Source organism: Cryptomeria japonica, chromosome 11 (assembly GCF_030272615.1).
Source record: "Cryptomeria japonica chromosome 11, Sugi_1.0, whole genome shotgun sequence".
NCBI lineage: Eukaryota > Viridiplantae > Streptophyta > Pinopsida > Cupressales > Cupressaceae > Cryptomeria > Cryptomeria japonica.
This window is the reverse complement of record NC_081415.1, coordinates 158,754,337-158,823,518: the sequence shown is the minus strand read 5'-3', so window position 1 is coordinate 158,823,518 and position 69,182 is coordinate 158,754,337. Positions and strand designations below refer to the sequence as shown.

The 69,182-nt window shown below is 34.9% G+C and overlaps 2 protein-coding genes and 1 long non-coding RNA gene across 3 annotated transcripts; all 3 read left to right on the top strand.

The window, feature by feature from the left end:
* The first annotated feature begins 16,533 nt into the window (after positions 1 to 16,533).
* Positions 16,534 to 20,182, top strand: LOC131066079 (ricin B-like lectin R40C1). The gene is made up of 8 exons (XM_058000768.2): positions 16,534 to 16,690; positions 16,922 to 17,120; positions 17,402 to 17,524; positions 17,630 to 17,861; positions 18,797 to 18,969; positions 19,069 to 19,191; positions 19,428 to 19,659; positions 19,844 to 20,182. Coding segments are annotated over exons 2-8 (1,074 nt in total). The 5' UTR covers positions 16,534 to 16,690; positions 16,922 to 16,931; the 3' UTR covers positions 19,846 to 20,182.
* A 13,386-nt stretch (positions 20,183 to 33,568) lies between these two features.
* Positions 33,569 to 36,999, top strand: LOC131066080 (ricin B-like lectin R40C1). Its single transcript, XM_058000769.2, has 8 exons — positions 33,569 to 33,727; positions 33,929 to 34,133; positions 34,297 to 34,419; positions 34,525 to 34,756; positions 35,597 to 35,769; positions 35,870 to 35,992; positions 36,226 to 36,457; positions 36,703 to 36,999. Coding segments are annotated over exons 2-8 (1,080 nt in total). The 5' UTR covers positions 33,569 to 33,727; positions 33,929 to 33,938; the 3' UTR covers positions 36,705 to 36,999.
* A 1,192-nt stretch (positions 37,000 to 38,191) lies between these two features.
* On the top strand, positions 38,192 to 39,489 carry LOC131066081 (uncharacterized). The gene is made up of 2 exons (XR_009111556.2): positions 38,192 to 38,661; positions 38,768 to 39,489. It is a non-coding gene; the product is annotated as an uncharacterized LOC131066081 (long non-coding RNA).
* The last annotated feature ends 29,693 nt before the right edge of the window (positions 39,490 to 69,182 follow it).

Here is a 69,182-nt window from a genome sequence, read left to right as displayed (position 1 = left end):
GTTCTTAATTCTCACTTTATTAATAACAAATTACTAGTAATGAGGTAGGATTTTAATTCTCACTTTGTTAATGACAATTCACTATTAATTCAAAACTCTTAAGAAGAGTTGAACAATAACATCCTAGGTGGCATAGACTTGTTTTGTTCAACTATTGATTTTCAACTCTTTCTTAATAAAGTAAACTTTATTTTGATTCATGCTAATATTCTTGGGAAATTGCAAAAAATTGTTAAAAATTTATCCAATCTCTTATCTAATAAAAATATTGATGATAGTGTCCAAGGGGTTGAGATTAACTAGTTAAAACATTGGGTTCTCACTGTGGAGACCCAAGTTCAATTCCCAATAGGGACATCTGAAGTGGAATTCTAAGTTGTGACTCTTGGCCTTCCATAGGATGGGGAAGGTCTTGGGGTAAATCTAATAAAACATAATAATAATAATAATTCAAAGATATGTAATGGGGATGGGACCCCCTATTGTGTCCCCACTGGTTCATAGCTCCAGTCAAAAGCTATTCAGGCTTCGACCAATTATCGATCAAAAAAATAAAAAATATTGATGATATTAAGGCTTAGACTATACCTAGTGAAAATTTGTGATCTTGTATGCAAATTTAAAAATTAAGTTGTCTTAATACAAAAAATATGGAGATATTCATCTTCTTTGTTATGACAAAAACCACAATTTAAACATGTTTAATAAAATTGTCTTAGATGAACATAAAACATCACAAAAATGAACATTACTTCACTATAAGATAACAACAATAACGAAGGATGAATCAACAACATTAGAAAAATATCTCACAACACTGGATTTACATAGAGAAACTTTGGGAAAAAAACTTAACCAAGAAGAGAAGTTTATGCTTGTATTATCTTCATGAAATAGAGATTACATACAATCCTTCCTTCCTTATCCTCTCCAGCCTTCAATCCATTGACACTTGTGTACAAAAATGAACTCTCATAATGTCTCCATCTCAAGTCCTCACTATATAGAAACTTTATGGAGGATCAAAATACCCTTATAAAATATTACCATGTGTCAAAACAGAGTTCCAAGATACCATGTTAAAAATCCATACAACCCACCATAAAAACCATCATCGTGCAACTCAAAATAGCCACTTGTAGATGCTCTTATAGTTGTCATAAGGCATCTCTCATGCATGGGCACCTAAGGACCAAGATAGCAATATTCTATCACAAATGTTGTAATAGAACCTTATGATAACCATCACAACCATCATAGATTATCATACAACATCTTACATCTGTCTAAAAAACACAAAATGAAAAATTCCAAAGGGGATGTGCGGGTATTTTATCCCTTGCCTAAAGTCCAAATTGTGAAAATAACTTCATCTCTACATGATGAGTTTTTTACCACTATTGGTAAATCAGTTTCATCCCTTGTCGGTAAATTATATTTATAAAGTCAGGGTAATAAATATTACAAGGATTTACAAGGTTAATAGCACCTTAATCCTAACTTCTCCCACTTGCATCATACATTGTAAATTACCCACATAGGAATACAAATAAGCACATATAGTAATCAAGGCTCGAGGCCTTCCTATGTACCAACATAGGAAATACATCCCTTAGTCAAACATGTACCACTTGATTCTTCAACATACTCATGTGCTCCAAAATGATACCTACAATAACAATCAAGGTAACTACCATTGAGTAACAACTCCTCGCATCCTCCAACATGCCACATATGGAAGAAAGGAACATGCCAAGGTGAAGCATACCAATTGTCATTGTACCTTGCACAAATATAAACACGAACACATGCATCAAATTTGAATGATAACAAAGGCTCTTAGTAGTTGCCTTAATCATACCAACTAGAATAGAAACCACAACAAAATATAACTCATCCAATCTTACCATATCTTACATCAAGTTATACCATTATAGATAAAATTTAATGCCATCAGCATAACAACTCAAAGCTAAAATCAAGTCTATATATATCCATCCTCACATCTCAAATGCAACATACCAATTTGCAAATGACCATAGAAAAGGCCAACTAACAAAGTCTGCAATAACATTGAAACAATATATTTGATATAGACAATCCACATCCAAGTCATCCCACTTCAATCAAGGTTGTACACACATAAAAATTTCATGTGTGTGTGTGTGTGTGTGTATGTAGACACACATATTGGTGACATAATCTTCTTAAAATTTATAAACATTCATAAAATTACACAAATTTTTAAAAGAAGAAAAATATAAAATTTAATTATTTTTTTTTGAAATGCACATTTCATAAAGCTCAAAGTACATGTACATCATTATGTACAAAATTTGTATAACCTTAAAAAACTCTAGAATTGTATTATATTTTATAATAAAAATGACTAAATACAACCATTCACCCTAGCGTTGCTATCCTTATCCCCGTTACCTTCGCATTCGTCAAATCATTTTGAACCCTCTTAAAGTAATATGATAATAGTGCCTACGTGTGATATTGTGATAATAGTTTTTTTGAGAGGGAATTGTCTTTGTAGCCACCAAAATGGCTCTTGAGAAGACAATTTTTCACATCTAATAATTAAATTAAAAATCAGAGTAGAGTTATATTCTTATTTTATTTTTATTTTTATTTTTTTTTGGGGGGGGGGGGGGGTATAACTTAGGAGTATCCCTACGACCCAACTCAACACCCAACTTGTCTTGCCTTGGGCTTACTTACTACCAAGTTGGGATCAGGAAGGAGCCAATTGAGGTGAGACTAATCCCCTAAGGATGCACGTTATCACCCACAAACCACGTGCATCGGGTAAGCTTGAGCCTCAAAATCGAACCCGAGATCAATTGGGAGCAAACCCACAACCCAAACCAACTACATTACTTGTGCGAGAGTAATATTTTGATTTTTCATTTAATTATTAAATGCAAAAAATTGTCTTATAGAAACCATTATGATTGTAGTGACTACATGTGATAATGTCCAAGGAAAATACAAGGTGTTTAGAAAGTAATGTGGCATAGACCAAAGATAAAATTTGTGTTTAATGACCATAAATTGCATCTAATAGAGGCTTTAGATTTCATGGGAATTAGCATGTGAAGAATTGTTGATCTCTTCGAAAAATGTAGGAATGTATCTCTAATGTGAAATAAAATCACCCACATAATGGAGCAGTCATGAAGAAACGAAATTCCTTATAATAGAGAGCAATCATGGAAAAGTAAGTGACCACCAAATGTTTGGAGTCATAAGTTTTCAAATTTTTGATCATTTTTTTTTATTGAAACAAGGTAAAGGAAATTACATAGTGCAAATAGGTTGTCATAATAAAATAAGAAATAAAATGAAAGTCTAGAGTCATAACTTTTAAAAAATTTGATCATTGAAAATGATTGAGATTTTGATAAAGTATTTGTAAGAATGGAGGTATTCCGACTAATTCAAAATTCAAAAGGTCTTTAGTCTTTTTCGTGAAGAATAGTTTGAAACAATCTATTGAGGATAAAGTTTTGTGGAGTGTGGAGCCTTGACATCGTAATGAATGAGGTCAAATTCATGTCTTGCAAAAATTGAAAAATTAGATATCCAAGATCTTTAACTTTTAGAAAAAAAATTGAGACTAAACTTATTAATATGTAATTTTGATATAAAACCTCCTTGCAAAGTGTGTAAGATTGACATCATAAGGGATGAGGTTAGATTCATGCCTAATTTTTTTTGAAAAATGTCTTAAATCCTTAAGTTTCAAAGAAAAAATTGAACTAAACGTAAATTTATACATCTTAGATGGCCTAAGGGAGAGGACCCAGTAGTTGAACGCATTCCAATTGTTGTGACAGTACTTGTTGATTTAATACCCATACTTGTTGATTTAATGTTCAATTTTTTTGATGACATTGCACCAATAGTTGTAACTTCAAAGTTGTTATTGCTATGATGACTACCCATAATTGAATAAAATGTACCTTTAGTTGTAAAAAGCAACCAATCGTGTGATGCCATATCAACTGCACAAGTATGGGGGCCTCTTTTGCATGACTATTGGTCTCACCTTTTCTTTGGACTGTTTTGGAAACCTTGGCAAAAAGCATGCTAATGTGGCATCATATTTGATGATGCGGCCCTGAAACTTTAGTTATAAGTAGGGAACTTGCCAAGTAAGGTGCTATTAAAAATTGGGAGTGATTTGAAATTTTCACATAAGATTTTAAGAAGCGTAAAATTAGGGTGCACATCTACTGGGTCATTTCCCTTGGTGATGGAGAACTATACGAAATAAGATATGTACGCCTTGTTTGTAACAAAATTATTGTATCATTTAAACCCTTAACAACATAAAAGAATCAATTTCTATTTCCTATTTAAAAAAACAAAACTAATAATATACCAAATCAAATAAAAACATGTGTCATATATTAAGTACAAGGTGACACTGCTGACATGACTCTGTACACCATTAAAGCTAGGGGCCACTACCTACCGACCTTGGGCCCTCTCCCCTTCTTCCAATGGACAAATGAGTAAATGGATAAGGTGTACTCAAGTTTCAGCAAAGTGCCAGTCAGACTCGGACAATCTAAACTACGTACATTGACATAATATAAATCACTGCACAGTGTGAGGTGTAGATTCATTCCTTAGACCTTGGAGTCTTTGTACACCGTCCCATAGAAGAGTTTTCTAAAAATCCGTATTTTTGACAGTAAACTTCATTAATTCATTTATTATAAAAAAGGTTTTTAATGTTTAGGGCGTGGGAACCATGACTAAGTCAGGATAATATATTAAAAAAATCAATCTCGATAAACTAATATAGTTTTTATTAATTTTATTCAGGTGGACCAGTCTGCAGATTGCTTTACAGTTTGAATATATTCTACAAATTTCTTTGAAGTTCTAGAATTTGCTGGAATGTCATGTCAAGGCTGATTTTTTGCTTATATGATGTTTCTCTCTGAAATTTTGATAATAAATCAATTTCTTCATCTCCAAGTATTCTTTATTCTTTTCAATAATTACTGTTGTCCATCAACTGAACATTTATATCTTCATTAGGAATCAATAGAGACTTAAAAAATAAAAATAAAAAAAAATCTTAAACAATTTTGTCTGTAGTATTTTAAATTATTATTTCATAAATTATTTGATTAAATATATTAGAAAAGAATATTCGTATTTGTAAAAGAAAAAGGTTGCAAATATTAATCACTATGTATTGATGGCAGGGACTTAAAAAAATGGGGTTTGAAATTTAATAAAGTAAAAGAAAGAGCGGGACAAGGAATAATGCTTTCGAATATTCCTGTCTTATGCAGCCGCGGAAAACAGTCCCGGGTTACTGTCAGTAGTGGACACGTGTCGGTGAGATTTCCAAGCGTAAACGACAAGGAATATAATTGGATAAAGTGCGCGCGGTTTCGTGGTGGCGTCCTTTCAATTTCTGTCTTATCCTCTTCATCCCGTGACCTCAAAATACGGTAAAGTTTTCCTCAAGAAAGAAGCCGACACAAATTATTTTTGAGTCTAGATGTGTATTTATATCCGTAGACTACCTTTGAGTTTGGACTTCAAAGGTTTTCTATTTTATTTTAATGAATTTGGAAATTAAAATTGAGATAAAATCATTTAAATTTGAAATTTTTTAACCTTAAAGTATTTTGTGAAATTTGAAATATTGTTGTGATTTGAATTATTTTATTTTCTCAAAAATAACAAAAAATTGGATATGTTAAGATTTGTGTATTTTTTGTTGTCCTTGGCTTTTCTAGTATCATATGACATCCTTGGTGTAAGAAACCCTTTAACATTTCGTATTTATTGTGAATTTTTAAAGGTAGTTTTCTTTTATGACCTTCTACAACTTCAATTCAAAAATTCATGTTGCATTGGTACTTAACAACTTTGCAATGGCTCCTTCGAATAAGAAACCTTAGAAGTTTGTCTCAGAAGTTTTTCATGAGGTAGGCATTTTGAATCTCTAGCAGACATGGTTTTACTCATTATTGAGTTTGGCAATGCTTGTAAATGGCTAAACCATTTCACTTTGACGCTATCCAAAATTGCACTAAAAGCTTCATCCTTGTTCATTTTGTTGAGGCTATCCTTAAACATGGCCTATGGTATGTAAGTGCATCATTTTTGGTCTTTCAGCCTTAGACGTGAGATTAACACTGTCTCTAATGAGAAGATGCTTTGTGTGCCAATTTGGCTCAAGTTCTCAAGTTTACCCCAAGGTTCATGTTGGAACCTTCTACACACCATTGTTGCTTCCCCAAGGAAGGCCATTTTTTCAAGCCTGGTAGATTTTACCAAGATTATCCACATAAATGTGTTTGTATCGATATTGACATGCCTAAAGATTTAAGAATGCATGGGTGTTCAAATTGGTAACCCTCATCACACCTAATGTGTGTTTTACCTCAATCTACCCAACACTTGTTTTCGATATCAATTTGTCAAGCACAAAATTAAGGATTATCATTTAGTGGCCCCTGGGTCAAATCACCTCCTTGGTAGACTAAGGTTGCTCACTTTGTCGAGGTTCCCATCTCGAAATATAAGAAAAAAATGGACAATGGTTTCCCATCATAAAGGCAAAATTGCTAAGGTTCCTAGCAGTTTTCAAGTTAAAACTTAGGTCGCTTTGGATCATTCAACTACCAAAGTAAAACTTGTAGTTGTTTCACATCATTCAAAGAAGGGGGAAACGAAAGGGTGAGCCCTCCTCCAAGCCAATATTTTTTTCAGATGCCACATCTAGCATCAATTTTATCTTCACAATCAAAAGTTTATGTTCACTCTTACCCATTTCCTAAGCAATCATTACAGCCCTACAACACTCTTGAGTGGCTAGATGATGGTGAGTAAGATCTAGAGAAGCAAAAACTATTATCTCCCAACATTCAGTTTGCTAGTTTCTCTCCAAAAGAGCTCTTGCAAAATCATCATTCTTCTCTTTAGGAGTTGAATAGTAATGATGTGCCTATTGACTCCCACCAATGAATTTCTTCTCCTAGAATGTCTAAGGTCTTACTAAACTCTTTGAGAAATATTCAATGTGAGATAGTCCACGAAAGTGATCGATTTTAGATATTCTTTGCTTATAGAAAGTAAAAATTACTAGTTTTTTGCTTTCAACAACCTGTCATGTCATTTGGCCAACCAATTTCATGCTAGAACATGTCATCATGTTTATCTCTCCTAGGTGGCTTCAACATGTTGTCAACCATGGTTGTAACCCCATTAATCATGTTGTTTGGATACTCACAAATGTCAATATCATTATTTTGTTATCATAAATATTTATGATTCCAACAATGTTGTTGAGAGATCTCTTTTGTGATGATGAATTGTTGATTCATTGCCTACTGCCACTTGGGTTATGCGTGGGGACTTTAATATGGTTGAGATGGCATATGGTAAAGAAGGGATCCTACCCTTACATTGGACAATTGGTGAGTGAGAGGTGTGATTTTACATGCATTATAAATTAGACCTTTTCAAGCCCAATATGGGTTACCACCACAATCAACCCCATTGATATACATGGAATATTTTTTTGGCTAGTTCTAATAGTCTTCAAATGCCTATATTTTAGCATTATTATTATTTTTTTCTTTCACCAACTATTTTTTCTCTCAATGGGGTTGTTGCTAGACATCACTTTGTTAGACTAGTTTCTCATATGGTTCAAAGTTCAATGACAAGTGGAAACTCAAGTCAAAGTTGTAAACTCAATTTTTTAAAATACTTGACTTTATTTAATCATCAACCCTTGTTGGTCCATGTCAAGAAAGTGTGGAACCTTAAAGTCCAACCCACTTAGCCAACTAGTTGGATAGCTTATTGGAATAGAGTCATATGGCACACACATCTTGCTTCCTCCACATCTATGGGCACCAATTGGCAATATTTCAATAATGTGCATATGAGGCCACAACCTTAGAGCTTTATGATTCCACTATAGCTCTTTAAGCCTCTCCACTACTTTATAAAGTAGGCTAGTAGGGCTTCAACATTAGAAGCAAAATATAGACAACAATTATACTAAGGACACTTAAATCAAAATGAAAATTCTCCTAAAAATTATGACCAAGTTTTCACTATCTATGAAAATTATGATCAAGTTTTCACTATCTATGAAAATTCTCCTAAGCAAAATCAAGGCCTTCATGAATTCCTTCAAGTTGTTACCTATCTTATTTCCTCCTCACAACAAGCCTTCTATGATCAATATATCTCCTTTTCTAATATTAAGGAGGCTATTAACACCATGTCCAATGGAAAGGCTCCTAGTTGTGATGGCTTTCCTTGTGAGTTTTACAAGGCCCTCTAAGAGTGTGTTAGCGAGGACATGCATAAAGTTTATCTTGAAGCTTCTGAATCCAAGTTGTTAGGGAAAGCTATTAACTAATAAAATATTAAATTCATACATATTTTTTAGACATTTGAAGGATATTTATAATTAGATGCCCATCACCTTACTCAATCTCTCATATAAGATTATTTTCAAAGATTTGGCTTTGAAGGTGCACCATCGCCTACCTAAAATTGTGAGGCCTAAACAAATTGGATTCATTACATATAGGTATATTTAAAGAATATTATTGTAGTTTGGGAAGGTATGTATGGGCAAGGTTCTCTCAATAGAAGGTTCTATCTTAAAAAATATTTTTTCCAAGGCCCATGAGATTATTAAATGGCCCTTATTTTGGTCATGCTTCAAGCTCCAAGGTTTGGGCCTTGCTTAATTTAGTTTATTTCTATGCTCTTTTTTGATGCCTCAACTTGAAATACCATTAATTTTTAGTAATCTAATGCCTTTGTATTTTTCAATATTTTCACCAAGGTTGTCCCTTGGATCTACATCTTTATGTGCTTCTTATCGCAAGATTTGGTTACCTCTTGGCTCACTTCATATCTCAAAGAGTTGACCAAAGGTTTTGTCATACCTAATTCCTCATCTCATCTTGTTAATCATCACTTTGCATATGATTAATTACTTGTATTTGAAATTCTCTTGGCTCAGCCCCTTCAATTGGAAATGGATTGGTCGTAAAGAGGTTTTTAGATTTGAGCATTCCATTTTCCTTGCAATATTCACAAGTATTTTTATAGCAAGTTGTCCATACCAAAATTGAAAAAAGTTGGCATACTAGATTACGAAACCACTCTCTTTGATAAGGAAATTTTGAGTTTTCTCTCTGATTCTTATGTCCACTTATGTTTGGTATTCCCCATGTTGGGATCATTCTAAATCATCTTACATGAAATTGGAAAAAATTCTTTGTGATTTTCTTTAGACCTCCTCAAAAAATTACAAGGGATATCATAGGGTTCTCTGAGAGTTTCGTTGTCTTCCTCATGATTCTTGAGGTTTGGAGCTTTTATCTAACTAGCATTTGGAGTTGGCTCTTTGCACTAAGATGGCTACACATTCTCTTCATGGCGATCAAGATTGCAAAATTATTATTTGGTATTGTATTTCATCTAGCCATCCTTCTAGATGCCTTACTTGAAAGGGAATTGGGATACAAACCAATCTCACCATGAAGAAGACAATGCAAATCAAGGGACTTTTGTGATTAAAAAAAAAGGTATTTGGAGAGCTTGATAATCCATGAAACCCTAGCTTTTCTAGAATAATTCTAAATTTTGTGATGCACTTTCTATCAACCAACAAAATATTTGGTGCCCCCCATTTTGTAAAATGAGGATCATCCATCAACAAAGCTACCTTGGGTGTGTTCCTTAAGTTTTCACAAGAAAGGTATTCAAGCCCCATAAGACCTCTTCTCTAAAGCCTCAATGGGTCTCTTTACATGAAATGATGCTAAATTCAAGTTAGATACCTCTTTTCTTAGGATCATGAAATGTTTTCAATATAGTCATGGGGGCAATTCTAGCTAATATAGTTCATTAAATTGTCATCAATTCTTCTAGGCCCTCGTGGAAATATTGGAAGAGGGATCCAAACACTACCTTCTAGAATTTTAAACCACGAAACATGTATCATTGTCTCTCTTCCCAATTGCCCATGGTGCTTAATTTAAATCAACAATATCATTTACATTCTCTTATCTTGATTTGGTAAGACACATTTCATATTATCTGGTCAATTATTTTATAATCAAAATTTGCCCTTTTCATGGTGAATTCTTTTCCAAGGCCATCTTGTGGGCTCTAATTTATCTCATTTGTGTATTTTTTATCCTTGTTGCCCTTTTTGTTGGTATTTAGAGTCTATTAAGCATTTATTATGGTTATTTCCTCGAGCTCAAATTTTTTAGACCTAGATCCATGACTTTTCAAGCTTTTTAGACTAGTGTCTTTTTCAAAGCACATAGTTTATTTTATAGGATTGGTTTCGTATCCCTCATAAATGCAACCAAATATGGCATGGTTTTAGGATTGAGATTATTTTCACCATTTGAAAAACATAAATTTATCTATATTTGCCAATTGTTTTATTGATCAATGTGTTTCACTTTTTTTTTAAACTTTGATATGTTCTAATGTCTTAAATTGAAGATTCGCGTGCAAGATAACAAATTTTCACTTGAGATAGACCACTTATAAATACTCCTTGAACATTGGGGTAGTGCTTCTCTAGAGGCAGCTATATTTACTTCATCTCCTTCTTGCTTCAAGGGTTTCTCTTCTTGTTGCGGGTATTTTCATAGAAATAATCTTTCTTCTTAAGGTACCCAAGAGGCCCACTCCCAATATTCTCACACAATTGCAAGAAGGTCTATCATGGTCAATAATGTCAGTTGTGGCCTACTTGTTGGCACTCTACCTCCCCACCACTTTTGGGAGGAACCTATGGGTGGCTTATAGGCGGTGCTTCAAACTAGTTTGGTTCTAGTAAGTTTCCTTGGCTGGATCTTTGTTATTTTACAAGCTCATTCTTTTGAAGAAGAAGACAAAGAAAAAAATGATGATCAATACTTGATCCCACCTCATTGATAATCAAAACCCTGCTAGTTTATAGGGAAAATCAAATGATCGAGATCCTTCTAGTCTCATCCTTGCTACTATATTAGTCGCTTAGCGACTTTGTAGTTGTTTCTATGTTTTATTCTACAACATTAGGTCCATGTGGACTCTAGGGTGTGATTTTATATCCACCCGCTTTTTTTATGAATATGTGTAATATTATTTTATAAATGATATTCTAGTCACTTATACATCAAAAATATAATTTTCATGAAATTCATCTTTTTGTTGTGTTGATGAAATCAAATACACCATCTACACTAAAATATGGTTTATTTTTATCTATTATTGTACTATTCTTATAGTCAAATTTTGTTTTCAATATTCTACAAGTAAAATAAATATTTTGTTAAAAAAATAAAGCTAAGAGTTAGGAGTCAAATCATAATTATAAAGGAAATGAGATAAGGATTAAGAAAATGCGGCTTTTAAAGTTTAGGTAGATTTTATCATGGAAGATGACTATATGAAATGACTATTTAGGAAGTGTCTTGGATAAGTGTACTGATTTGAAAAGAGATGAATTATTGACCTCTTGTATGCCCTCATGACTCTATGGACATCCACTTGACCAAGGGGATATTCTATTAACCTCTAATACATGATAATGACCTTATGCTATGTGCCTTTAAAATATTCAAGGGTTATCCACCAAATATTTATCTTCCCTATGGTGAATGAAAATTGTTGAAAAGTTCTACTAGTATTAAAATATCATTTGTCAAAGATGGAAGGGGAGGAATAGGTTACAATGTTTGGGAGCTTGCCTTTGTCTAGCCCCTATTTTGGCATGTTCTTTATCCTTCAAGTATTGAACATATTTGAGTGAATTTTATAGAAGAGTGGTGTGAATGTGGTATCTATAAGAGGTGTAAATATAAATCATAAGAGGCTTTCTACAATAACGATAGTATTTATAGTTGTTTGGAGAAGAAAGTGTGGTGGTGAAAGATCACAAACTATGACAAGGGGATTGGTGATGAAGCTTTGAGTATAAAGGATGTGTGAATATATAGGTTTCAAATGTAGATTTCATTAGTGAAATACTAATAAGTGAATGCGTTGTAATTGATGATTGGAAGGATCCACAAGCTTAAAAATAAACTAGATGTTAATCCAGGCAAGTTAGAATTGTAAAGGACACAACACAATCATATGTAGGTAACAATTTTGTAACAATGAAGTGGGTATAGTTTAGCTTTCTTAGCGCACAATCAAGATCCTTAAGCTACAAAAATAGTGTAATTGATTCCTACACATGGCTCGGGAACACATGCACCAAAAATAAGTGAAAAATGTGAGGTGTGCAATTTTAAATTTATATTCCCCCCCCCCCCCCCCCCCCCACTTTAGTGAGTTTACAAAATATAATTAGATAAACATGCTAAATTGAATAACTTTCTTATACAATATTGAATATATAAAGGATGCATCAAAAGGATATACAAAAACAATGCTCTTAAACTTTCCTTCACACGATCATCCATTCAATTTACTAACAATGCACACACACAAGAGGAATTTTTTTTATAGTTTTTGTTAAGATTGAATGTGTAAAAAAATAGAATAACACTATCAACTACCATGTATACTAGGAATCCCTAAAGGAAAATTGAGACTTGAAATGGAATAAAAAGAGAAGAATTCATATAGGTATGAAGTAGCCCCCTAGATATGTGTTTGGATATGAAGGAACAATGTTGTAATATATTGGGATCCACTTGGATAAAGAGTCAAGTGATGAGATATGGTTGCAAATAAGCATGCACAATGAAAAAATGATCATGGTTGTGTAGGAGAATACATATTTAAATTAGGATATGTTTGTGATGGAGCCATCTAAATAAACTAGATGTGGTTATAACAAAGAGACCATGATCAATTGGGTATGGTTTTCATGAGGTAACTATGCTCAAAAGGATAACATAGGAGAATGCATATTCTCCCTTAAATTATTTGGATATGATAAGTGATAACCAATTTAAGGAGTGCGTAGAAGTATACAAAGGAGATAAATGTTAGTGTGTAATATATATGATAAAATAATGCACGTACACCAAATTGGGAGATAAAAATGAACAAGTTAATTAATTTGATTAGGAAACATGATCATGTTACACGTAGTGTGCATGCATTGTGGCTTGGTATAATATGGGTATGTTATATAGTCTATCCAAAAAAGTAAAAAAAATGTGATCAATTGAAACAAATTAAGCAAAACATGAGTACATTTTAGACACTTTATTACATTTGTAAAACCCATCCCATTTTTTTGCCAATGTTGCATCATATTAGAGGTGCTAGGATTTTTATTTTTTAATCAAATCTTCCTTGCATTTTCATAAAGTTTAATAGTTTAGAATGCATTTCATTTTTATTTACCAACTCCTCTAAACCTAACCCAAAACCTAATTTATATGAAGAAATAATTGAAGAGAATACAATATCACTTAAATCTCCTCCAAAAGTTATAATAGACCCTAAAAAATCCAAGAGGGTTTGGTACATTAATAATAAAATAAAATAAAAAATATATAATTCATTTCAATGCTAAAGGCATTTGTAGAAATTCTCACCATTCATCACTTGCTTCATAATTGAAAGAAATGATGAAATAATTTGACTTGGTGATGAATCAAATCCATCAATGCAAAGTTTATATAAATTCATATCACTAATGTAAATCAACTAGTTAATATAAATTCATATGATTAACATTAATTGTCGATCTTCTTCCAAAAAACCCAAACCAATAACCACCCCTCTTTTTGGCAATTTATGTTATTCCCATTAATTTAGAAGCAATTTTTAGGGTGCAATAGATTGCACAACCCCTTTCTGATGGATACACCCCAAAAAGTTTCTCACTTAGCAATGATAGGAACACTAATGGTAATAACTATATTCAAGTTTATTGCCAATAGGAATTAGGAAACAATGCCATCTAATATAAATCAACTAGTTAAGAGGCTTGGATTGTAAAAATCTTGCCACACTTCCATTAGATTGCAAATCATAAATGCCCAACTCTTGAGAAGGGATAAGGCTATATCAACTTAGCCCATGACCAATGTCAATGACTGTTGGTACGAGAAAATTCAAGAAAAAATTGTTCGACAAAAGATTTATCCTCACACCTTAGCAACTTAGCTAAGCAAATATTGACAAATAATTAGCACGTAGACACTGGTATCTTAGCCCAACAGGGTGAGTGGAATCCCCACCAAAAAATTACACATTGTTTCAACCCTAAACACTCCCATGCATAATTACAAACCAAGAAAAAAAATCTGTTGGTGGTGTGGTTTATAGCAAAGCAAGATTGACATTATAACAATCCTTCTCCATTGACAAATAATTAGATAACCATAACAAAATAAAAATAACAATAAAAACTAAGTACATTTCCATAATTTACTTAAATGTTGATGCAAAAAATCTTTCACACAATCGAATGCATTAAACTAAGTGCATTTCCATAATTTACTTAAAGGTTGATGCAAAAAATCGAATCCAGAAATGCACTCTTGATAATTATATGATGGATTGTGGAAATCTCTTAGAACTGATTACTTAAAGGTTTTCAAAACAACAAATTGATAATTTACTTAAAGGTTTTTTGACTCTCTTCATCCTGATGATGGATCATGGAGTGTGATCAGAAACGTTGATGCAAAAATCTTTCACACAACCGAATCCAGAAATGCACTCTTGATAATTATATGACCAAACTACTCACCTTCATCATCTTTCACACAACCGAATCCAGAAATGCACTCTTGATAATCATCACAACTGATATAGATTTGGATCCCTTCATATAATTTTGATAAAAGACTACAAAACATACATAGATGTGGAGGTGGGCATGTAGGACCATATGTAGATTTGAATCCCTTCATGTAAGGAAAGAAAAAGATAGGTCACCGAATAGACAAATTACAAAGCCTACCTTAGCTACCTTAGATATCTATCTAATGTCAACATGAACCACAACAAATATATACACGAGAAAATCAAATATACACATAACCCACCATTTAAATTAGTTGAGCCACATGGTCCACTCCCCCTTCTCAATTGGTTGGCATCATAAAATGAGAAGGACGACACGGTTGGTGCTTATATGAATGTCGAGTTGGTTAAGAAAAATTGTTTAGATTTGATGAGATGATTTTGGAAACATTATAAAGCTAAAAAGATAGAGGTAACTCTCCACACATGACTAAATAGACTTAAATGTCTTGGCCATATAAATCCTAGCATATTGGTGACATTTCACGGTATTCCACGTTGTGTCACCCAAAAAAATGAAAGAGTATATAATGCAAATAAGGTTAGTATTATCATTTTAAATGTCGGGGAGTAAAATTCTAGAATCTTGTATTATTATTTTAGATTATAGGGTGTTGCAATTTAGGTTAGCTATTAGCAATTTGGACTTTATGGTATAATACATTAAGATCAAGTATTGATATTTTAGAGGGTAGATAAAACAATTATAAGATGAAGTACAAAATATAAAGTAGAATTAAAATAGTTGTAAATGAAAATACATTTTTTTAACATAAATAGTGTTTATGTGTGCAATTATTAGGTCTTCTATCTAAAATATACCAATAATAATGGCTTAAAAGATTTGAGGTCATTTAAGTGTTTTGTACAAGTTATATTGGCAAAATATTTTAACAAAAAAATATTTCAATGTTTGACTACTAGGGATTCCATGATTTAAGTTGTAGTCAAATCTTTAAAAATTCATTTTAAGGACACTTCTCACTAGTGGGGAAGGACCAATACATGTGAACCTTATCTTCGTGCTTCTCAAAATCCTATGTGGATATTTCAAATTACCCTCAAATTTGTACAACATTTTACTTGTCAAGTCCCATACTTAAAAAAAATGTTTTCAAGTCCACATGGTCAAATATGATGCTACATCAACATGCTTTTCTGTAAAGGTGTCCAAACTGGTCCCAAAAAAAGTAAGACTAATAGGTGTACACTAAGTGAGGTTTAATGGTGCGCTAATATGACATCACATGATTAGTTACTTTTTGAAATTTAGAAGAATATACACTATTATATGACCCATTTTGTCCCTTCCTCTATCCACTAATGGTCCCTTTCCCTTAATATCTTTCCCCTTGATATATTGATGTGATGAATTACAAGTCCAAATTTTAGTTATAGATAAATAGAGTCTACATCATAATTTCCGGAAGAAAATTTGAAAGTCATACAAAATTCCCACTACCTAGCCTCGTCCTTATCTTGCTATAGAATACCTTTTCCAATCAGAAACTTTAATTACTATAATAATAAAAATCTAACTCATTTGAAATCGAGTGCACAGCAAATAAAAGAGGCCCTGTAATCTCAAACCATGTGTATGATTAGGTGAACCGCGAAGACATATCTGAAAGGAACGTTGGAAACCGATGAGGGCTCTGATTTCGACACGTATGCAAATAAGTGCCAAGCCCCTTTTTAACGCTCCCAAGTTTCAAATACCCATGTGACCTAGTCAGGGAAGTAAACCCATTCATGTCTCTTCCGCTTTTTCTCTATATATAGAGAGTTACCTCACTTGGTTATGACACAATACTAGCCTGTTCTAGTGCATCTCATTCCATACGAACTCCTGCCTGTGACTATTCTTTAGTTTTTCTAGTTCTCATCTCAGGTAGTTTTTGAATGCTATTCGAAAATATGTGTGGGTTGTGGATTTTGTTTTTCATAATGATAATTGGAAGCAAATTTTGCCCTGCTGGTGCTGGTGGTTTGACATTCTCTGTTTCTGTGTGTTTGATATGGATTAAACTTATGTTTCATGTCAAAATCCATTGTTTTCTTGGTGTAAAGTTATGATTTTGTTGATCATCGGATGTGGGTGTAATGTTTTTGACATTTGCAGGATCACGAAAATGTTTGGACACCATCACCAACACCATGATCAGCCCGCTCAACCCCCCCATGGAAGTGGTCCCTACCCTCCAGCTCCCTTACAAGGAGACACTGTGAAGATCTACTGCGAGGCCAATCCTGACTACTGTCTTGCCAACTTCAATGGCCAGGTCGCCATGGCACCTGCTAATGAGTCTGACCCAAATCAGGTTTGTTGTTATGACTTTAGATTCTAAGATGGGTTATGAATGTGGGTATTTTAGGGAATGTCTGTTGATTTATAGCGATGCTTTGATTTTAAAGCAGTTGGTCATGGGTATTAGAATATCAGAATACATGAGCATCAGTAGGTGTGTGTATGTGATTTGGCATGGTGTCAGATTGATATGGTATAATGCTTTGATTTTGCAGCAATGGATAGGTGTGACCGTGTGTGTATGTGATTTGGCATGGTGTCGGATTGATATGGTATAATGCTTTGATTTTGTAGCAATGGATCATGGACACTTCATGGGGCGTGAAGGTCAAGGATGAAGCGGGTTTCCCTGCATTTGCCTTGGTGAACAGGGCTACAGGCCAGGCTCTGAGGCATGGACGTGCAGAGAAAGAAAGGGTTAGTAATTTTTCTTGAAGCCATTCTGTTGTATCTTGTGTTTAAGGACCCATAATAGGGTTTAAGGCATGTGCATGAAATTGTTTGTATGCTTGAATGGTGCAGGTTACCTTGGGTCCATACCACCCCGATGATTTGAATGAAGCTGTACTGTTTACTCAGAGTGCTGATGTGGGAAGGGGGTATCAATGCATCAGGCCTGTGAACGACATTAACCTCAATCTGGATGCCAAGGTCGAGGATGATAAACATCATGGCGGCCTTCGAGAAGGGGCAGAGGTTGTTCTCTTCAAATGGCACAAGAAGGAGAGCCAGAAATGGAAGATCACTCCAATCTGTAAGTTTCGTATTTAACTGCATTATGTGGAATTGTACTTTTTGGGTATGATATTGGTTAAATGTAAAGTGATTGGCTGTCTGGTAAAAGTCATGGATTGTCTGGTAAAAGTCATGTTTTCATAAAGGGTTTGGAGGCTTATCCTACAATTTAGATTACTTGTGTCATGGTAATGCAAAACTATGATGTGTGCAAATAACTTCCTAGTTTACATTGATCTGATATTGGAGATCTTATTCAAAAACATAAGTTGGTTCTGAAAAGTTTCGACCTTTCACTGGTCTAGTAATGAACTTTAAGTTGGTTCTGAAAAGGTTTTCGACACCCCAAATTCCACATCGCTTAACCCTCTATTTATCTTATATAATGTATCTCTAGACTTTTTCAGCCGCAACTATCTTGAGGCAGAAGCTTTCCTCCAAAACCCAGAGTGATTTGCTCTCTGTTCTTAAGTTAAATGTTTTCTATGTTATATCGATGTGTTTTCGCTTACTTTTTATTTAGTCCTTGTATTCTAATAAATAAGATGTCTGATGTATTCAATGCATCTAATAGTCAGATAATCAAGCAGCATTTTAAACCCCAAATGGGGTTTATAATTTGCAATGAAAAGGTTTGACCTTACATTAACCCTTTGTTCATCTAATAATGTATATCTAGACTTTTGAAGCTTACAACTGTCTTGAGGCAGAGGCTTTGTTCCAGAAGTAAGAGTCTGTTCATAAGTTTGATGTTTCCTATGTTGTATCGATGTGTTTTCACTTCCATTTTTAGTCTCTATAATTTAACAAATAAGATATGGATGCTTATGTTTTCATTCGGTTTATCTGATCTTCTATGCTTAATGGATCTGAACTATATGTTTTGGCGACTCCTTCAATCAAACTGAGATTATTTAGCATTGGTTTAAACTATTTTGTTTGGAATATGATTAGTGAGCTCATCTCAAGGAGGATATGCATCTGGTTCTTTACACCGTCCTCTTAATGAAGAGGAGCTTCAGGGTCACGCTGTTAGGATTTACTGTGAAGCTAATCCAGAGTTTTTCATGGCTGCCCAAGGCCATATTGCAGTGCTTGCTCTAGGAAGCCCACATGATCCCCACCAGGTATCTTCTATTTCTGGTCTCTAAATTCCTCGGAAGAAAAGTACAATTAGTTTGCCTAAATGTGGTTCCTTGTTTATTTATTAATATCTCTTCTAACAGCAATGGATCAAAGTGGATTCATGGGGTCTTAAAGTGAAGGATGAAGTTGGATTCCCATCCTTTGCCTTGGTGAATAAGGCTACCAAGCAGGCTCTCAAACATGGAGATAAGGAGTGGGACCAGGTATAACTGTTCATATTCATGCACATGTGTTTTTACTGAGTGTCTAGGAGCAAAGTACTCAGAGCAGCATTCTGTTTTTATTTTTATTTTTATTGTTCTGTTGATCTTCCGGCTGGTGACAATAATTTTGGGTTTGCTGATCCCTCTAGCAAATGGGGAAATTGTAAGAACTGATGGTTGGCATATTTGGACATTTTTGTGGACTGTGTTCTGACCTGTAAGTTGTATTTGGGCAGATATACTTGGCAGATTACAACCACAATAAGTTGGATGAATCATTTCTGTGGACCCTAAGTGCAGATGTTGGGAATGGCTATCAATGCCTTAGGCCTGTGAACAACATCCATCTAAATATGGATGCAAAACAAGCTGATGGTGAGGATGGTGGAATCTATGATGGAAATGAGCTCATTCTCTTCAGCTGGAAGAAACAAAGCAATCAGAAATGGAAGCTGCAGCCCCTTAATTGTAAGTTAATTGTAACTCAAATTTATCTTGATCTTTTAAAAGGATGGTAGACCAAAATGCAGTTTGGGAATCTGTTTTATTGCCAATTGATCCATGCCAGAGTAAGAGGCGTTTTTTTAAGTATGGTAAATAGTATTCTTATTGAATTAATTTATTTATAATGCCCCATTGGTTCTGTATGCAGAGAGGAAGTATTATATACCATGCAAATGAAGGAGCAGCAGCTGCAGCAGCTTAGAGCTGCATTTTGCCATATGGACTGCAGCATCAAAGGCGTATATTTATACATAGTGTCTAGTTTATGTTGTGATGAAATGTAAACCTAGGCCTTATGGGGTATAAATAGGGCATGGTGTATTATGATTGATGTGGCCTTTGTTAATACATCTTTCAGTAATGCATCGGTTTTCTATTTTGTTGTGTGAAAAAACATATATGTGGTTAAAATCTGGACGATTTTACAATTAATATTGTTGCTTTTTATGAAATTTAACCGTGAATGTGTCTAATATTTGAAGTTTTACACTGGCTGATTTGTCAATAAGTCATTGCCATTTTTAGAAATTTCTGATTTACTAAAGTGTGATATTGTGAGACAGTTATTTATTTAAATCATTTTGCTTTATAGAGAGATCGAACTGCAATGGATTAGCAAGCCATTTATTAAACTTCACTGTCTTGTCAATAGGAATTACTGAATATATTTTTATATTGGAAACAGTTTTTATTTAAAAAACTTTTTAATTAAGAAAATATTTTATCAATAGGCTTATGTTTGTAATATAGAGATAAAAAAGAGACGGGCTCATATTTTCTAATATAGAGATAGAAAGAGATAGATAAGGATAGATAGGAGATCTAGATGGGGTAAGAGAAACAAAGAGATAGATGGGGTAAGAGAAACAAAGATAGAGATAAAGATAGATATGGGGGAGGAGAGAGAAATGAAAAGAGAGATAGAGAGAGATATATAAGGATAGATAGGAGATCTAGATGAGGTAAGAGAAACAAAGAGATAGATGGGGTAAGAGAAACAAAGATAGATATGGAGGAGGAGAGAGAAATGAAAAGAGATAGAGATGGAATGGATAAATGTATAGAGAGAGAGGGAGGAAGAAAATTAGAGAGGGAGATTTAGAGATATAGGGTAGAGAGAGATGGATAGGTAATAAGATATAGATAGATGGGGAAATAGAAGAAATATGAAGAAATAGAAATAAAGGATTTAGAGATATAGGGTAGAGAGAGATGGATAGGTAATAAGAAATAGATAGATGGGGAAATAGAAGAAATATGAAGAAATAGAAATAAAAGAGCAAAGAGTTATAGATATAGAGGTCTATGAAGGAGAGGGAAAAAATAGGGGGAAGGAATATAGAGGTATAGGAAGGAGAGGGAAAAAAGAGGGAGAAGGAATATAGAGGTCTAGGAAGGAGAGGGAAAAAGAGGGAGAAATATGGATGGATATAAAGAGGGGGACATGTGTAAAGATAGAAGGGGAGAGAAGGATAGAGGGAGAGAGGAAGATGAAGAGAAATGGATAGGTAAAGAGAGATAGGAAGATATATAGATATAGAGGGGGAAGGAGATCTAGATGGTGATAAGAGTGATAGAGATACAAGGATATATAAATAGAGGGGGAGATTGAAAGAAACAAAGAGAAATCAAGAGGGAGATAAACAAAGAGAAGTAGAAGGGAGAGAGAAATAGGGGATGATAGAGAAAGGGAAAGAGAGGAGAGAGATGCACATATATGGCAAGAGAAAGGGAGAGAGGTAGAGAAAGGGAGAGAGATAAGGGGATAATGAGGAAGCTAGTGAGGGAGAGATAGCGATAGAGAGGGAGGGGGGATATAGAAAGAGAGAAGGAGGGAGAAATTGATAGAGGGAAAGAGAGAAGATGGAGAAGAGAGGGAGATGAAAAAGAAGAGGGGCGAGAGGGAGAGAAAGATAGCTCAATCTATAAGAGAGGGTGATATAGAGAGAAAAATAAAGATATAGAAGTAGAGAAATATATGGATAGATAGAGATAAAGTAGATGCATGATTTTCTTATGATGATGTGATCTAGAACATGGGATTGATTATGATAGAATGTTGTGTGAGACATCTCATTTTTCTAGTAGTTTGAGAGCAAGTGTGGTGCATTTGTAAAACTTTATTTTTTTTATTAGATGTTATCTTTAATAGGATGTAGGAAAGAGATTAATAACTTCACACCTTCTTAATCATTCATTTCTCAACAAAACTTCATAGATTACACAACCTAGTAATTTAACAATGGCCATCTAGATCCTTAACATCTCATAAAATGTATAAAATTTATAAATATTTCAAGGAAAATGGATTGATTAAACTCTATACAAGTTAAATCATCCCAATGAGTCACAATGGGTAATGGGTGTTACTAAGCTCTTGTTCAAATGGCCTTAACAATCCATAAATCACAAAATTAGACAATTTAAAGAGTATCAATTGATATCAACACTTGGGGACTTACATTCATAAATATATTAATAGTATGTTGCCTTGTAATTCTTTGCATATATCCCACCTTCACACATGAAATATATGGATGCATTCAACATCCAAGATAGTCCATATGTTGCATCGAGAAAGTGAAAAGGATTGCTTAACGACACTATCAAATGGAAATAGATAACAAAAAATACACTTCTAATAAAAATATAGAGCCATCCATTTTTAAAAATGTCAATTTTTAAAAATTGATTACAAATGTTAGTATGGATGCAAATGTTGAAAATTCACTTTACTTGTATTTCAACATATATATGTTCTTCTCACACTCTAGGATTCATTTTTCCAAATGCAGGAAAAACTTAGTCCACTCCTTCTTATACATTTGAGAGATTGTTTCTATGCATTTAAGTTGTAGTGAATGCTTGTTATGGAACTACATTGGAGATCCCAATATCCTTCATATTACACATTTCCATTAGAACATGAAAATGAATATAAATTTGCACTACCCTCCTATGAACATTTGTACTAGTAAAGAATATTATTTTTAATCATAAATACACATTTTAACATATTAACTTACAAAAATATATTCAAACTATTTATTAATCGAAATATTATTTATTTTATTCATATATTTTTATTTAATTATTATAAATAATATAAAACATTAACAAGTATTTTTTTTTTATTCATATTACTTATTAATCGAGAATAATCATACTTGTATATAAATATCATCAAATTAACTAAAAGTACAAAATTCATTTTCCTTTACCCTTTTATCTAAAACGTATTCTAATTATTTGTATTAGTTATTGTTAACTATATGTTAGAGCCTTAATTCTCTTAGAAGCTTTACCAATATTTTTCTTTAAAAGTGAATAACTATATGACTAAAGGTGAATGCTATAATGATTTAAATACACACTCTTTAACTAAACAATATCTCATGCGTACCCGAGAATGCTATAATGATTTAAATACACACTCTTTAACTAAACAATATCTCATGTGTACACGAGAATCGTTGAAGGAAATAGCTACAAGGTTAATATTTATGATAGTTAAAAGTATTAGACCAAAAATTGAGATCGACTAACAAGGATAGTAAAGGTATTTGATAGATGTGTAAGCAACGAGTGGGAAAACGTCCACGCTAATAATAGTTTGGACTCCCCAAAAAATGTCCATGGTAAAATAATTTAAATAAATAACAAAAACAAACAATCTTGATTAGTTTGACCACCTTGCACACTTAGGGCACTGTCTCAGTCGTTCATCATCTCAAGCAAGTTGTTCATCTCAAATAAGAAACGCTTTTGATGTAACAAGATCTTAAGTTTAACCTTCCTCAAAGGATCCTTACCCTTATTCTTGTCGTTAGATTAATTTGTGTTAGTTGATAGGTCATCTCCACTCAATGCAATTGATATGTTCTTTTAATCTTAAATGTATTTAAATGGTTAGCTTTGGGACCAAAGATTATTTTTTCTTAGGGAAGTGTTTATATAAATGGTCTTTATCACTCATATTTTCCTCGTCAAAGCTAATTAAGATAAAAAGTTGTTTTTATTGAACCATCAATACTTTTGGATGCTTATATAAATTAGAAACTTCAATTACATATAATGAAAAAATCTTAAGCTTTCAATGTACTTCAAACGGTCCTTATTTTTTTTTGTTGTTCGATTAATTTGTGTTAGTTGATAGAGGTCCTCTATGCTCAATGCAATTGATATGTTCTTTTAATCTTAAATGTATTGATGTTGTGGACTTGTTTATTTTCAACTTTTAATAAAATTAAATTTATTATTACTTTTTGCTAAATGCCACCTCTTTGAATATCTCTAAAATGAAAACTCTTCAAACATCATTTTAACATATATTAGCACTGTAAACAAACTAAATTGAATTACTTTCTATGATTGGATGCATCTAAATTTTAAACAAAATTCTTCTTTAGTTACATTTACATCTTATTTTATCAACAACTTGAATCTTATTAACAACTTTATTTTTAACCTCATCCCCTCATCTAAGAACCAATCCCACATTTTAGAAAGAGAGACCCCCATACTAAAGGGTCAGGGGATACCAAGGTATTTGGTGGTCTCTCAATTGATGGGATAATGCAATTATGGATCATAATATACTCACTTAAAATGTGCTAGTTGAGAACTAGAGGCAAACAATACAAATTATAAGGAATGGAGATTCCTTTAATAAGATTCATTTGATTAGCCTTTTGAAGGTGCCCCAAAACATCAATTGTAAGCACATATAGGAATGGAGGCAAAGGGCATCCCTATCTTATGGATTGTTGCAACTCAAATGATTTTGACATAGTTGGATTAAGCATCTCTAAACAACATTTGAACAATATTTTGGATTTTTGGTCCAAACCCTAGCCAATGAAGCATTTTAAGAATGAAGTTCTAGCAGAGTCTATCATAAAATTTAATTAACAAAGCATTCTAGCTTGATTGTTGGACCCATTCAATGGTTTCCTAATACAACATTAAATTTTCAAGAATATATTTGCCCTTCATGAGCCTTGTTTGTTCAGTTCTAACAATACCTTGGACAACAGGCTTGATCCTAATAGCCAACGCCTTAGTAATACTTTTATAGGTGTTTAAAAGAGTAATTGGATGCCAACCAACAAAAGTATTTTCATTTTTCCCTTTAGGAATGAGTTTGATTAAGCCTTTGTTGATGCTTGGGCCCGAGGTTCCCTTTTGAAGAGCTTCTAAGTAGACCATATAAAAATAATCTTTGATATGGTTCCACATGGTTGGTTAGAATTCAATAGGAAGTCCTTTAGAACTTTGAATTTTACTAGATTTAATAGAAAAAAGGGCACACCCAATTTCATCTAGTGAAACAATATGATCCAAGCATCGACTGTAAGTAGGGTCAATCTTGGTAGGGATACAATCCTTCATACCTTCATCTAAGATTTACAGGATATCTATCTGATTATTATCTTCTTGAATAACTTCTCATAATTTTTTTGAACAACATGATAATTGGATTGAGACTGAGTGTAATCCATTTTCATCTATGATTGCACTAATTCTCTCTTTTTTTTAATGTTTATATTTGAGATAATTGTTATCAACAAAGTATGCACCCTAGATAAGCTATTAACCAAGTAAAGTATGTAACATATTCACATTTGTAATAGAGTTCTAACACCAAACCTATGAATTGAGATAAATCATTGTCAATATCTTCCTCTTCCTCTTTAGGAAACATGTCAACTGAGGACAAATGCACATGGCCAAAGCACATAATTTTGCCAAGCGACTTACACACCATATATAGATGGGCATGTAGGACCATATAAATATTTAGATCCATTCATGAAAGCAAAGGAAAAGATAGGTCACCTAATGGACAAATAACAAAGCACACCTATCCTAGATATTTATATTGTGTCAACAAGAGCAATGGTAAATATAAATAGAAGGAGACTATCAAATAGACACAAAACCATCATTTGATTGGTTGAGCCACATGGGCCATTGATCCTCAATTAGTTGGCATCATAAAATGAGAAGGTTGGCCAACTAGGTGCTTAGATAAAGGTTGAGTTGGTTGAACAAAACTACTAGGGTCAACAAGCTAGTTTTGTAAACATTATGAAGTTGAAGAGACATAAGTAACCCTCCACACACAACTACAAAGGCTCAAATGTCATTGCCATACAAGCCCTGATAGAAGGGTGGTATATGAAAACATTCAAGGTCTTCCACACCATGTCACCTAACAGAAAAATGAAGGAGAAGATAATGCAAATAGGATTAGTATTATCATTTTAGATCTCAGGGAGTAAAATTTTAGAGTTGTGTATTGTTAATTTAGATCATAGGGTGTAGTAATGTAAGTTAGGTATTAGCAATTTGGATTTTAGGGTGTAACAAATTAAAACTAGTATACTTATATTCTAACAAAATACATATAAAATAATGCCGAGAGATATCACATAATTATCTTGCATGTTTATTAGTTATCAAGAAGGACATGGAGCTGAATAATGTTGCACTCTTTCACTCTCATAAAAAATGTAACAATTTCATATACATAGAGACAAGCGGCAATGGTTCTTTTTTATTCATAGTAATAAATTAATACTTATAGAGAAACTGAAACATGCATGCATTTACATGCCATCTACACGTCAAATTTATTCAAAATCATTTTTTTGTTTACGGATATTTGTATGTCATTGTAGATGCTTCTCGGCATAATTAGGTATTGATATTTTAGAGGGTAGATAAATAAAATATAAAATGAAGTACTAAAGATAGAGTAGAATTAAAATATGTATATATGTCAATAGGTCCTCAACCTATTGATGAAGTTGAAAGATTCTTAATGTTCCTAGTAGAAATCAAGTCTTACTAGTAGAGATCAAGTCTTACTGAATGCAAGGTTCCAACATCTTAAAAAAAATGAGACCAATGATTGAATCAAATTTTTTTTAATAATAACAAACTACTAAAGATTCCATGATTAAATTTTATTTGAAGGTATAAAATTCATGTTAAAAACACTACGTACTAATATGACAAAGTGTGTAATTAAGTCGATAGGCTTTTTGTATGGGGGTTTGCTTGCCGGGAAAGTGTCAGTATCCCGGTAAATTCCCGCCGGTCATATTTTCTGGCCACAGTAAAATTGACTTCCTGTGCGTAGTAAACCCTAGTGGACAACTCAAAAGTAAGATTCCTTTCTCTTGGAAAAAAATTTGCGTATCATTTTCTTTCTACAGAGATTGCCCCCGTTGCTTTTCCCGTCACCGACTTGTTGCTCTTGAATATTTAATACTTAATAGATAGACATTTTATCTCAAAAATTGATGTAGCATTCACATTTCCTGCACAATAAATTACTTACCCCGTGATCCGTCTGTTTCAACTTGCAAACAGAATAATCTTTCCTGTCTACCAATTACCTCTTTCATACTTTAAGATGTTAAATAGTTATTTACACGCTGAAGAGAATAACTTTGACTGCATTGTTAGTTGATTTTTTAGATAAAGGTCAAAGGATAGAGTACTTTACTGGAAATACTTTTAAGATAATATATTGATTAAGAGAGAGGTTATAATAAGTTTAGAAGGTTTATTATAAAAAGAGTGGCTGGCTGTTATATAATGGAATTTTTTTTAGAGAAATGAATTATTACTAAAGTAATTATATATATGTATGGGTGTTCGTTATTAAAGATTATTAATTATATATGTTCACTTAGCCTATTTTTGAACCATCCACTTAGTCTAGGGAAGTGATTCTATAGTAGAAGATAAGTCAAAACATTTCAGTTAAGTACAAGATTTATTGTAGATGTGGATCTAGATTTGTTGTTAAAGGTGAATGTATGACAATATCCTATTTGGAGATGGATGTCTTCCCATGAAGAGAGATATAACACCCATGCTACACCAATGGTAATCAGAAATAACCACAACTATTAATGCAATTGTATTTGTGAATAGCTAGAGGAAGCGACACATAAGCAATACCATCATAAGAAACTTGCATACTAGATCTTAATTTACCAAATAAAAAGAACAAGAGGGTAGTATTGATGATATTAACTTTACAATTGAAGAATTATGTACCCTAAATTTAATATTTTAATGGTTGGTTATTATTTGCAATGACTTTTCTAGTAGTAAGTTAAAGTCAATTAGACCAAATAGTTAATATAAGCCAATTGTTTTTTATGAATATTAATGAAATTATTTTGGACCTTCATCACTTGAATTTTGTGATTATTGTATTTTAAGTCACTCTCAATTTATTTATGAATTATTTATATATAAAAAAATTTCATAATAAACTACACATTTATAATTGAAAAATGCACATAAACATGATCATGGAAGCATGCATGGAGAGGTTGTGAAATCATGCAATAGAAAAAAGTTGACATTAATTGTAATATAAGACTACTTGTTTTAGTAGTCATTTGTTGGAAATAGAAGTCTAATATAGCTAGTTGATCTCCCTTTATCGGGACAAGATCAATTATAATTACACATTGCTACAAACCCACACTTCTCTTGATTACGAGTGCTTATTCCTTTCACTATTTTCTATGGATCCCTCAATTTGCTATCTATGACAATTAATTCATCTTCTCTTCCTTTTGTTGAAAACTAAGTTACAATTTTAGAAAACACCTAGTAATAGTTGCATATCATAACATTTTAGTCAACAACCAGATGTACAGTGCAAATATTTATCAAAACATTAATAGAAACATAGTTTTAGAAAATTATAATAGAAACATTTGAGATTCTTGACAAGTCACAAAAAATAAGATTCTTGGCAAGCCACAGAAAAAACCTTCTTCTATCTTTCAAGATATTGATGACAATACCTATTACTCTCTAATATAAAAAATTATTCAACAATCAATTTTATAATAAATTTTGAAAACAACAAAAATAATATTCTAAAATAATTAATAACCGGTTTTTAAAATTCACCAAAGTACCTATTATTTACACCCATAGCCCCTTTTTCTTTTTGTCTCATATTATGAAATATCAAATCATTAACCTTTATAAAATAAATTAATTTAATATATTTGTTAATTAATAAATGTCTAATAAACAGAAGTATTTGAATAAATTTAATATCTACAACAATTATACAGCAAATGAAACACACTTATATAAAATCACTCAAAACATAAAAAGAAATGTACATTCCATCATATTTATTTATTAATTAAAGATTATAAAAATATAACATATACTAATTTTTAATCAATTAACAAATTTGATAAAGGTGCATTCTTGTTTGGATAGACAGTAAAGTAATACCACACCAGGCACACGTTGTACTGCTCTAAAGTAAATTCCGTATATTATTTTTAAGCCGATAGGCTTTTTGTATGGGGGTTTGCTTGCCGGGAAAGTGTCAGTATCCCGGTAAATTCCCGCCGGTCATATTTTCTGGCCACCGTTTTCTTTGGTGGGCAACTTGCGTTGCATTGGCATACGGCGGAAACCCATCAAATCCTTCTTGTCAGTGGGCTTATGCAGCCCAGTTTGGACCCACACCCCACCTCTCTCTCTCTCTCACTCGCCACATTTAATAAATTTTTAATTGTATTTTTTAAAATTTTTAATATATGTTTTCTATATTATTTTTAAAATATATATTTTTAAACTGTATTTTATTTATACTTATTTTTATTATTTAATGTATTCTATTTATATTATATTTTTTTATTTTTTTAATATATCTAAAATTTTATATATTTTATTTATATTTTACTTAATAAATTTTAAAAAAATTAGTTTAATAATTTTATTTTTAATTTTTTAATTTTTAATATATTTTTATATAAATGTACAATATTTATATTATATTTTTTTATTTTTCAATATATTTTTATATTTAATATTCATGTTGAAATATTGAATATTATTTTTAAATTTAAATTATTAACATTTTGGTTGTCATTTTATTGTCATTTATTTTAATATTAAATATATATTTAATTTTAATTTAAAAAATAGAATTAAATATAAAATATTAAACATGATGTTAATTTAAAATGTAAAATTTAATATACTATATTAAACTTTAATATACTTTAAAGTTTAACATCATAATATAATTTAAATATTGTAATTTAAAGTTTCATATTTAATATATAAAGTTATAAAACTTTATAAAATTTATTATTAGGTATGTTTATAAACTTTATAAATAATATAGATATAAATAATAAAACTTTATGAACTTTTAATTTATACACTTATAATTCAAAACTGTATAAAGTTTATTATAATGTAGCTTTTATATACTTAATATTATAATTCCAAAGTGAAAAACTATTACTTATAATTCAAAAAGTGAATAAATTTTCACTTATAAAGTTTATTCAAAAGTAGATAAATAAATTTTATACACTTATAAATTTTCACTTATAAGTGAATAAAGTTTATTATAATTTAAAAGTGAATAAATTTAATAAATCAATAAGCTTTCATTTCAAGGTGAAACAAAGTTTACTATAATTCAAAAGTGAATAAAGTTTAAAGTATATAAATGTTATATTATAATAAACTTTATGCACTTTTGAATTTTGAAATATAAGTGTACAAAGTTAATTATAGTATAAAGTATAGAAAAAATATAATTTTTTTTTTATATTATAAATCGAGAGTTCAAAAGAGTACATCAAAAAGGAGGGAGGCAGAGCCTCAACCAGCTAGAAGGAGAGCAACAATGAAAGAGAACCACCAAAGAGAAGAACTATCCGAGATACATATACATTCGAGAAGCAACAGAGTACAAGAGAACCAGAAGAGCAACCAAAAAAGGATTAGTCCTACGGGTAAACATCTTCAAATTTGTTGACCCAGGATGTCCAACCAATGGGTCCCTCCATCCAGATAGCCTTTTTCTGTTCCAGCAGTTGATGAAAGACCTGAAGGTTATCAACAGAGGGGTTTTTGCTGTTTTGGATCTCCTGCATGAGCTTGGCAAGGGCTTCATCAAACGCCATCTGGTTGTCCAGCACACTAGCTAACTCAAAACCATTCTGCATCTCATATATAAACATTGTAGCCCGACCATCACGCAAAAATCTGAGCAACTTCCTTTTTTCCAGGTTGAGCACGCAGCAGACCTGTGAGGCAATTTTAAAATAAATGAGATTTCTATGAAATCCAGTAAGAGATCTGGTAAAACCTTGGAACTTAGAATCATTTCTAAATTTCCATATATGCCAAAGGATGAAAGATGAGAGAACCTACCAAAATAAGTTAGTATCTTTTCTAAGGCCATCAATAAAACCAGTAATAATATCCAAAGTATAAACATAGCGAGTGATGCAAATACCAAACATGAGCCAACCTTCATGGGCAAAGGAACAATCGAAAAATATATGTCTCATAGTTTCAGGAACTCTACAGATAGAACAAATATCAAGGGTGGCATGCTGGTTTCTAATGGGCAGCCTGTCCAGCAGGAGCAACCATTTAAAGCATTGAATTTTAGGAGGAATAGGAGCTTTCCAGAGCTTATCAAACATTTTATGCCAATCAGAGGAGGAAAAGGAAGAGTACCAAATGACATTAAGATGTTGAGAAACAGAGGTATCATGGTTAAGAAATCGGTATATATCTTTAGCTTTGATAGAAGAGAGGTGAGTACCATCCTGCCGCCTAAAAGAGAGAAATCGGTGAGAATCCACATCAGTATTATGAGGGAGATTAAGGTGAGAACAAGCCATTTTGATGAGGTTATACGTTCGCTTATGAGAAGCAGGGATATCAAATTGATTAGCAAGGTCTTCCCAACTGATGAGCTGATTGTGATCAAGGATATCCATGATATACTTAACACCCTTGTTGGCCCAAAATTTAGCCGAACAGCCTTTAGTCAAAGCAAGGGGTTTACCTTGATGGAGAAGATTCCACCATATTGATCGCTCACCTTGAAGAGTATAATGATAATCAAAGGCTGAGTTATCAATATAGTGTCGAATGTTCTCCCATGCTTTCCATAAGGAATGGAAAACCCAAGTTCCCTTCACAGAAATGGGGAAATTGCCAAAAACCAAATCACTGAAGGGGAGATGTTTCCAAGATTTAGCAGTTTTAGGCACTCCATTCTGAATGTCATTTCTGACAAGAACTTTCCAGGGCTCGTCACCAACAAGGGATTGAAGGATCCATTTAGAAGCAAGAGCCATTCCTTGAAGTTTGAGATCTTTAAGACCAAGCCCTCCAAGACTTTTCTCTAGATGGCACCAGTCCCATTTAACAGAATGGGCTTTCCTAGAACCGTTGCCATCTGACCAAAGAAAGTGCCTGATGGCTTTCTAAATTTCCAAGATCTGATAGTTACTAAACATCCAGACAGAAGAGTAATATATACTATAGGAGGAGAGAATCTTTTGGCAAACCTGGACTCTTCCAGCAAGGGATAAGAGTCTATGATTCCATTTATTAAGTTTTCTGAAAATCTTGTCTTTTATCCATAACCACATATCTTTGAGGGAAGGCTTGACAGAAAAGGGGATACCAAGATACCTAACAATCTGGTTAGGTCCTCCCCAGGAATAACCGAATTGGCAAAGCCAGTCCGGAGGATGATCACTCCATCCCAGCATAATGGATTTGGAGCTGGAAATACGAGCTCCAGAAGCCTTACCAAACATATCAAGTTTATTACAAAGGCAGATTAGGTTGTCAAAACTGAGCTCAAGAAAGAGAGAAGTGCCATCGGCAAATTGAATATTGAGGAGCTCGGAGTCATTAGGAAGAGTAATACCACGCACCTTAGGGGAGATGGTGTCATCTTTAAGGATATAATGAAGAGCATTGGAAGCAATGACAAAAAGAGCAGGAGCAAGAGGGCAACCCTAACGAATAGACCGAGACAAAGGAATGGGATTGGTTAGGGATCCATTGACATCAATCATGGCAGAAGCATCTTTTAAAAGAATTTGAATATACTTGCAAAAGATATCAGGGAATCCAAAGGCTTTTAGCATCATCAAGATGAAGTCCCACTCAATTCTGTCGTAGGCTTTTTCGAAGTCAAGGAGAAGCATAGCAGCCTCTTGATGAGAGGAATTGGCCCATTCCATGGCTTCCCAGCTGGAAATGAGGTTTTCCAAGATGAATCGTCCTTTAATGAATACAATTTAGAAATATGATATTTATTTATGATTTCTTATATATATGCCAAAATATAACTCTCTAGATATGTTTTGCTTAAATGTTCAACCATATGCTACTAGATCTTGACGACTAATTACTCTTTCCAAATATTATGTCAATTTAACAAATCTCTTTGTAGATCACACTATTCATCCATTTTCAACGGCATATGAATTTTAAAGACTAACAAATCTAACTCTCAGTTGTACAACTATAGTGCTTACCTATTCAGAAACCATCTAATTGTGGATGATGCTTTTTACTGTTTGACATTTTTTTATCAATGTTATTTTGTCAATAAATATACAATAATTGCAATTGACAATTGATATCTATGTTCGTTTTTTAAAAATGTTTTGTTAATGCTAATTGTTATTCTATATTTTGTTTTCATCAAGTTCAGAAGCTTTTTGTTGTGTGTTACCAAATCGCTGCCCCATGCCCTTGTTCTTGCATGCTTGACCACCTATCGGCTTCCCGTTGCACGCAAATAAAGCGCGCAACCGCTAGTGAATAATAAATATCTTACAATCACTACTATCACTAATAACTATCTTACACCACTACTACCACTAATGACTAGCTTACCACTGCTACCGCTATAGAAGACCCTTTAAATCTGATACTGCAATCAAAATTTGAAATCGAGTGCACAGCAAATAAAGAGGTTTTGTATTGTTAAACCACGTGTCCGATTATATAATGACATATCCGAAAGCATTTTGAAACAGGGGCGTAAATCAATCATGTCCCGAAGGCTTTTTCTCTATATACCGAGTCACCTCAACTGGTTGTGACACAATACTAGCTCGTTCTAATTCCGCTTATTTCATACGAATTCCTGCTTGTTACTATTCCTTAGCTTTTCTGCTTCTCATCTCAGGTAGATTTTGAATGCTGTTCGAATTTTTTTTGCTTGTGGATATTGTTTTCATGATGTTCATTACGTGCAAAGTTTGCCACTGTTTCTGCGTGTTTGATATGGATTAAACTTATGTTTCATGTCAAAATCCATTGTTTTCTTTGTGTAAAACTGTGATTTTGTAGATCATCGGATGTGGGTATAATTCTTTGTTATTTGCAGGATCACGAAAATGTTTGGGCACCATCACCAACACCATGATCAGCAGCAGCCTGCTCAAGCCCCTTATGGAAGTGGTCCTTACCCACCAGCTCCTGTACAGGGAGACACTGTTAAGATCTACTGTGAGGCTAATCCTGACTACTGTCTTGCCAACTTTAATGGCCAGGTGGCCATGTCTCCTGCTAACGAGTCTGACCCAAATCAGGTTTGTGGTTTTGATATTGGATTCTAAGTTGGGTTATGAATGTGGGTATTGTAGGGAATGCTTATTGATTGATAGTAACACTTTTGATTTTGAAGCAGTTGATCATGGGTATATGATTTTCCAAGGTATCTGATTGATAGGGTATGATGCTTTGATTTTGTAGCAATGGATAATGGACACTTCATGGGGCGTGAAGATCAAGGATGAAGCAGGCTTCCCTGCATTTGCCCTGGTGAACAGAGCTACAGGCCAGGCTCTAAGGCATGGGCTTGCAGAGAAAGAAAGGGTTAGTATCTTTTCTTAAAGCCATTATGTTGTACCTTGTGTTTAAGGAACTATAAGGGGGTTTCAGGCATGTGCATAAAATTGTTTGTATGCTTGAATGGTGCAGGTTACCTTGGGTCCATACCACCCCGATGATTTGAACGAGGCTGTACTGTTTACCCAGAGTGCTGATGTGGGAAAGGGGTATCAGTGCATCAGGCCGGTGAACGACATTAGCCTCAATCTGGATGCCAAGGTCAAGGATGATAAACATCATGGCGGTCTTCGTGAAGGGGCAGAGGTTGTCCTCTTCAAATGGCACAAGAAGGAGAGCCAGAAATGGAAGATCACTCCAGTCTGTAAGTTTCGTATTTAACTGCATTATGAGGATTTTCTTTTCTTGGGTATGGTTAAATGTAAATTGATTGATTGCCTGGTAAAAGTCATGTTTTCATAAAGGGTTTGGAGACTTTATCTCATAATTCGGATTGCTTGTGTCACTGTATTGCAAAACTACGATATCTCCACAGGGTTTTGGGCTTACAGTGATGATATTGGAGACTTTATCCAAATCTAAATTGGTTGGCGGTGGGATGTTTCCATTGAGTTTTCTGGAACTTTATAGGTATACCATAACATAGATTAGTTGAGTTTCCTCTGTCTGTAAATATGATGGAACTAGTAAATTCTGGATTTCAAAGCTTTGCATCATGGTTGGATAACAAGGGCCTTGTCCCAAAACCCATATAGTTTGTCTTTACTAATGTGATGGTTCTGAAAAGTTTTGACCTCACAATGGTTTAATAATGGATACCCCAAATTCCACATTGCTTAACCCTCTGTTCATCATTTGTAATATATATCTAAACTTTTTCATTTCTCAACGATCTTGAGGCAGAGGCAGAGGGTTGGTTCGAGAAGTCAGACTTTGTAGCTCTCTTGAATTTGATGTTTCCTATGTTTATCGATGTGTTTTCACTTCCTTTTTAGTCTTTATAATTTAATAAAGATGATGTATCCGATGCATCAAATCGTCAGGTGACGAAGATAACATTCTGAAACCCCGAATGGGGTTTATATTTTGCAATGAATGTTTATGTTTTCATGGATCTGAACGTTATATGCTTTTGGTGTCCCTCATCATCGAACTAAGATTATTGAGCATCGGTTTAAACTAATTTTGCTTGAACTATGGTTAGTGACCTCATCTCAAGGAGGATATGGATCTGGTTCTTCATACCGTCAACTAAATGAAGAGGAGCCTCAGGGTCATGCTGTTAGGATTTACTGTGAAGCTAATCCAGCGTTTTTCATGGCTGCCCGAGGCCATATTGCAGTACTTGCTCTAGGAAGCCCACACGATCCTCACCAGGTATCTTCTATTTTTGGTCTCTAAATTCCTCTGAAGGAATCTACAGTTAGTTTTGCCTAAATGTGGCTCCTTGTTTACACATTAATATCTCTTCTGGCAGGAATGGATCAAAGTGGATTCATGGGGTCTTCAAGTGAAGGATGAAGTTGGATTTCCAGCCTTTGCCTTGGTGAATAATGCTACGAAACAGGCTCTCAAACATGGAGATCAAGAGTGGGACCAGGTATAACCGTTCCTATACATACACGTGGTTTTATTGACTGTCTAAGAGCTAAGTACCCAGGGCAGCATTCTGTTTTCTTCTGTTTATTTTCCAGCTGTTAACAACAATTTTGGGTTTGCTAATTCCTCTTGTTCGAACACCATCAAATGTGGAAATTGAAAGAACTGATAGATGCCATATCTGAAAATTTCTTTGGATTGTGTTCTGACCTCTCCTAAATGGTATTTGGGCAGATATACTTGGCAGATTACAACCACAATAAGTTGGATGAATCATTTCTGTGGACCCTAAGTGCAGATGTTGGGAATGGGTATCAATGCCTTAGGCCAGTGAACAACATCCATCTAAATATGGATGCAAAACAAGCTGATGGTGAAGATGGTGGAATCCATGATGGAAATGAGCTCATTCTCTTCAGCTGGAAAAAGCAAAGCAATCAGAAATGGAAGCTGCAGCCTCTTAATTGTAAGTATTATGACTGAAATTTATCTTGATCTTTCAAAAGAACTGTTCTTTGTAAGGAATGGTAGATCAAAGTGCAGTTTGGGCGTTTTTTTTACATGCAAGAGTAAAGAAGTATTTTTTGAGTTTGGTAACTATTAATCATTTAGGTCTACTTTTGCTTATTGGTGAGTTATTGATCATATTCTTGTTTGCTTTATTTCAAATATGGCTGAACTAATTTGTTTTCAATGCCTTCATGTTTGCAGAGAGTAAGTACTATATACTATGGAATGTAAAAGCATGCTAAATAAAGGAGCAGCAGCTTAAGAGCTCCATTTGGTCATACGGACAGTTCAGCATCAAAGGTAAGCCTTATGGGATGTAAATAAGGCATGGTGTGTTATGATTGATGTTTAAGCATTGTATTAATATAAATGGGTAAAATCTTGAGCATTTTACAGTACATAAAAAAAAAGTGCTCTATATATGGGTTCTGTTATGTATGCAAGAATCGAAAAGTGCACAAATGATCTAATAGTTGTGCACAAATGTTCCAATAGTCATACACAAATTGGTCAATTATGGAGAAAAAAAAAGAAAAGTGAGCAGCTATTGATACACGTGAGATTTATTAATGGGTTTTTAGTTATCATTTTTTTGGTTTCTTTAAAGTTAGTAATTGGAGGTAATTGGATTAGTGCTCTTTTAAATTTTAAATATATTTAAATTGTTAGGTTTGGGTCCAAAGGTTATTTGCTTATCCTGAAATGCTCGTAAATGGTTTTGAAAATTGATAATGTAATGAGATCTTAATTTTCACTTTGTTAATGACAGCTTACTTTTAAGGAAATAAAATTTTAATTTTCACAGTTTTTTAAAGTACTTATTCAAACCTCTTAAGTATGCTAATAAGTTGTGAACTTGTTTTGTTTTGTTAATATGCCAACACATAAGTTGTGAACTTGTTTTGTTTTGTTAATATGCCAACACCTTGAATATCTCCAAGGTGAAAAAGCATCAAGCATCATGTAATTTTAAGATATATTAGCACCCCCTTTAGGTTGGAAGTTTCGTTATACACAAATTAAATATCAAGTTTCAAATTTTGGTGATGAACTTTCTATGGTTGGAGGCACTAAATTGTGAAGAAAGTTGTTCTTTAGTCGCAATTATATTTTATCTTGCTTTCATAAATAAGTAGCTATAATTAATAAACAAATAATCATTAGATTCTTTCGAAAAAAAATAGAAAGAAAAAATGTTAGTCAAATTACTTTTTGTTTGTATTGTATTGAGAAAAAAATAAAGGAAGTTTAGGAGAAGCTATTATTCTATATAATGGGCCCGTGTCATAGGAAGATGGATAATTTAACATGGAGAAAAAATATTCTATTTATTAATGGATGAGTCAGGGGCTCTATAATGAATGGTTCATAAGGCTTGTCACTTGTAAAGATTTTTGCAAACATAATAGCAAGTTAAGTTCACTTAAATGTAATGGAAAATTGTCATAGTTTAATTTCAAGATATCTTGGGACCCCCTTTAGGATAGGAGTCTTGTTACTTCAAATATAGAAGTGGTTTATAAACAAATAAAAGCCAACCTTTTTGTCAAACTTCTTTCTATGGCTAGATGCATACAAATTATCAACAAAATTCTTACCACAAATCAAGTCTATATTTTATTGTGTTTGTTTTTATGAAAAAATTGCTATAATTAACTCAAATAATGAAAAAAAATGGAGCAACAAAAAGGCTAGTCATTTGCTTCTTGTCTATCTTATATTTAACTAAAATGACTTGCTACTCTATTTGAGTTCAATCCCTCATGTACCAACACATAACACAATGAAGTTCAAACAAATTAAAAATATCTTGCCTTATTTTAGTTATGTAGTGAGTTCTTATCAAACAACCTAGTTATAAATACCTTATACTTATCAATAGATGAGTAAAGGGGCTCTATAATGAATGACTCGAGGTACACCATTCACTAAAGGTTTGAAACTCCACAATTAAATATTTTGCTCAAGGTATATCTCATTGGTAAAATATTTGATTACTTTATGTTTTGTTCAATTAGTTGTGACTAATAACATAATAGTAGTTAACATGTTTTGTGATTACTCTATTTTGTAGGTTGCAAGGGCAATAGTTTTCTCTAAGGACATTAGTACTCCAACTATTGGTGTTGGGACTCTTAATTTGGGATCCTTCAAACCATTGTATGACACATCATTTAATAATGATTTTATATTATATACATAATGTTGGCAATTCACACTCATTCGGTGATTTCAAATGATTTCCGATAGTTGCATATTTGTCTAGGATTGTCATTGATGGCAACTCTTTTTGGAGATTCGATCCAGCAGTGGTGATTCATCTTATCCGAAAGCTGGAGTTAACCGGTAGGCAGTTAACTAGTAAAACAAGGTATTTCAGTAATGCTCTGATCCAAAATGATTTCCTGATGATTGCAGTGTTTTTGGTGATTGTTTTTGTGATCTCGGTGATTGGGAAGATCCTTAGGAAGCGTGTGATTATAATCTTTTGGTCTGGTGCTATGTTTTGTTCAAGATTGAAGCCAACTTGGAGCTACATGTTACATTTCTTGAAGTCGACTTGAAGGAAATTGCTTTTGTGTTGAGACCGAATATATAAGATCGATTTGGCGATTGATTTTCGGTATGTTAGAGTTATGGTGATCCGTTTTGGTGCGATTGAGCACAGTTTCACGTGCGCACTTTGCTTTCAGATCAAAGTATTCAATAGAGCGAAGACAATTAGAGAATCAATGCTTAATCAAAATTCATTCTTGCATAGTCAGATGTTAATTAAGAGTTCATTTCATTGTATTTTCTCATTATAATCAAATTGTAAGTCAATGAGACTTCCCTGAAGGTTGTAGCCTTCTGGGCAATTGTAATTGATTAGTGAGCTCTAGGCAGTGAGCCTGAATGCAAGTGCATTCTCCATCTATGTAATATTTATGTACTCCTGGCCATAGTATATGAATATTGTGGGTTCCAACCCCACCGTGGTTTTTCCCTTTCCGGGTTTCCACGCAAATATTTCGGTGTTGTGGATTTGTGTATTCTTTGTTGCATGTTTATCTTATTTTCTGTTATGCATTGCTAACCGGTGGATAAAGAATAAGTTTGAGGATTTGACTTCTGGTAGATCACTGATTCACCTCCCCTCTCAGTGATCTCTAATTCTAACAATTGATATTAGAGCCTAATTCCTCTAAGGATGCTTAACCGCTTGAGGAAGATCTGGGAGATTGATTCAATGGATTCCGGTTTTCAGAGACAACTCAATGTGGCACTTGAGGATCTTGATGCAGCTAGAAGCTCTCAGTGATCTCTAATTCTAACAATTGATATTAGAGCCTAATTCCTCTAAGGAAGCTTAACCGCTTGAGGAAGATCTGGGAGATTGATTCAATGGATTCCGGTTTTCAGAAACAACTCAATGTGGCACTTGAGGATCTTGATGCAGCTAAAAGTGAGGTCTATACCTTGATGAATGCTGATGATGAATTCATTAGTGAGTTGAAGGATCAAGCAAGTGTCTGCAGAGGAAAGAGGAAGGAATTAATGGACAAGTTGAAGGAGAAAGAAGATCAGATCATGGAATACCAGGACAAAGCTGATGAGGTTAACAAGCTTGAGAGAGAGAATGCTTCTTTGAAGAATGAGATGCAATCCATTGTGATAAGACTGACTAAGGATATTGAGGACCGAAAGAAAAATGAAGAGAATCTGGCACAATTATTAAAGGAAAGAGCCGATGAATGTTTCAGGCTTACCTATGAGAATGATCAGTTGAAGCTTGAATTGACTGACACAATCAAGTAACAATGGTCAAGAACTTGAAAGACATGTTACTACCTTGAGGGATGAATTTGCTACTACCAATGAATACAAAGACAAATTCAAAGCTAGTTCAACAAGGCTTGATGAGATGCTCGAAAGTTCGAGACATGGAAAGGATATGCGAGGCATAGGATTTGAGAAAGGTGAATCCTTCGGATCTGGACAAGGCAATGCTAAACCTGATCAGAAGAAGAGCAAGAATCCCCCGATAAGATAGCCTAATGCCCATAAATTCAATGGTAGATGTTTTACTTGCAACAAATTTGGTCATATGGCGAGTCAGTGTAGAAGTAAGATGAATAATAACAAGATTATGAACAACATGAATAATGTTCCTACCTTTGTCGGTCAGTGTTTCATATGCAATAACTTTGGACACAAGGCACATGTGTGTAGAGCAGTAATGATTAATTTTCAAAACAAAAGATGCTATGCTTGTGGAATGTTTGGACATATTTCTAAACACTGCAAGACAAGATAGAATCAGATGAACTTCAAACCCATAAAGAATAATGTTGTTTGCAGAGCATGCAACAAAACCAGTCACATTTCAAAATACTACAGAAGCAAGAACAATGCTCTGATAAACAAGGAAAAATCAGATGAGAAAGGTAAAGCGAAAGTAGAAGAAATCAAGGAGAAGAATGAGAAGATGTGGGTGAGAAAAGTTGAATCCAGAGCTAACAACGAGTCTGCACTCGATTCCGGTGCAGGATCTTCAACCGGTAACTAGGGCTTTATGCCTTAGGTTGAGCTTTTCATGCAGATTCTAAGAACCTCCTCTTCAGTGGTTTGCAATCGATTCTGGAAGATTGCAGAAGGATTAAGTCATATGTGTAGATGATATCCATAAGTTTCTGAAGGATCTTGTGCTCCGGTATGAAATTTCATGAAGATCATGATAACCGGTTGCTACATTTATTACAGTGAGAAATTAGGTTTCTGAAGGATAAAGGTGCATTTCAAAACTTCATTTGTCACAATGCGATCAAGCGAGTAAGAGCAGAAGCAAGAGCAAAGCAACTTGACGATCTTAACAACAATTTCAACAACTTCTAAGTGAATTTTAGCGCTCGGTTATGAAGCAAGGTATCTATCAGTTCAATTTTTTAGTTTTTCGCAAACCCTAGGATTCAAGATGGCTTCAGTTTTTGGTATTGTGATTCCTCTGGTGGTTGAAATTAAAAATAGGGTTTGTCTAGTCTTCAAGAAACATCCATTCAAATCGGTCTGGATGATCGAGAAGGTGCATTCTCATCCGTGCCCTACAGAGTGCTGCACAATGAAGATATCAGGGCCTACATTCACTGTGACCTTGAGGAGCTTGGGAATGCAGATATGTTGGACCTGTATAACAAGCATTTGGCCGATGGTTTGGGAAATCTCAAACCCGAATATAAGGTGCTGCAGGATAAGGGTTTCTCGTAGTTCATGCATTTTTTTGTTGTTTGATGAGGTAGAATGGATTCACTATATCCTTAGCTGCATGCAAGATGAATTTATTTGGCTTGACAGGCCCCACAAAATCACCAAGCAGGCAATCCATGCTATAAATAGTTTAGCTGAAATCAATGATGTGCCCAGTTTGAGAAAGGTATCAAATGACACTGTCATAGCTACCACTGGATCCAAATTTGACAATAGGGCCATGACTGTAAATGACATTTTGGAGAATGATGTGAAGTTTGCTTCAATGGTAGTCAGATACAGGGTTTACCAGTGCAACCGATACAACTCTGTCTCCGGTACTGCTATTTACTCTGCCTACCAGATGCTCAAGGATGATAAGAGGTATGATCTGTGCACTGCACTCCTGAATGAATTATTGAGCAATTTGAAGAAAATTAAACAAGATAAAAATCATACTTTTAAATATGGTACACTCCTTATTTGTGTGGCACTTTACTTCCTGAATGAGATACCCGATATCAATGGTAAGGTCCAATGGGCCTATGATAGACCGGTAGCCATGCAAATCAAGGAAGGTCTATGGGGAGTTGGTGATGCAACCATGAGGATATTTGCCCTATGGGGATATTTTAAAACCTTCCAAGTAGCCATGAAAACAGGGAAAGAATTCTGAAGGAGGTAGTTGAGAAATACGAGCAAACCATTTGGTTTATGATTGATAAAGATCAGTGTCTGATGGAAGTAGTGGAGCCCCGAACAGTCTGGATCATGCCCATGGGGTATGAAGTTGACTCTAGTACAATTGAGGCTTATGCACAACACCTTCTGAGTCAATCGGTGGATCCCAAGGAAGGGAGATTTGGCACATTCAAAGAAAAGGACCCTAGCTTGTACATGTAGTTCATTGCTCTTTCCCAGAAGAGAAAAGTAACTAAGATGGAAGAAGAAGTAGCTACTCAAATGGGTTTCACCAAGGAGGAGGTGAAGAAAGCAAGAGAAAAATATGCTCAAAAGAAGACCCAAGAGGAAATGAAGAAACCCAAGGTAGATCCGGTTCTCTCCAAAGAAAAACCTAAGGCAACTAAGTCTACTCTTGCTTCGATGACACAACTTGCAAAACCAAGCCCATCCGGAAAGGGTGTGCTGAAGAAAAAAGAAAAACCCAAAAGAACCTCTATTGCAATATCTCCGATGGCCTAAAAAATTGAATCTAGGGAAGAGGAAGGAAGAGCTAAGAAAAAGGGAGAATTTGTTAGTTTGGTGAGAAAGCCTCAATCCGGTGGAGCACAACAGAGAAAAAAGACCAAGTCAGATCCTGCTCCTATCAGAAGACCTCAAAGAGGCAGACAAGTTAAAAGTCAACTTGACAAAGAACTAGAATTTGGTAATAGACAAGGTAAATATACAATCATTCCTCTACTATCAACAAATCAGTTGATGGATGAAATATTAGTGGATGGTAATTTGAAGAATCTTGAAGCAAATTTTAAATTTTTTGATGATGGTGACCAAAGGAAGGTTGAGGAAGCAGTAGTATTATACCTACATAACTTTAGCAAGACATTTTAATTGAATTAGAAAAGTCCATTCCAAAGGACTTGTACAGTTTAATAGATGCTAGAAGAATGAATGCAAGTAAACTTGACAGAGAAATGAAGGAGAGAGAGCTTGTAAATAGATGTACATGTACTACTCATAGTGAAGTTAATAGATTAATTGAAGAAGAAAATAAAAAAGAATTCAGAAGCAAGAACAAAATCAATATATTAATGATTGGCAATGTTGAGGAGGTAAGGAAAGAGATAGAGGAAACATGGAAAAAGATTATTCAAAATGACCTTTTGTACAAAGATGCATTTAGACCATCTTAGTCGGATAATAAGCAAGGTGATTTCAAAAGTCAAAAGGTTGAGACTCTGTTTCAAGATCAAACCGAAGACCAAGGAAATACTACAATTGATACTGAGACTGGTGATAATCCTCCAGTGACAGATAGCTCTGTAGTCCCAATGATTCAACAGACTGATATTGGGGACAAGGGAGAGAAGAAGGAAGCTGAGGTGACTAAGGTGGACAAAGGTAAAGGCATAGCTGATCCGACAATTGCCACTCCTCCGATAATAGGGATCCCACCTCACATTCCGATCAATCTTGATGAATCAGTCGATCTTGGGAAGATGTCTCCTGCAGAAAAGCTTATGCTTGCTGCTGCAGTGCAAGTTCAAGCCAGTCAAGATCTGGTAAAATCAGAAAATGAAGATAAAAAGCTAATTTTGATGTCCATATATGTTTTACAGATGGTGGCTTCCAATGTACAATTAGATTCAAATAACATCCCCTCCGGTAAGTTATTACAATTGATTAACAATGTAAATACCAATTTTGATTCTTTGGAGAAGGGGACTACTCAGAAAGTTTTTGACAAATTTAAGGAAGTTAGAAAACAAACATTCCTGGAAATGATTGAAGATGATAGGGTAACAATGAATAAGAGACCGCAGACCATTTTTGACACATTGACAAAAGCCGATAAATTGTATAAATCTTGTCTTATTTTGCCTAAATTTACTATTGATAGTGATAAACAAATAAGTGGCTGCCAGGGTAAGCTTGCTAGTATCTCACAATCTTTTGACCCTAATGTAACATAAACCAGAAGTATTGAAGGTCAGATTATAGCCTTGAATGATCAGATCTCAAGCCTTAAAGTGGATAATGAGAAAGTTTTGAGGAAAGTGGGTGAACTCCGAAACCTGATTGCCGTCCGGTTAGATACTATGCTTAGTAATAAGGTAGATTGTATGAAGGAAATGGCTCATCCCGTACCATCAGATTTGAGAGAATTAGAAATTCATGCTACAATATTCAATGCATTCATCACAATTTTAGATAGCTTGAAGAGTGGGTGGGATACTCACCAGGGATTTTTGAAGACTACTTATGTTGACCTCTTCAAGTATTTGTAAAATATTTTATCATCTATATATCGATTTTGGGTAGCACCCCATTTTTGGCATTGCTGTCAAAGGGGGAGAGATGAGGTGAAAAATGTACAGACTAATTGTGTATAGAGTTTACAGTTCGGTGATACAGATTCTTGATCTAAGGGGGAGCCTCAAAATTCTTTTATTCTTTCATCCAGTGTACATGTTTCAACACTTAGCCATTTTTCACAGGTGTTACCATCAATGCCAAAGGAGGAGATTGTTGGCAATGGACATGTAGTACCCCTCCTCGATTGAACTTATTAGACTCATATTTTACTATGGTTTACTTTTAGTGGATAAATTACCATTATGTGGTATTCAGACTTATATGACATTATTTCATGCTTTATCTGGATATGGGACGCCTACTTTATTTACAGTATTTCAGTATTTGTGATTTGTGGTATTTTATGGATTATTGCTATGTAATGACACTTCACTTTATCTATGCAATGTGTAATTATACGTTGCGTGTCTATGAGTGTAGTGGATGCGAGGGGATGATTTTCCTTCACTCACTTCGGTGAGACAGGGAACGTCACGATTCTCCTTCATCGGTGTGCGTGCCATGTATTCTATATTTGTATGTATACATATGTGGTTCGATGATGTAGGTCATTGCAGGTACAAGTACCAAGTAGGTACGAGATATCATCTCCACCTGGCTTCACAGGTCTAAGCGTGCCTTATTTGTCCGATAGGAGTGGAGGAGATAGTGGTTGACCCTAATTGTACCTCAGTTACACTCTTGTGAGTGTCGTCAGTCGGTCCTCCCTTTTGGTTTTGTTTGGTCGTCGAGTCGGTTTGTTTGACTTTTTCAAAGTCTTTGTTTGGGTCTTCTCGGTTTGTGTGCCCTAGTTGATTAGATTAATTATTTGAGTTTATGGCGTCACTTTATAGTTAACATATTTAACTTATGAATTATAATGCTTTAAGTGATTATGAAGTTAATTAATTAAGTGAAGTGATTAAATGTAGTGGCAAATTGCATTATATTAGAAATACAATTTTATTTAAATTTAGTAGAAAATAAATTAATTGCATTTATTGTTCTCTAGGTTTTAAAAAATAAAATAAAATTACTTTCCTTTATTAGTTTGCAAATTTCATTATTTTAGAAATATAATTTTATTTAAACTTTAGTGGGAAAATAAATAAAATTAAATACATTTATTGTTCTTTAGATTTCGAAAAGATATTAAAAATAAATAAAATCAAGTTGATTTACTTTCCTTAAATATTTTTTTAGAAAGTTAATTAAATGGGAATGAGAAAAGAAAAAAAAAGAAGGAAAGTAATGATTTCTCGGAAATTGCAGTTTCATTTTTTTTTTTTTTTGTGGAAATTCAAAATAAAATAAAAATCCTTTTAGTTTTTTAAAAAAGGGAATATTATATTTTGAAAGAGGAAAATATTTTCAACCTAAAAAGGTTTAGGTTAAATATATTTTTGAAAATGATTTTTGCGAGTTCACGGGAAGGAGGCATCAGTCTGTAAGAAGAAATTTTTAAAATTTCTTGGATGCATGTTGGAGAAGTAAGGATCTGGAAGGAAGGATTGGCGTGGATATCTGATTTCAGGAGCTCTTCCTCAAGATCTTCCAGGAAAGCTTTCCAAGGTTGGATAGCTTTTGCTTGGTTTTTTTTTTTTAATATTAGTTCAAGTATTTCTCCTTTCACCTGGTGTGTATTGTAAAAGAATTTTTTTTTTTGGTTGAGTCTTGTTTTTGTTTATGTTTAAATGTTTTATTATTTCCTTTCTGTATTATCTAGCTTGATATTGTGAAATTTCAAGGGTTATGCTGGCAAAATTTTGCCAGGTTTACCCTCCTTTGATTCAAATAAATTCTTCCTGTGTGTGTGATTGTGTTCTTCCTATTTGTGAAAAGAAAAAAATAGGGGATTTAAAAATCTGGGTTAAAATTTATTTCTTAAGGTTTGTGTAAGAAGTTTTTTCCTGTTAAGGAAATTTGGGATTTTTATCAATCTCATTTCTGTCTTAGAGTTTTAAATCTTTTGGCAAGATTTATTTGTCAGTAAATGTTATGGAAGAAATCTTAACAAATTTTAGAAAAATAAATAAATATAAATTATATTCTTGCTGTGTTTTATTAGAATCTGTTGTCTCAGAGTGGAGAGAGATTTTATTAATCTCTGTTTTTGTATGAAATTTAAATTGAATTTAATATATATATATATATATATATATATATATATATATATATATATATATATATATATATATATATATATATATATATATATAAATAAAATTTATGGGGGAGGCAGCAACCTGCTACCCGACGACAATTATGCTACCCAAGGTAGCACCTGATACCGTATGGTATCAGACTACCCTGCGGTTAGCCAGGGGCTACCGTAAACTTAAAAAAAATGCCTTCCTTGCAAATGTTTATTTCGTTTTTAATTTTTTTATATGTTTAAATATATATATATATATATATATATATAGTTTTTTTCTTTAGCTTAATATGTTATTTTGGGTATTAATATTTGTTTTATTGGAAAATTAAATCTTCATTTTATTACATATATTTTAAATATGATATAATTATATGGTTTATATTTGAAGAATATATACTCATGTAATTATATTACATTATTATATATATTTTTAGTTTGGAATTTAATTTATGTTATTGAAATCATTTAATTTGGGGTATTTGTAAATTATTCTTGAACATAAGATTAGGGGGTTAGTTTTAATGTTATTTAATATAGCCTTATTGGACAAATGACAACATTGTGATGCTCTGCAAAAAGGATTAGAAAACCTGTTTGATGGAAACACACACAAGAGCACAAGAAACAAACGTTAGTGTTAGCAACAAAAGATTATCCTAAACAGGCATATCAAGAGAGATATTAAGCATGAAATAGAAAGCATATAAACATAAAATGAAATAGCTAATCAAGATGCTCATAGTTGCTCCTCCCTTGTTCCTCTCCTCTCCAAGTCCCAAATGAGTGTAGCTCTCAGCAGCTTTTTGCACTATGGATGCTTATGGAGGATTGAGATTTAATACTAAGCTTCAAATATGAAATGAAAAGCTAAATACTATGCTAGAGTAGATAGTGATGCTATGAAAAAGCTCTATGCTAATGCCAGTATAACAACAATACTCTAAAATGCTTCTCCTTTGCTTGAGGAGAAGGGTTCTATTTATAGAAGAAATAGGGAAATGAAGGGTTAAGATTGAGCAATCTTAACAAGGGTTAGGATTGAAAGTTGGGGATCCATGTGCACAATTGGCACCAATAAAATGGTGACAAGTTTCAACATAGGATTGGGTTGAGAGAAGAGGTTGGAGGCATTAAAGGCCTGAAAAGACCTCATGGTTATCTAGAAGGTAAGGGTCAAGTCTAAATTAAGATTACCCATTGGATTAGGAGTTAATCCAAGGATAAACCTTTGTGCAAATGTTTAAGAGATAATCATGGTCAAAGCATTAATGGCCTGATGAGACCTTTGGGTTGGGTAGAGGTTGAGTCAAAACAAATGTTTTAACCATGTGGGAGGGTTGAATTAACCATTAATGGTTATTGGAGACTTTGGGGATTAAGTGGTTGAAGGTTGGAAGCTTTCAAAGGTTATCCAAGACTTTGAGGGTTAATTTGTTGAACACACAAAGCATTAATTGCTTTTCAAAGACTTTGGAGTCTTTGAGAAGTGACTCCAATTTGCTTAGGAATGTGACAATATTTAGGGGATGGATTAGGCTAATTAGGAAGGGTTTAGAAGAATCTAGAAGGGGTTTAGGCATACAAGTGGATTTTGTAGGAAAATGCAAGTGGGAGAAATTTTGGTATTTTCAATTAAAATAAAATCATTTATTTCAATTAAATGGTGTAAGTTGAATTTGGATAAATATTTAAATAAATATTAATTTATTTAAATGAGAAAAATGAAGATAAAGCATTAAAATGCTTGAAGACTTTGAGGGAAACCATTAAAGGCTTGAAGACTTTAAGGAAAACCATTAAAGTCTTAAGAAGACTATAGAAGGAAGCCATCAAGTTTGAAGACTTTAAAGCCATCAAGTTTGAATACTTTAAGGGAAACCATTAAAGGTTTCAAGTGGGTGAGGATAAATAGGATTTTAAATAAATAATTTATTTAAAATAGTTGTGCAACTTGCTTTTGTAGGAAAATACAAGTGGGTGGAGGATAAAGGTGATTTAAATAAATTATTTATTTAAAATAATTGTGCAACTTGTATTTGTAGGAAAATGCAAGTGGGTGGAGGATAAAGGTGATTTTAAATAAATGATTTATTTATTTAAATGTGAGAGGTGGGATTTTGGGGGATTTAAATAAATATTAATTTATTTAAATGTGAGAGAAGATTTAATTAAATAAATATGATTTATTTATTTAATTAATGGTCTGAATTTGGTTAAGTGAATTAAATCAAATAAATTGAATAATTTATTTAATTAATAGGAGAATAGGGTTAAGATGAATTAATTAAATATTAATTTAATTAATTATTAATTGATGGTTAAATAATCAAATAAATACTAAGTATTCATTTAATTAAGTGGACAGATTTATGTGACTACACATTGAATTTCTTTTATTAATATAGTTGTATTTAGTTTTTCTCTGGAATATCTTTGATTGCAAGTATTTTATGCTTTTGACTGTTTAAAGAAAAGATTCCCTGTATTAGGATCTTAGTGTAAATGGTATTTGTAGTCAAAGCTTAATTTTGTTGCAATTCTGGTTGAGTTGTCGTTATGTCGTATAATGGTTATACCCCTTGGTCAGGTGTTGTTGTGTAAACCTGTTGATGTGAGCCATTGTGTGTTTTATTCCAAATGGTCAATCTTCGGTTTATGATTTGTGTGTCCTTCACCTGTAGTTTGTCAGGATTAGATATGGCTGTTAGTTTCGCCATAGAGTTCTTGTAGAGAGACCATTCATGTTAGTGTCCTATGAGAGAGAGTGGCTTTCGAGCGGGGGCCGCACCCAAAGAGGATGGCAGGATAACCCCTTGAAAGTCAGTTAAGAAGTGATAACTTAATAATTGATTGGGGGGTGGGTAGCTGAAATATTTAATTAAGATAATGTGCCTCGCACATGGTTGAGTGCTTGTATAGGCTCAGGATGTGGTGAGAAGGCCTGGAATGACAAACCTACCACCTTGTCTTCATGAAGGGATTGGTAGGGTCTGCATGATGCTTAGATGGAGCCAAGGGTTCGAGAGAGGTTACCAGGATAACCTAGGATGGGGGCCAGGACCTATGGAGACCTACTTAGGGTAACCACCTTAAGCCATGCGATGACACTCTCTCCTTAGGGTCACTAGTGTTTGTGAGTTGAGTCACATGGGTTTTGCGAAGTCATGTTATACTGTTGTACTTGTCTTGTACATCATTGTTAGACTTTTGCTTGTGTAATTAAACGTGAAATGTTATAATTAATGCACTTAATCTTTTTAAAAAAATAAAAAATAATTTCACCTTTTAGTTGCCTAGATGTGTTGTTTCCCTTTAGGGTTCTTGGCGGGGCATTACATTTGGTATCAGAGCCCATGTTTCAACACTGGGTACTCTAGGTTTGTAGTGAGCCCATTCAGCTTGACCTTTTTGCTTAGGTCTTAATGTTTGTGTTTCCCTTGTTTTATCCTTGCCGTAGATTTGAACCGTTTTCTCTTTTGTAGTGTTAAGTCATGGTTAGGAAAGCCAGGGGAGGTGGTCGTACGGGTGGTCGCAATAGAGGCAGAGGTGGAGGACGGGGCCGTGGTTCTAACCGTCGCAGTCCTTCACCACCACCCATGCATGTGAGTGTCAAGCTGGAACAGTCTATTCATCAGGATTCACAGCATGTAGGAGAGCAGGTTCCCGAAAGGGAAGAGCTGAGACAGATGTTTTAGGATGTTCTGGCCAAGTTAGGTCCCAGGCTTGAGGTTGATCGGCCTATTCATGCTCAGGTTGAGGAGTCACATCAGCAGGTTCCAGAGGAGAGAGAGAGAGAGATCACCTAGGAGGAGGGAGATCCCAGTTGATCGAGATCCAACTTCCTTGGGTCACATAAAGGACTTGATGAGGTCCAACCCTCCCTTCTTTGATGGTAAGGGTACCGGTCTCGAGGCAGAGACCTGGCTTATCAGTTTGGATCGATGTTTTGCTATGTTCTCATATAGTAGCAACACCAAGGCGAGATGTGCTATCATGCGTCTCGATAGTTTTGCTTCAATCTGGGGGAGATTAGAGGAGGAGAAGATCGGTGTGTGCATTAACACCGTATCATGAGAGATATTTCTGGAGAGATTCAGAGCATGATTTCTCTCACCCCAGTGGAGGCAGACTCGGGCAGATGAGTTCTATGCTTTGCATCAGTATGGTTTGTTAGTAGACCAGTTTGAGCACAGGTTCTATGAGCTTAAATAGTATGCCGGGATTGGTAATGATGAGGCAATGCTTGTTCAACACTTCTTGAGGGGTCTAAATGACCGTATCAGTGGAGGAGTGAGAGTGTTTGAGCCAGCTTCAGTTGAGGTAGCCATGGCGAAAGCCAGGTTGGTAGAGCATAACCTTAGCCATGCACATGGTGTTCAGTCAGGAGTGCAGATTGGTAGTGTACCTTTCAGTGGGCCCAGAGTTCGTGGGAACCAATCCTAGCCAGTTGCACCGTTTAGGAATCCTCAGGCACCCACTAAGGGTGGACAACAACAACAACATCAGCCGTCGAGACTGAAACAGTTCCAAGGCCAACAGGGTGGCAATTCTCAGTATAGGAAGAACAAAAACTGGCAGAGGAGCAGACAGGGTACTTCAGGGAAGTCCTCACAGGGTGCATCTCATGCCCCTAGCAGGGGAAGTTTCCAACAGTCTAGTGGGCCGACGGGAAGTAGAGGATTAGGTAGGGGAGCTTGCTTCTCTTATGGGTAGTTTGGTCACATGGCCGCTCAGTGCCCTCAGCATTCCTACCAGACAGGTAGTTAGAGGCCAGCAACATCAGAGCCTATAGTAGGGGATGCACGTAGATCCCATAGAGTGTTTACAGCGGTTGATGACCGCCAGGCTGATCATCAGGGTATAGTTATTGAGGCAGCAGGTGTGTTGTGTGGAATTCCTATCTCTATACTTTTTAATTCCGGTGCTTCAGATTCTTTCATTTCTTCGTCCATTGTGGAGCTGTGTGGACTCGCATCTGCTAAGCAGGCGGATATGTGGCAAGTAGAGTTGGCTACAGGTGTGCGTGTTTCCGTAGATGCCTTCATTCCCAGTTGTGAGTTGGACCTAGGAATCGTAGTTACTTTAGTTGACCTTCGGGTCATTCCTTTAGGTTCTTATGGAGTTGTGTTGGGGATAGATTGGCTTTCATCTCACAGTGCTCGTATAGACTGTCGCAAGAAGACAGTGGAGTGTTTAGATAACCTTGGCAGGGACGTGGAGATTGTTGGAGTTCAGAGACTGATATCCCTACATATGATTTCCGCTATGTAACTTAAGCGGTGCATGCGTAGAGGGTGTCAGGTTTTTGTAGTTACTCTTGAGGATGTGGATGAAAAAAAGAGTCGAGAAATTACTCTTGATGGTCACCCTATTCTTCGAGAGTATGCTGATGTGTTTCCGTTGGATATTCCTGGTATGCCTCCAAAGCGAGAAATAGACTTTCGCATTGACTTGGTTCCTAGTGCAGAACCTATTTTGAGAGCTCCATATCGGATGACTACTCAGGAGTTGAGTGAGTTGAAGTTGCAGATAGAAGAATTGTTGGCCAAGGGGTTCATTCGTCCTAGTGTTTCCCCTTGGGGTGCGTCTGTTATCTTCGTTAAGAAGAAGGATGGTTCTCTTCGATTATGCATTGATTACCTACAGCTGAATAAGGTAACCATCTGGAATCGATATCCATTGCCTTGTATAGATGATCTCTTCGGTCAGGTAAAGGGAGCCAAGGTGTTCTCTAAGATTGATATGAAATCTGGGTACCATCAGTTGCACATTCAGGATGCAGATATTCATAAGACAACGTTTAGTACTCGTTATGGACACTATGAGTTCACAGTGGTGCCATTTGGGTTGACGAACGCGCCTTCAGTTTTCATGAGCCTCATGAATGGGGTTTTTCACACCTACCTTGATCATTTTGTCCTTGTGTTCTTGGATGACATACTTATTTATTCTAGATCTATGGAAGATCATGAGGGTCACTTGCGTCAGGTGTTACAGTGCTTGAGAGAGAATCAACTTTATGCCAACTTGGCGAAGTGTGACTTCTTCCAGCCAGAGGTGAACTATCTTGGTCATGTGGTTTCAGGAGAAGGTGTGTCCGTGGATCCTTCAAAGATCCAAGCCATTGTTGATTGGCCAGCGCCGACCAATGTTTCAGAAGTTCAGAGTTTTATGGGTTTGGCCGGATACTACCGTCACTTTGTTCGGGGCTTTTCCCGGATAGGGCACCCGATCACTTCTCTTCAGAGGAAAGGGAAGAAGTTTGTTTTGTCAGAGTAGTGCGAGTCAACTTTTCGTACCTTGAAGGAACTCCTTGTCAGTGCTCCGATTTTGGCAGTTTCTGATCCATCTAGAGATTTTATGGTATGCACGGATGCCTCTTTAGAGGGTATGGATGCAGTGCTTATGCGGGATGGACGTGTGGTCGCCTATGAGTCTCGCAAACTCAAGAACCATGAGTTGAACTATCCAGTTCATGATTTGGAGTTGGTAGCTGCAGTGCACGCTTTGGTTAGATGGCGGCATTTTCTATTAGGGCGCCGTTTGAGCTGCATAGTGATCACCACAGTTTGCAGTATATCTTCACGCAGCCAAACTTGAATGCTCGACAGCGGAGATGGATGGAATTCCTCTGCGAGTATGATTTTGAGGTTCGTCATATTCAGGGGAAGGAGAATGTGGTGGTAGATGCTTTGAGACGTAGGCGGCATGAAGTTTCAGCATTGTCCCTTGCAGTAGACTTGAGAGGGAGAATTCTTGGAGTTCTTCCTCAAGATTCTTGGTATCAGAATGTTAGAGCCGTGATAGTGTCCGGAAGGCCTTTAGAGGGTAGATTTTCTGGATATAACCTTGAGGCATATGGACTTCTTCGTCACCTTGGATGGATCTATGTACCTCCTTTGGAGGGTCTTCATGTTTTGATCATGACTGAGGCCCATCGTGCACCTTATTCAGCACATCCAGGTGTCAAGAAGATGCACGCAGATCTTAGACAAATTTATCATTGGGTTGGTATGAAACGCGACATTGCTGGTTTTGTGTCGAAGTGTTTAGAGTGTCAGCAGGTGAAGGCGGAGCATCAGCACCCGACAGGGCTTTTATAGCCTAATTTGGTACCGGATTGGAAATGGGATATCATTTCCATGGATTTCATTGTTGGGTTGCCTGTCTCTTCGTGTCGTCATGATGCTATCATGGTCATTGTTGACAGATTGACAAAGGTTGCTCACTTTGTTCCTATTCGAGCTTCTTATACGACAATAGTGGTGGCACGAGTCTTCTTGGAAGATGTGGTGAGATTGCATGGGATTCCGAGGCGGATCATCTCTGATAGAGATCCTATCTTTACCTCAGCATTGTGGACCTCACTTCAGAATTCTTTGGGGACTCAGTTGAACTTTAGTTCAACTTATCACCCAGAGATAGATGGTCAGACTGAGCGAGTGAATTAGGTTTTGGAGGACATGCTTCACATGTATGTTATGGACCAGCAGTCGCGCTGGGAGGATTATATCTATGTAGTGGAGTTTTCTTATAATAATGGATATCATAGCTCCATAGGTATGTCCCCCTTTCAGGCATTGTCTGGTTGTCCTTGCCGCACTCCTTTGAGTTGGGATCGGCTAGAGGACAGGGTGCGTATAGGACCAGATATTCTTCGTGAGATGGAGCAACAAGTTGAGCGGATTCGTGAGCATTTGGTAGCTGCACAGGATAGTCAGAAGAATTATGTAGATGCTCATAGGGTAGATTGTCAGTTTTCTGTTGGCGACTGTGTGTTCTTGAGAGTGCATCCACGGAAGAGTCCGATCCATTATGGAAAGGGTTCTAAGTTGGCGCCTCGGTTTGTTGGCCTTTTTGAGATCCTTGAGAGGATAGGACATGTTGCCTACCATCTTGCCTTGCCACCGAGTCTATCCTGCATCCACGATGTCTTTCATGTTTCAGTTCTTTGACCTTATCATCCTGATGTGACACATGTTCTTGATTGGAACTCTTTGCAGGTCGAGGACGGGCAACTTTCCATGGAGCCTGTGCGCATTCTTTAGCGTTGGGATTTGACCCTCAGGGGTCGTACCATTGACCAGGTAAGGGTCCTATGGGACCCAAATGATGAGACCTCGACGACTTGGGAGGATGCAACGAAGATGAGAGAGCTCTATTCTTATCTGTTTTAGGATTCCAGGAATAAGCCTAGTTTTGGGGGGGAGAATGTAGTACCCCTCCTCGATTGAACTTATTAGACTCATATTTTACTATGGTTTACTTTCAGTGGATACATTACCATTATGTGGTATTCAGACTTATATGACATTATTTCATGCTTTATCTTGATATGGGATGCCTACTTTATTTACAGTATTTCAGTACTTATGATTTGTGGTATTTTATGGATTATTGCTATGTACTGACACTTCACTTTATCTATGCAATGTGTAATTATATGTTGCCTATTGGATGCGAGGGGATGATTTTCCTTCACTCACTCCGATGAGACAGGGAACGTCACGATTCTCCTTCATCGGTGTGCGTGCCATATATTCTATATTTGTATATATGCATATGTGGTTCAATGATGTAGGTCATTGCAGGTACAAGTACCGTGTAGGTACGGGGTATTGTCTCCACCTGGCTTCACAGGTCTGAGCGTGCCTTATTTGTCCGATGGGAGTGGAGGAGATAGTGGTTAACCCTAATTGTACCTCAGTTACACTCTTGTGAGTGTCGTCAGTCGGTCGTCCCTTTTGGTTTTGTTCGGCCGTCGAGTCAGTTTGTTTGACTTTTTCAAAGTCTTTGTTTGGGTCTTCTCAGTTTGTGTGCCCTAGTTGATTAGATTAATTATTTGAGTTTATGGCGTCACTTTATAGTTAGCATATTTAATTTATGAATTATAATGGTTTAAGTGATTATGAAGTTAATTAATTAAGTGAAGTGATTAAATATAGTGGCAAATTGCATTATATTAGAAATATAATTTTATTTAAATTTAGTAGAAAATAAATTAATTGCATTTATTGTTCTCTAGGTTTAAAAAAAAAAAAAAAAATTACTTTCCTTTATTAGTTTGCAAATTTCATTATTTTAGAAATATAATTTTATTTAAACTTTAGTGGGAAAATAAATAAAATTAAATACATTTATTGTTCTCTAGATTTTGAAAAGATATTAGAAATAAATAAAATCAAGTTGATTTACTTTCCTTAAATATTTTTTTAGAAAGTTAATTAAATGGGAATGAGAAAAGAAAAAAAAAACAAGAAAAGTAATGATTTTTGGGAAATTGCAGTTTCATTTATTTATTTTGTTGAAATTGAAAATAAAATAAAAATCCTTTTAGTTTTTAAAAAAAGGGAATATTATATTTTGAAAGAGGAAAATATTTTCAACCTAAAAAGGTTTAGGTTAAATATATTTTTGAAAATGATTTTTGGGAGTTCACGGGAAGGAGGCATCAGTTTGTAGGAAGAAATTTTTAAAATTTCTTGGATGCATGTTGGAGAAGGATGGATCTGGAAGGAAGGATTGGCGTGGATATATGATTTCAGGAGCTCTTCCTCAAGATCTTCCAGGAAAGCTTTCCAAGGTTGGATAGCTTCTACCTGGTTTGGCTTTTTTTTTTTTTTTAAATATCAGTTCAAGTATTTCTCCTTTCTTTGTAGTTTCTGGTGTGTATTGTAAAAGAAAAACTATTTCTGGTCGAGTCTTGTTTTTGTTTATGTTTAAATGTTTTATTATTTCCTTTTTGTATTATCTAGCTTGATATTGTGAAATTTCAGGGGGTTATGCTGGCAAAATTTTTCCAGGTTTACCCTCCTTTGATTCAAATGAATTCTTCCCGTGTGTGTGATTGTGTTCTTCCTGTTTGTGAAAAGAAAAAAATAGGGGATTTAGAAATCTGGGTTAAAATTTATTTCTTATGGTTTGTGTAAGAAGTTTTTCCTTGTTAACAAAATTTGGGTTTTTTATCAATCTCATTTCTGTCTTAGAGTTTTAAATCTTTTGGGAGGATTTATTTGCTAGTAAATGTTATGGAAGAAATCTTAACAAATTTTAGAAAAATAAATAAATATAAAATTATATTCTTATTGTGTTTTATTAGACTCTGTTGTCTCAGAGTGGAGAGAGAGATTTTATTAATCTCTGTTTTTGTATGAAATTTAAATTGAATATATATATATATATATATATATATATAAAATTTTTAAAAAAATTTAATGGGGGAGGCGACAACCTACTACCCCAGGGTAGCAGTGCTACCGTAAGGTAGCAACTGCTACCCCACGACAATAGTGCTACTGTAAGGTAGCGCTTGCTACCCCAAGGTAGCACCTACTACTGTACGGTAGCACTTGCTACCATATGGTAGCAAACTACCCTGCAGTTAGCCAGGGTCTACCATAAACTTAAAAAAAAATGCTTTCCTTGCAAATGTTTATTTTGTTTTAAATTTTTTTATATGTTTAAAATACACACACACACACACACACACACACACACACACACACACACACACACACACACACACACACACACACACACACAGATATATATATATATATATATATATATATATATAGTTTTTCTCTTTAGCTTAATATGTTATTTTGGGTATTAATATTTGTTTTATTGGAAAATTAAATCTTCATTTTATTACATATGTTTTAAATATGATATAATTATATGGTTATATTCGAAGAATATATACTCATGTAATTATATTACATTATTATATATATTTTTAATTTAGAATTTAATTTATGTTATTGAAATCATTTAATTGGGGGTATTTGTAAATTATTCTTGAACATAAGATTAGGGGTTTAATTTTAATGTGATTTAATATAGCCTTATTGGACACATGACAACATTGAATTTCTTTTATTAATATAGTTGTATTTTCTTTTTCTCTGGAATATCTTTAATTGCAAGTATTTTATGGTTTTGACTGTTTAAAGAAAAGATTGCCTGTATTAGGATCTTAGTGTAAATGGTATTTGTAGTCAAAGCTTAATTTTGTTGCAATTCTGGTTGAGTTGTCGTTATGTCGTATAATGTTTATACCTTTGGTCAGGTGTTGTTGTGTAAACCTGTTGATGTGAGCCATTGTGTGTTTTATTCTAAATGGTCAATCCTGGGTTTATGATTTGTGTATCCTTCACATGCAGTTTGTCAGGATTAGATATGGATGTCAGTTTCACCATAGAGTTCTCGTAGAGAGACCATTCTTGTTAGTGTCTTATGAGAGAGTGGCTTTCAAGAAAGGGCCGCACCCAAAGAGGATGACAGGATAACCCCTCAGAAGTCAGTTAAGAAGTGATAACCTAATAATTGATTAGGGGGTGGGTAGCTCAAATATTTAATTAAGATAATGTGCCTCACACATGGTTGAGTTCTTGTATAGGCTCAAGATGTGGTGAGAAGGCCTGGAATGGCAAACCTACCACCTTGTCTTCATGAAGGGATTGGCAGGGTCTGCATGATGCTTAGATGGAGCCGGGGGTTCAGGAGAGGTTACCAGGATAACCCAGGATGGGGGCCAGGACCTATGGAGACCTACCTAGGGTAACCACCTTAAGCCACACGATGACACTCTCTCCTTAGGGTCACTAGTGTTTGTCAGTTGAGTCACATGGGTTTTGTGGAGTCATGTTATACTATTGTATTTGTCTTGTTTTGCTTGTTTGAGGGTCTTTTTCTATCTCCCAACACGGTGGGGTGGCCCCACTTTGGGATCACATGGTTGGGTGGTAGTGCCACTTCCCATCAGATATCTTGTTCATACCTTCATGCGAGGACCGACTTCGCTGGTGTTTCTTGGTTCGTGACTCTTGTATCAACTCATTTTCGAGATTATTTTATATTTGAGACCATGTGGCCATTGTATCAGTAAACTATGTAATCCTTGGCATTGTAACCTATGTATTCATTTGTATTATTGGAAGCCATGTAATTATTGAATATGGTAATCTTAATTCAATGGAATGTATGTTATTTCAATTATCTTTCTTCTTATGTGTAAATGAATATATTGTAACACTTTAAATCTTTCAATATGGAATTCAATTTTATAAGAATGGTTTTATTAATTGCAATTGAATTTCCTAATTAGATGGATAATTGGATTAACCTTTTGTAGTTGTTTAGTTTCGAAGTAATCTTCGTTGGTAACCCTTTAGGACGTCATTGTTAGACTTCCGCTTGTGTAATTAAATGTGCAATGTTATAATTAATGCACTTAATATTTTTTAAAAAATAAAAAATTATTTCACCTTTTAGTTGCCTAGATGTGTTGTTTCCCTATATGGTTCCTTGCGGGGCATTACATGACACCCATCCGGTGATTTCAAATTATTTCCGGTAGTTGCATATTTGTCTAGGGTTGTCATTGATGGTAACTCTTCTTGGTGATTCGATCCAATTGTCTTGATTCATCTTATCTAGAAGTTGGAGTTAATCGGTAAAACAGGGTATTTCAGTAATGCTTTGATCCATAATGATTTCCGACGATTGTGGTATTTTTGGTGATTGGTTTTGTGATCTTGGTGATTGGGAAGCTCCTTAGGAAGCGTGTGATTATAATCTTTTGGTTCGGTTCTATGTTTTGTTCAAGATTGAAGCTGACTTGGAGCTACACGTTACACTTCTTGAAGCTGACTTGAAGGAGATTGCTTTTGTGTTGAGACTTGATATATAAGATCGATTTGACGATTGATTTTTGGTATGTTAGAGTTATGGTGATCCATTTTGGTGCGATTGAGCGCAGTTTCACATGCACACTTTACTTTTAGATCAACTGGTAGTTGACTGAGACAGAAACCGAGTATTCAGCAGAGCGAAGATAGTCAGAGAATCAATGCTTAACCAAATCTCATTCTTGCATAGTCAGATGCTAATTGAGAGTTAATTTCATTGTATTTTCTCATTATAATCAAATTGTAAGTCAATGAGACTTCCTTGAAGGTTGTAGCCTTCCAGACAATTGTAATTGAGCAGTGAGCTCTAGGCAGTGAGCCTGAATGTAAGTGCAATCCCCATCTATGTAATATTTATGTACTCCTGGCCATAGTATATGAATATTGTGGGTTCCATCCCCACCGCGGTTTTTTCCTTTACGGGTTTTCACTTAAAAATAAGTTTGAGGATTTGATTTTCGGTAGATCACTGATTATAACACATAATATTTTTTTTTCAATTCATAATGAAAATAGCTCTCACAAGAGAATAATATAATATAAAATATGTTGTAAATACTCGATAATAATCCAGAATACTATGTCACATCTTGAAGAACATAATTTACAATATGATGATTATAATCTAGCCACCCCTCTTGTTTAACCAAATAAATACATCAAAGATAACCCTTCAAGCATTTGCATAACACCTTAGTTTATCCATCTAGACAAGGAAATGATCAATTATGAACAAGCTAAGTGCCCAAACATGAAAATAAATTAGTCCAAAAATAGGATCATGATCAGTTATTATGACTTTTGGAGTTGCATTAATATCTATATAGTATTCATAAAGGCTATTGCTATAATGCTTGCTTCAAATTGATGTGGCATAGCACATAGATGTACATATTTGGTGAGACAATCCACCACAACCATAACATTTTTTATTTTAAATTTGGACAAACTTATGATAAAACCCATGGATAGCTCTTCTCATCTCTAACTTGAAATAGATAAAGGTTGTAGAAAAAATAGAGTCTTGATTGTCTACCCTTTATTTTTTGGCATACCATGAATTTTGCTACAAATTTATAAACATCCCCTTTTAGCCACACTCAAAAGAAATTTTTCTTATGAAAAGTCCTCAAGAATCTAGAGTTCCCATCTACGAAATAAGCAACAATTTCTAAACACCTTAAAATTAAGGGTTTATTTTTTACATAGGTATAACCTATTCATGTACTTAAGTATTTCTTTTGCATGTAGATTAGTCTAACACACTTGAACCTTGTCGGAGTTTCTCATTGAGAGTTTGAATATATAGGTCCTTATCCCATTCTTCTTGTGTCTAATTTACCCAATCTACATGCAATATGAAAATGACATACAATAGTGACTATGTTGGTTCATCCCTCCTAGATAGAGAAGCAACCACAAAATTATACGTGTCTTTTTTATATGTTATCTTGAAATCATATCCCAACATCTTTGTCACCAATTATTTTATTCTTTATCCACAAACTATTTGAGATTAACACAATTTATCTTTACCTTAAAGTGTCTTCTCGTTAGAAAAGGTTTCCATTGTTTGACTATTATGTAGGATAGCCAACATTTATTTCTCATAAAATGTTTTTTTTTTAATCTTTGAGTTGGTGACTCTTAAATGCTATGATTCTTTCTTCTTGTATTATACTACTGTTATGTCATTTCGTAAAGCATAACCTTCCAAAATAAATATTTTAGAAAAATAAAGGATAATTAGAGCTAGAATTGCACACATGGCTTCCTTTAGCTACTCAATCAAACAATAACCACCTCATTCAATTACAAGGAATATTTCTTCAACAAGGCTATGAGCTATAATGCTATGATATAATAATTCTTTATAAATCGACAATAGTACCCTATAAGCCCTAGGAAACCCTTAGCAAAAAATTCCAAAATAATCAAGGAAATATTCATATTTACCTAGATAAAAAGTAGGGTAGCAAATAAAATTGAAGAATTTCTCTTTGCTAGATTTATTAATCATGAGGTTGAAGTCCCATTGGTTGAACATTTAAACTTTGAATGGAAGAATATTGAAGAGATAATTAATTTAGTTGTTCATATTAAAAATCTTCTATATTGGCTTTGCTTTGTTTTCAATTATCTAATGCATGTATAGAGTGTGATATTTGATAGTATTAATATATTTGTTGTAACTTTTGCAAGTAGCTCTAGCTTTTGATCATCTACATCCTATGTGTGTTTGACAGATTCTAGTGTTTGGATAATAGTTTGATGGTTGGCCTCTTGGTCCTTATATAGTAATATTCATGTTAACTTTTGTAATATTAAAAAGTAAAATTTTAATTAATTATTCCCTCAATAAAAAGATTTTTGAGAATGATCTTAAAAATAGTGTTATTTGTAAATCACTAAATGATAGTATTTTCAAACTAAATATTGACGGTATATCAAGGTATAATCTTGATAATGTTGATGTACATTGTGGTTTGGTCATCCCAATTTTCTTTCTTGAGAGGTGGATACTTTCCCTTGGCACTAAGACAAATAAAGAAAAATCTCTAAGATTTATAGAGTCTTAAATGGTTGTTATGGAATTGAAATATTTGAATTTAGAGGGAAATCATAGTTGCTTATTAAAGGGTAGATTAAGAAACCTTTGAAAGATTGAAGAGAACACAATTAAATAGTGAACTACATAGCAAAATCTTAATCTCATAATTGTCATTTTTGGAAAAGATAAGTGATGATTTGGATGATTAGTACATTAGGAAGCTCTTGAAGACAATATTTTCCCTTGGTAAAGATTAGCAAGGATTCAAATGAGTGGGACACTACACAAATTTTAAAGGTGGAGGCATTTCTTATATAAACAGTTATTTCTCCCACATTTATGTTCGGAAACCTTACACATATAAAACACCCATTACAAAACATTATGTTTAGTGGAAGAGATTGTTGTCTTTATCATGAATCATAAGTCTCCACATGTGTGTTGAGGAATTCTACCCTATTTTGGATTCATGTTTAAAGGATTTTATTAATATTGATAGGCACTTTACAATGACATCAAGGAGTCTGATGTTTTTTTATTAAATTAAGTAGGGATTTTGAAAGGGCCTAGAACATTATACAAAATCAAGAAAAAGAGAAAAATAAGTGATAGAAAAGGGTCTCAACCCTATAGAAATGTTGCCAAAAGGTTGGATGAAACAACCCGAAACAACAACATCTCCTACTACATTCCCCAGCAGGTAAAGCCTTTCTGGCAAAAAGTTTTAAGGGTCTTAATGGATTATTTGATTGTGGATGGTAGATTTACCAAAATTTATAACTATTATTTTGCAATTTTGAACCATTTCTGTCATGGGGCCAAAATATCCCTGCCTTACTATTTAGCATCCTCTCTAAATGAGAGTCTTGCCGACCATGCTAAAAATCCTAACTCTTACCCTATAGCCCACCAGGGGCTTATTCTGCTAATCTATGAACACCTAAAGGACAAGGCTAGGGCAACCAAAGATGACCCCCTGATCACTAACGCTCATATCTTTGAGAGCTGCAAAGACTCTGATTCGAATGAGGATTAGCCTAATGCCCATACCCGCAAAAAAAGGAAAGTTGATACTGAGCATGAGGAAATGGAGGTGCACTGTGATGAGGAAGAGGAAAAGGGTAAGGATTTTGAAACTAAAATTGAGCATGATAAGGATGAGGATATTGGTGAAGGGGAGGAAGGGGGTAACTTTGAAAACCCCCACTCTAACCCTAATGGCTCGGAAAATGAGAATGCTGCTCTGAATTCTAAGGAAGATGACAACCCTAACTCTGCGGGCTCTAAACAGGGTAGGGACTCTGCGAACACCATTTTGAACGCCGCCCATAACTACACTATAGAGTCCTTCAATTTCCAAAAATGGGTGGTCGACAACATCACTAGTATGCAAGGTAAGCAAAGGGAGCTGGAAAATAAGATTAATAAGTTGATCAAGGATTCAACCTCTGGGAAACAAAATGATGATACAGAAAATAGTGAAGCTGAGGAAGAAATTGAGATGGAGGATTGGCGGGAGAAAGATTTGATCAAAGGGGACCTGAAACACCTCAAGGATGTCATCAGAAGTATGAAGGAACAGGTGAAGGAGGACAAAGATAACATCAACACTCAGGTTGCCTGCATTGAGAAGGCTCTGAAAAGATTCATGAACCATAGTGTCCAGGTCCTTAAAGTTTCATTCCAGAACATGAACACTTTAGTGGATCACTTGGAAAGGAAAAATCAAGATAAGAACCTGGTAATCATAGAAGATGTTCCAACCTCCAGCCCCGCCCACCAGAATCCCAGACGCAAAACAAGGCATACCACTACTGGGAAGGACACCAAAATGAAAGAGAGCCAGATGGGATAGGAAAGCAACGACCTGAGGGAAGCAACCAAGGCAATGATGCTCTTGGTTCAGAATGCTGAAGAATCCATTAAAAGTTTTTAATTAGTTTGTAATGCTGGGCTTGGGGCCAATTTCCTGCTAGCCTCTTGCTGTCTTTTTCTTTGCTGCTAGTTTTTGAGCTGGTCTTTTACAGCTGTCTTATTTTGTTTCCTTCTTGTCTATCTTTCAAATGTAATTGGGTTTCGGGTCCCTTAAAACCTGTTTTTAATTAATAAAAAACAACCTGAAACAAGCACAAACCAACATAATCAAGAGAAAGAGGAGCAATTGTAGCCAAGCTTACGAGCATGACTAGAGAGGAAAGAGAGAGTAGGGACCATTAGTGTCCTAGATAGACAAACCCAGGTCATGAGCGAGTTGACCTTTCACCCACAACTTTACTATGAGTTTGGGAAGGGGAAGAAGAGAGACCTTTCCTCCTACTAACAACACTCCAAGCAATACTATCATCCAAATTCTCTTTATAAGGGGAAGCATGCGTATAAATCCCCACAGAGGGTCCTTCATCACACAAAGAGGTAACATGTACATGCATAAGACAATGTGAAATAGGGGGGATTCCCCAGAGCCCATCAACGCTAGAAGAAAAATGAGGAGAAAGGTGGCCATCCACCTCATGAGTCTAAAGTTGGTTTGAAGCCAAGGGTAGGTCAATTTGCAAGGAGAGGGCAAGAGGTTCCACAACAAGGTTTGAGGGTGTTAGAGTCGCAAAAAATGCAAGAGGCACACCATCATCCTGGTATGCAATTTGACGAAGAATGAAGAGAAAGGTAGTTAAGTGGTATTCATTCTAGGATCCTTCCACCATGTAGTAGAGTTCGTGTGATTTGAGAGGGTAACATCTGTAACTAGGTGATTGTGAGAATTGACCATAGTTATGGAGTCTCATGTTATTACAAAGTATATAAATACTAAAACACAACTACATATATTTTAAAAACTATAACTATAAAATAACTTCCAAGTAATAAAATAATGATAAAACAACTCTCAAATACACAACAAAATAAAATTAACTCCTGTACTTTTAAATAAAGTAAATTCTTAAATTATTTTTAAAGTAAATAAAATAATTTTAAGTAAAAAACTATCAAAAAACTCTTAAGAAAATAATAAAAATAAAAATAAAATAAATGTTAAGTAAAATAAATTATAATTCAACTCTTAAATAAATAAAAATAGCTTTGAAAAAACGATTATGCAAGAGGTGTAACCTATTGTAAACACTCTCTCCCCTTAAAATTTATCTAAAAAATAAATAAATCTCATAATTGCAATAATGTAAAAATGAAAGTTGAAAACTCAATATTAATATTTAATGCCAAATACATCTCAATAACATATTGCTTAATCCAGGTATTAACACATGAAAATGATATGAGTAATAGTACAAAATTAGGGATCTCAAGCCTTATGTCCAAGACAATACCATAATAGGTACAATACTAAAGATGCATATAAGAAATGATATGAGAAAATATAGTCAACAGGTTTTTGAATGCCATCAACCCTAATAATCATGCACTAGCTCGAGAGACAAGAGCTTGGCTCAAGCGCCTTTCTGCCCAACCACGAAGCTTATGCTCCTCTATAATATTTCATAAAATGAAAGATACTTGACCCTACACAAAATGCCTAGCCACTTGGAAACAATAGGCAGGTTGGAAACCTTGGTGCAATATATTTACATGTATTTGTAATAATGAAATGCAAAGTCCTATTATCAGAATATGACAGAGAACAATAATTTATATTTTGCTAGGCTAGTTCATCTATTTTAATGAATGCATGACTTTGATCAAAGTACTTTCAAAATATTAGAAGATCCTAAAAAGAGGACCACCCTTCTGCATTTACCCACATGACACCTATTCCCAAAAATGCAAACCAAACACACACAAGGGAAAGAAAACTACTTTCCTTAAAGAGAATCACTCATGTAAATATGCATATACTTAAAAATGAATTCAATTCCTTCACTTTTCATGCTTAAGACAGGTATCATGATTCTACATGCAATCATTCCTACTATTATCACTGTTTAAGAGATGGGTTTTCTTTTCCCATAAATGGCTAGGTTTTTGAAATTTTGAGTCAGGTTTGTTCTAACTGCTTCAAATTTGTTTTAGGTCTTTAAGGGTTCAGGGTTTCAATTTTAAGTTGCTCAAATGTTTGATCAAATCCCTCTGGTTTCTATTCCTGTGTTACTTTATTCATTTAAGTAATGGGTCTCGGGGTCGTGTGAAGTGTCCCCCCTCGTCATTTGCCTAGGCAGTCATTAAATAATCATAAAAATTTATGCCTTATGTTTTTTTCCTTCTAATGTTGTCGGGCCCAGTAAGTGTCATGCAGCTCTCAGATGGATCTACGACTTTCGCCATTTCGTTAGGCGAAGTTGCGAGTGCTTTAAGACTTGCGAAATAGTGAAAGGAAAAAGCATTTTCAATGGTATGCATTTGGTCTGGTTTAACGAGATTTCATCTCGCTCAAGATCTAATAGTTGGCGTTAATTCATAGCCAAAATAAGCGAGCAAATTACCTTTCACGAAAAGGTTTGGCGGGACCCAGCAGTGAAGACTTTCCCGTGGCTAAAAGGTGATCAAGTTCAAAAGAAATCGACGGTTCTCAATGTTTCGTGGCTGATAGGTGCTCACATGTTATGCCTTGCGAAACAACGAAAGGTTTTTGGGCCCAGGCAAAAGGGGTTCATAAGCAGCATAACTGATGCGCAAGTCTTTGTGATCTAATGGCTAGCGCAGTTTCACAGGAGAAAGGTGCTCGACAGATAGCTTTCGCGAAACAACGAAATGACATGGTGTTCCAAGCAGGCAGTCCAGTTGGTTGAGATGGCAAGTCAGATAAGGACACGTGGCCGAAAAGTCCAAGAGGATGAGTCATGCCGTGGGATATGAAGTGACTTGACAGATCCAGGTGGCAAGGATGAAGTGGAATCCGGTGTTTTCTCTCAGCGAATAAAAGGTTGACATGTCAGTTCGGGAATGACTAGACATCAGGTGGATAGAGCTGAGTCAGAGGGCCCACGTCTACCAAATCTTAGTAGGTTGTTAAGCATCGAGCAAGTCAGATATAATCTAATGGTCTGTTTGTGTTCGTGAAGGTAAGATGTTAGTGTTTTAAAACCTGCAAAATAGCGAAAGGTTTTTGGGGCCCAAAGAATAGATAAAGCATGAAGGTAAAAGGGGATCAACTCTGTCTTGATCCAAAGGCTCTCATTGTTTTGTGGCTGCGAATTAACTGAGGGTTAAGGCCTGCGAAATGGCGAAAGAGAAAAAAAGGTTCTTCCTGGCGTAAAGCTTGATGGTGATGTGTCGATTGACACGTGGTTTCAAAAGGGATTGAGGGCCCACCAAGGTGTAACCGGTGGTTATAAGGGAAATGAGACACGTGGTTGATTCGGAACTAAACTCGAAGAGTTTTCCAAGGCTAATGGTTGACTGCCGTGTGACATCTATTAACCGGTGAAAGAGTGGGGTAAGCAATGCAAGCATAAAGGTCTTACTTAAAGGATGGTCATCTCAAGATTGATCCAACGCTTCACGTTGTTTCGTGGCCCAAAGTTGAAAGCAGGTTAAGCTATGTGAAATAGCGAAAAACCGTTAGCCGTCAGGATGAAGCGCGGTTAGTGAAAAGGTTGAGTGTCCGGGTAAGAGTTAAAAGCCGAGCAGTTAGAGTTCCATCTAACGCCTGGCGTAGCTTCGCGAAAGAAAAGTGCTCGGGGGATAAAGCCCGCGAAATGGCGAAAAGGAGGTAGGGTCTGATGCTAAGGCGAAGGCGTCAAGTCAGTGTAAAGACCGATCAAGTTTCATCCGATCAGACAGCTGGCGTGGTTTCGTTTGGCGAACTTGCTCACACGTTATGCTCTGCGAAATGGCGAAAGAGCGGAAAGAAAAATGCATAGGTGTGTTGTGACGCGTTGGAGCGAAATTTTTGAATTCTTTCATGAATTCAATTATGAAGGGACGTCCGAAGCATGCGGTATCAATGTCGCAGTTAAGAGCCTGACTACCGTATATGTTTTCACATCAATTGAATGAAGGCATCATTTTGAAGAGTTGTTGCAGAGAAGCAGTTGCAGAGCAAGTTTCTTCAAATACAGAGCAAATTTCTTTAGTTGCAGAGCAGATTTCTTCAAGCAAAAAATAGGTTTTCTTGTACTCCTACTTGGCAATTACTTGACAGTGTGTTTTAATTGAGGTTTTGATTTATTGTAGAACAGTTGGGGGTAGTAATTAAATTGCTTGCATAGTTATCTAAGATGGCACCTAAAAGAGAATTCTTAGGAAAAGTTAACTACCAGGAAAGGGCTATCTGTGATGATTTCCTTGAACAATTGACATTGTCAACTAATGTGGCAGCAAAGGTAAAAGAACTAGTGCCAAGAGCTCCTCGTTTGAAAATAAGAGAGGAATTATATGATAAGGGTAATTGGCTGAGAGATCCACAGGTTGGGTTGTCTGGGTTGGGGTTATTCAAGGTTGGATATGGCATGAGAAATTCCCCGGCCCCAATGAACAACATCTAGGAGTTAGATGTGGGAAAATTGGTAGTTCCAGGAGTATTCAGGATGTGGATCTCCTAACTCAGATTGCACACAATTATGATCCAGTCACAAGGAGTATTAGGGATATAAACGGAAAAACCCTCATTGAAATCCATAATGAGGAATTCAAAAATGCTTTTGGGCTTAATGAGTTTACCAATTTTCTAGAACCTATTAATTTCAAATCACTAGCTCAGGTATACAGTGTGCAGAGGAACCACCTTAGAAATGGGCCTCTTAAAGAATTCTTTGTGAAGATAGGTGGGTTGACAGTTGTAGGACCCAATACTGAAGAGCCCTTCTCATTAAATCTATTCACCCTTAGGGCCAAGGGATTATACTGGTCACTTTTGCCAAATTTTAGGAGAGGATGCTGAGGCAAATATGCCCACTCATTACATGTTAATGATTGCTCAGATTTTGAATCCTTCTCTTGCAGTGACGTTTGATTATGCTTCCTTTATCACTGATGCTATCCATGAAGGATTGATAGGAATAAAGAATGGGAAGGTGGATAGGCCTTTTGGATGGTATTCCCTCCTCATGCATTTATTTTTATTCAAGGG

Coding starts and splice junctions, on each gene's coding strand:
- LOC131066079 (XM_058000768.2), top strand. CDS start 16,932: ATGTTTGGACACCATCACCAACACCATGATCAGCCCGCTCAACCCCCC. Junction 17,525..17,629: donor GACGTGCAGAGAAAGAAAGG/GTTAGTAATTTT, acceptor TGAATGGTGCAG/GTTACCTTGGGTCCATACCA. Junction 18,970..19,068: donor GCCCACATGATCCCCACCAG/GTATCTTCTATT, acceptor CTCTTCTAACAG/CAATGGATCAAAGTGGATTC.
- LOC131066080 (XM_058000769.2), top strand. CDS start 33,939: ATGTTTGGGCACCATCACCAACACCATGATCAGCAGCAGCCTGCTCAA. Junction 35,770..35,869: donor GCCCACACGATCCTCACCAG/GTATCTTCTATT, acceptor CTCTTCTGGCAG/GAATGGATCAAAGTGGATTC. Junction 35,993..36,225: donor GAGATCAAGAGTGGGACCAG/GTATAACCGTTC, acceptor GTATTTGGGCAG/ATATACTTGGCAGATTACAA.